The 72089-nt window shown below is 36.0% G+C and overlaps 2 protein-coding genes across 7 annotated transcripts; one reads left to right on the top strand and one right to left on the bottom strand.

Annotated features, from left to right (window-relative positions):
* Window positions 1-23167: 23167 nt before the first annotated feature.
* LOC132311282 (uncharacterized) lies at window positions 23168-42556 on the bottom strand. 6 transcript variants are annotated; one of them, XM_059809126.1, is made up of 7 exons: window positions 42239-42556; window positions 26093-27748; window positions 24994-25065; window positions 24480-24901; window positions 24109-24332; window positions 23700-23929; window positions 23168-23589 (listed from the first exon to the last, which is right to left on the bottom strand). In XM_059809126.1, the coding sequence occupies exons 4-7, from the start codon at window positions 24650-24652 to the stop codon at window positions 23407-23409; spliced, it is 810 nt and encodes a 269-aa protein (XP_059665109.1). In that variant the 5' UTR covers window positions 24653-24901; window positions 24994-25065; window positions 26093-27748; window positions 42239-42556; the 3' UTR covers window positions 23168-23406. The 6 variants fall into 6 exon arrangements, with proteins under 6 accessions (XP_059665109.1, XP_059665106.1, XP_059665111.1 ...); XM_059809123.1 differs by having other exon boundaries at window positions 25005-25065; XM_059809128.1 differs by having other exon boundaries at window positions 24480-24887; window positions 25005-25065.
* LOC132313921 (uncharacterized) lies at window positions 35638-36777 on the top strand. Its single transcript, XM_059812855.1, has one exon. It carries the CDS (start codon window positions 35638-35640, stop codon window positions 36775-36777), a length of 1140 nt encoding a protein of 379 aa, XP_059668838.1.
* Window positions 42557-72089: the final 29533 nt, after the last annotated feature.

Here is a 72089-nt window from a genome sequence, read left to right as displayed (position 1 = left end):
CGGAATGAAATGAATAACTATATAACTATAAATCTAGAAAGCAATAAATGGATAACGCCACTTTCATAAGGAACACGATTGCATTTAGCACATGCAACAAGCCTTTTAAACCCCTAGGTTACCCCTAGTGAACGAGTGAAGTCTCGTGAGGGTTTCCAGAAATGATCCCCACAAACATTAAGCTCATTCTCACTAAAGAGGCACCAATATTGCAAACAAGCATTTGGAGAAAACTACCTCAAGTATGCAATTTTTCAATCATTCCCGAGCAATCTCCTAAAATCTCAACATCAAGCAAGCAAGTATGGTCCTCCACACATTAAAAAAAATGATCATGCAAATCAAAACAACTCTAGAATCCTTTTTGAGTGAACCGGCATCAAATATGTTCCTATCTAAGCTAACTAAAGAAATGATCACATCCTTACCTTCAAACTAGCACACAAATCTAGTCCCGATCATCAAAATAAAAAGTGAACCTTTAATTAAAGTTTTATTGATCTAGGTGCACTATTCTTTCCACTCAATTTTTTTTTTTTTTTTTTGTACTAACCTAAGGATCAAAGATGGAAGCATGGTGCAAAGTGTTGATTTATTAATCTTTCTAGCGATCCATGAGGTTGAGTATTAGGTCAATGACTCCCAAACCGGATGGCTTTAGGACATTAGGTGTTAAAACACCCCTAAGAACTTACAAGCTCAAATCAACTAGGCTACAAATCAAAACAACCTCCATCTAATTATTTCCCACTTCTCACCTTTTGGGATAAGTCCTCACTTTTTATTTGCTTTTACAACTTTTTTTTTTTTTTTTACATTCAGTTATTAACCTAGAGTTTCGGCCCTCCACTTTTCGGCGTGAGAAATTCAATACTTGATGAGGCTAGAATCCCGGCTACTCAATGAAAAGGGATTGTTATCCACTTTTGTCAAAATGAAAGCTTTCAATGCACTACTAGCCCAATTGGGATATAACCAATTCAATAATCAACAAAGCATGTACCCCACAAATGAATGCTAGTGTGCGCCTATGCTAGTGTAGAATTCTAGATTGAATCTCATAACAATCACAAAATTAGGATGATGTAGACCATAAATGTAATCAAGATATCAATCTTTTGAAAAATTTACTCCTAAATGGCATCCACAAGACATACAAGGAGTATTGGACTCTCAAGTTAAACAATTTTTAAATTCTAAGTATCATAGTCCTCAAAAGATCAAAATCATAGCTAGCCATAGACCAATCATAGAAAATCTCTCAAATACACAAGTCATGCTCAAAATTTTAAATGGAAAATAAATACTGCAAAAAACACCTATTACCCCCAAACTTAAATGCCATAGTGTCCTCAATGTGCAAAGAGAACAAAAGGAAAAAGTATACCAGTGCAGCTATGGCAAAGAATGGCCGGGACACAAATATTCAAAGTGGGTGGTATAAACTTAGGATTAATTGTGGTCCTGAAAAGATGGCACTGAAATAAAAGCTGATCAGATAACAAAGGGGATAATAACAGTGCACAGTGGCATGTAAGTGTAAATGGGACAATAAATGAACTAAGGAGAGAGGAATAAGAATGGTCCTGAAAAATTTTGGGCAGCACTCTCTCACTGAAGTCACTGGGATGTACCTGGTAATGGAGTCAATCACAGAACAATATATATCAATATAAGATCCGGACATCCAAAAATATCATGCATAAGATAAAGAAGATAAAAATAGTATAAGGTACAACACATGATCTGGGCTAACAGACTGGCCGCAAAAATAACAGTATCAATGTCAAAGTAATAATAAAATAGCATAGATATATAAAATGATGAAAAAGAGATATGGAGGTCAGGCAGATGAGGTCAGTCTGGTGGGACGTGATCCCCGAATATCTCTAGATAAATCCTACAGCGCAGCCAATATGTCTCAGTGAAGAGTAGTCACGTCTACTCGGAGAGAGACAACCGCATCCTCCAATGTTTGGATATGCTCTCCTAGGCTAGGAGTCTGGACTGGAGCATCAGGGATGACTAGATCATGAAACTGAGGTATATCCTAACTCGGCTCCTGAGAATGTAATGGCTACCCTGCCGAAGAGTGATGTGGTAACTCTGTTGAAGGCTCTCGCTCTAAGTTTTTATCCATATGTACATCTGCAGCCACCGGTGGGTCTGCTGGATCATGCTCTGCTGCTGCTACTGCTGCCTCTATCTCTGCTAGTTCTGCCTCCTCCACCTCCTCAGTTGCCAAAGCTGCCTCATCCTCAAGACTCCGAATAAGAGCATTGTAGCTCTTGTCCCAATCCTTCTTGCCATAGCAACAAGCACTTGACTCAATATGCTCTGCTGGATGGAAAGGGTAGTGTTGATCTCTGAGGATCTAAGTGATGAGGTGGGCAAACGGAAGGAATGTGGCACGCCTGGGCTTGGTCTTGCTGATGTAGCTGGAATAGAGTCTCATCATGACACTCCAGTAGAGTGCAGGAATAGAAAACCAATGGCCCATGTAGAAGGCGTAGAGAGCAACGAGAAAATCTGAGCGCCTCTGGATCTTATGGCGTGCCATAAATATATTTCGGTATAATACCAAATCAAAGAACCATAGATCGTCGGGCAAATAAGTCCTGGTGGCAAATGTCTCACCATAACTATATGGGCCAGTCAGGAACACGGCCATATCTGCATCAAAAATCCTCCTCATAATAGGATACTGAAGCTCGGGAGGGCAGACGTGTGGGCATCGCGAGGATCTGGGCAATGTCTCAACAGTGATGCGGATGAAATAGCCATCTATAGTAGTCCACAGCTCAGATAGGTTACTCAGGGCAGGTCGAAGGTTCTGGTAGAACAACCGGATGAGCCTCGGGTAAACCGAGTAAGTAACCGGAGCAAGAATGGCAAAAATACCGCGCCGCTCTATCTTGTCAAAGGCTGCCCTGGTCAAGAATGACCGAGAAAAGAAAGCAGTAACAAAGATAGACTCATGTGCCACTGTCAGGTGTGAGTATCTCCTAATAGGTCTCTCTCAGACCTGGCCTGGCTAAGCCAGTGGTGGTGAAGGAGGTAGAATGTGCTCAGTCTCATCCGCCGATGAAGAGGCGGATGCAGAAGAGGTGGAGCACTCAAACTGAGCTAGAGTTGGCTCCTCATGCTCTTCCAGCTCATCTACTTGCTATCACACTCGACGCTCATACTGCCGGTTGGCAACAGTCTTGACTCAAACCATGGCCTGCAAAAGAAAAGAAACACTTGCAATTGTAGTCAATAATAGAAATAGCATATGAAATATAGCATAAATAGAAACATGTTTGTCAGGTAAGATAGATAAATCAGAATAAATCACATGAATCTATGCAAGTGATGATACAGCCAGGTATAGACAGTGATTAAGTGAAACATGCTAGACATAATAAGTATGAAATGCATCCAATGTGAAAAACACAGGTATTGGGCATAAATAAACTAGCATGAACACTATGGAGGGTGTAGTGGTATAAATATGCAAAGTATTGAAATTCGATCGATCAGGAAAAAGATAAGATCGATCCAAGTTGGATCAATCTGGACATGGTGCGATCAATCTTTCTCTGATCGATCAGAGAAAAATGTGATCGATCAAACTCTGCAAAAATACGAAAAGTCACAGATCTATGATATGGACGACACGGGGGGCACCCGAGCAAGCTCGTGGGTCCCTCTACACCTCAACAAGTCAATAGTGGTCACTTAGATAGGCACGTTACCCCCGAAATCAAAATCAAAAATAAAATATATATACACAATTATATACACATATATATACATAATCCAAAGTTTCAAAAATGGCAACAATCAATCAAGGAAGGGCATAGATCTAACATGGGAACATCTAAAACATGAGATTGAAGCTCAAAATTGAAAATAAAACCCAAACTTACCAAATCGAATGAAAGAAATGGAGACCGAGAGAGAAAGAAGATCGAGATCGAGCTTTGAAAGCTTGGGAGGTCGCCGAAGACTCGAAAGAGATAGGAGAGATGATGAACAGTGGGGGGAGAGAGATGGGTCTTGGATCGATCTTAAAATTGATCCAAATGACTTTTAGGTTATATTTTTAAAAACGGTCTCCGATATGTTTGATCGATCTGAAAAAGATAAGATCGATCGAACTAAGATCAATCTGAAGGAACTAAGATCGATCGAACTAAAATTAAAATTAATTTTTTTTTAATTAAAATAAATTCAAATTGGGAAGTCAAAAGTCAACCAGAAGCACTCAGATTGATCGAACATAGATCGATCAAAGCTCGATCAATCCAATAGGTGAAAACCTGCAAACATGTTCGAACGATCATATAGAGAGTGATTTTTCATGGGTTCAAAAAAATTTCTAAGTATAGAACGAAGATCGATCCAAAGGAAAAACTGGATCGATCAGAGAATACTTAGATCGAACAGATATGAAGTTCGCACAATGGAACAGAGAGCTGAAATATGCAGGGTATGTTCGCACGATGGGACAGAGTGATAATTGGATGCAGGGATGATGTTTGATCGATCGAATTCTTTTTTAGATCAATCGAACATGCACAAAATGCTTAATTTGAAAATGACAGTGCATGCATTCTCAATCAATGTCCCTAACAATGTGTATGAACCCAGAATATATCTAGACGATGCAAGAAATAAAAGGTAAAATAGAAATGAGGGAGGAATAGGGTTGTAAACCATACGAAACACTAGTGTTTAACGTCTCTAGCAAGACGTTGGGCTCTTTTAACCCGGATCAAAGATCTTGTTGTGCATCCCCTCCTTGACAGGGTGAATGGCACCTTGAATCCTACCCAACAAATGGTTCCCTAAAGAACTTGTTGGATTTGACTCATTGGAGATTGATGGTCCTTGGTCTATGCAATTCTTGGGCCTCCATACCCTTTCAACACTTGGTTTGCACACATTTTTCTTTGAACTCTTTTTGGTCAACAAACCATAGGAATGTTCAATATCAAGCAAAGACTCAACTTTATCAAGTTCACTTTCAATACATTTTTCAACACAACAAACCTCTTCATGTTTGTGTATTGAATTCGAGGTTGGGTTAAAGATGTTCAACTTCACTTTCATGTGGCCAAATGAGATTTTCATTATCCCCGTCCTACACAAAATTGGGATTTGGAACCAGTTCTGTATCAATGACAACGAAATCAACCGGGAAGATGAACTTATCAATTTTAATCAACACATCCTCAATAATACCCCGGGGCTTTTTAATGGATCAGTCGGCAAGTTGTAAAACTACTGACGTCGGTTTCAAGTTTCTTAAGCCTAATTTAACATATACTGAGTATGGAAGAAGGTTAACACTTGCTCCTAAATCAAGAAGAGCCCGATTAATAACATGGTCACCAATGACACAAGAAGTAGTAGGTGAACCGGGGTCCTTAAACTTTGGGAGAGTATTATGTTGCAAAATAGAGCTCACTTACTCGGTCAAGACCACTTTTTTTGGTGCTTGGCTTTTATTTTTCCTATTTTGGGTGCAAAGATCTTTTAAAAACTTGGCATAAGCCGGAATTTGCTTAATTGCATCCAAAAGTGGAAGATTGATCTTCACTTGCCTAAACACTTCAATGATTTCATTCACTTTGGTCTTTTGTTTCTCAATAGAAATGGATCCTTTCAAGGTATCCGGAAATGGAGCTTTTGACTCAAAAAAAATTTCAAAACCTTTTTTTGTATCAGTTTCAACACAAGAAGTTTTCAAATCATTGTTCAAATCATTGTTTAAAACAATTTTCACCACTTTTTCATCAAGATGATCATGCACATGCAATGAAGGAGGAGTAGAATATGAAATGGGATGGGTGACAACCTTAGGTTACACCGGTTCACTCTTTCCATTGGAAACACCAATTTGATTGTCCACAATTTTTCCACTTCTCAAGGTTGTCACCACGTTAATATGTTCAATTGTGTGACCTTCATTGGTTTCCATAACAAATTATTGCTTTGGTGGGGCATTTAGAGGCATCTTCCCTTTCTCTCTAACATTCAAAGTACTAGTTATTTGCCCTACTTGGGTTTCTAGCTTAGCAATAGATTGAGAATGGGAATGAGGTAATTGAGTGTTTGCCTCTAGAGTGCCCAAAGCGGTCAACACTTTCTCCACAAAAATGGGACTCCTAGAATTTCCTTGAGAATAGGACGATTGATTAGAAAAATGAGAATAAGAGAATTAGTTTCCATGTGATGATTGAAATGATGATCTATAACCTTGGGAACCTTGACTTTGCATTGGAGGTGGAACATACTTTCCTTAAAAACCACCTTGGGGAGGGTTTGAGCCTTCCCTTTGGCTTTTCCAAGAGAAGTTTGGATGGTTCCTCCATCCGGCATTGTAGTGTGTGCCATAGGGATTATTCCCTTAGTTAACAAATGTGGTATTAACTTGTTCATAGTTCTCACTTTGGACATGTCCATGTGGACAATTGGAAGTAAAATGTAAGACACTAGAACAAGTCATGCATGTTTCATTAGATGGGTGATGAACATGATTAGGGAAGGAAGACACTTGATTCATCGAATTTTGGTTGATCAAAAATTGATCAAACCTTTAAGACAATTATTTGACTTCGGCGGCTATGTCATTGGAATGGTCAACTTGATATAAGCCAACATTCTTCCTTCCACCTAGAATTCTACCATTTTTAGAGGACAAAGATCGATGCACGGAATTTTCACTCATACTTTCATACAATTGCCAAACATCATTTTCATGTTTATCAAGATAAGAACCACCCATAGATGCATCTACCATTCCTTTCTGATTGTCTGGCAAACTTTCAAAGAAGTATTGGACTAATTGCCACTTAGGAATGTCATAATGTGGACACTTCCTAAGCAAATCATTAAATCTTTCCTATGCCTTAGGAAACAATTCCCGATCCCTTTGAGAAAATTCACGAATGGAAGTTCTCATAACATTGGTCTTTGATATTGAATAGTACTTCTTCAAGAACTCTTGTTGCATTTCTGCCCAAGAAGTTATCGAAAAAGGCCTAAGATTGTTGAACCAATATTTTGCTTTGTCTTTAAGGGTGAAAGGAAAAAGTTTAAGTCTCAAAACCTCTTCTGGCATGTCCGTATATTTCACAGTGGAACATACTTTAAGAAACTCATCCAAATGCTTGTACGGTTCTTCACTTGGAAGTCCATGATAGTTAAGAAGCATTTGAATAGTTTACGATTTAATTTCATAATGGTGAGCTCTAAATGGGGGTAGTTGAATGCATGTCGATGCATTGTATTCATTTGGCACATAATGATCACACAAAGCAATAGGAGGATTCCCAACTGGTGGTGCTAAATGAACACCATAATTAACTTGAACCATGGGAGGTTGTGGAGCAAAAATTGGCCAAGGCATTCCCAATGAAATTTGGCCTTGTTGTTGTGGTGGAATGAATGGTCTAGGCATGCCTAATGGTACTTGAATGTTGTCATGATGCACATTAGGGTAGAGGATGCCTTGTTGGTCTATGTGACCAAGGTCCTCCACATGGTCGTCATGTTGCTCCTCCATTGATGAAATGAAGTGATGAGAACTACCTCTTCCTCTAGGATTATGAATAATTGATTCAAGATATAAATCAATTGGGACAAGAGTAGGATTTAATGATCTACGACTATGCATGCACTAACAAAACAAATAACAAGTAGTCAATTAAATAGCAATCACTTCGTCCCCACAACAAATCAATCAACAAACATCCTCCACATACATTGGTCCCATACTCCCATGCTTTCAACAATATGCAAAGAAAAGTAAATTGCCTCCACACGAGCTCACGATCTATCTAAGAAATGAAAAACTTGCCTTCACGCGGGCCAACGATTTAACTAGAGATTAAGTTAAGAAAAGCTCACAAATGGACCTTAAGAAAATTCAATTCATTATTTAATTTTCGCTTAGCTTTGCAATTTTTTAGATTTTAGCCTTTTTATGCTTAGCTTAGCTCTTTGCTTTTCAATTCTCCCTTGCTTGACTTTCTTTTACTCAATTTACCTAGCCAATCAAGAACAAACACAATAAGTAACTAAAAATAAAATGAGGTAAAAACATGATCAAAAGAGTACTAATTCCTAATTGTTTCCAAAACACGGCATTGCCAAATCAATCCCTTGCAACAGCGCCAAAACTTGGTGTGTGTCGTACCATAGCACCAAATTGTGTGCAATAGAAGTGGCCAAGTTTAAATTTGTAAAGTGCCACTACTTCCTCTAACTACTAATATAGTAAGGGTGAGTAGGGATCGTCCCAAGGGATCTAGGGCAATGTGATATGGAAACAAAGTCGGACTAGTAGGTCGAGGGATCAACAACTGGTTTGGTTGGTTAATTAAACTACAATGTAAATAGATTCAATACAAAGCAATTAAAGTAAATAAAAGGGTAGAGAACAAGATAGAGAGGTCTTAGTACTTAGAGGTCACCACTAAACATCACCTTTCTAGATACTTAATGTGTAATCAATGAGGGAAAATACATGTTGCATTATCCAAATGTGTGATTAATTGAATCAATAAACATAGATGATTAATTAAGCATACATTACAACTTAATGAATAGCAAAATATATCAAATTAAGCCATTATCCCTTTCTTTAAGCTCACAATCAAACACTTTAACTAGCTAGAGAATGATACTACTTGCATTCATAAGCATGGAACATCAAACAACAAGTATGGATTGTCCTCCTATCTAGGAAAATAAGGCAACTACACTACAACTAAGCTAGAGGCATGAAAATTAAACTAACTAAACTATGCTAGAGGCACAATCCATCAAGAAATGATGAACTATCAAACAAATCACAAAAGTATTCCATTAAAGCACTATGCCTTGACAATCTCTAGATTCATAGCATCAACACACATAAACATGCATCAATATCACAAAACCAATAGATAAATACATGAACATCTATTCTAGCATACATAGACATATGAATAGAATGAAATGATCAATTGGAAGTATTAAACAACATAAATCATTGTAGAGACAAGATTCATAGATAAATCAAATGTCAATACAAGAATTACAACATAAATCCCCTCAAAATACAAAACATCAAGGTCTAGAAGGCATGCTTAGGGCTAACTCTAGCCCCAAGAAGATGTTTAGCCACTCATTGATGTAGCCAACCAACCCTCAAGGGATATCTCCATAGTAGAATTGATCTTCTTCTTCTTGGTGGTAACCCTAGATGAATGGAATAGCTCCCAAATGGTGTATATCTCTCCAATATCTAGACTCCTCCAATCTTCCTCTCTAAGCTCTCTATTGTTGTTTATCTAAGATTGTATGTGTGTAAAATGGCTCAAAATCCTTATATAGGTAGCTCAAGTTTCACACCCAATGGTCAAGTCTCGTGCACTAAGGCCCCTCTTAATGATTGCACCACGAGCCATCTTTTAATGAGTTGGACTCTGTTTTATTTCGGATTTGAGGAGGTTCGATCAATTGAATTCTGATGAGATCGATCAAAGTTTGGCTGAATCGATTAAACCTTGGCGGCGCCTTTTTGGAATAGGACAAGTCTGAGATATTTTGGGAAAAAGACAAAAGTGGTAGGTAGGGATAAGATCAAAGAAATTCGATCGATCGAAATGGAAGTTGGATCGATCAAAGATAGAAATTTAAGATGATAAGGACAAGGGGTTTGATCTACCTTGGTGAGGCTGGATCGATCACTGTGAGATCGATCGAAGATATATCTGATCGATCAAACCTTGTTGTTTTTCCACCACTTTGCTCCTTTTTGCTCCTTTCTTCCATTCAACTTGAGATAGCTTCTTTTATGTTCTAATTTGGCTGAATTGATTGATTTTAGGGATAAGCACCTTAAAAGGGCAATAACACGAAATTAATCTAAAATGGGAAAATAAGATAGATAAAGGTTCTAGAATACTCGAACTTAAGGGGTTTAAATGTGCACTTTTCAGCGCTCATCACTTACTTGTGCATGGAAATTGATTCCTATACATTATTTGAGTTGTATAAGTTTGGCCTAACTTATTGACTTTTGCTTAAGTTTTGAACTTGTTGATTTGGAATGCTTGTAAGGATAATGTACATGTGATGGCTAGAGTTTGGCTCTAGTACGGCGATAAGAGTTTCCTTAGTTATATGAAGTGCGCACCAGGTAGTACCTTATGGGTTGTAATTGCCCAGAATCACTTATACACGCGTGCACTAGGTAGTACCTTGTGGGTCATAATTACCCAGAATAACTTGCTTGGTCAGTACCCAAGGGTCCTAGTCTTTCCATTATTTGATTTTGTATTAAATTCCAAGTAGCTAATCATGGATTACTTATAGCTTGTGAATTAGTACTTGCCTTGTGTATTTAGATCTCATTTAGTATACTTGAAACTGTATACTTGATTCGTGTGTTTAAATCTCTTTTGGTGTGTTGAACTTATAGACTTACTCCGTGTGTATAGATTTCATTTAGTATACTTGTACCGTGTATACTTGTCTTATGCGCAATTCATTTAACTTAGTTTACTTGTGGTTGTGTACTTGATTTACGAGATTTCCATATTGTTGACCTTGAATCTAAGGCTTTTAATGATCATAATTCATTAATGATGTTCTATGCGTACTAATGTCTACCTTGAGTAAAATTACAGATCTAAGCTATCTTCAAGTCAAGACATTACACAGAAGAGCAAAAATGAAGAAGCATCATGAAGGCATGAGAAAAAGTTAAAAGAATCAAAACTCAAAGACAAGTCATCAACATCTTATCAAACGGGATTAGCTAGGATGGTGAGTGTTTTAGGAAACCCTGTTAAAGCATGAATGAACATCTTGAAGCTCACACTCTCAAAATCAAGTATAGAAATTCATTCATTAATGTTTAAGGAACAAAGGACCAAGTTTAACACATCATCAAAACAAGTTCCTGAAAATGAAGTTCCATTTCGGTCGACCGAAATGGAAGGGCATATTGAATCAGTCGACCAATATTAACAGAAAGTTTGGATCAAAGCCTCAAGCTATTTCGGTCTACCGAAATAGAGTACCAGTTCATTTCGGTTTACCGAAATGAATTCATGAAATATAACTCCTAGTTATTACGGATGATCGAAATAAATGAGACCAAAGAATCGGACGACCGATTCATACAGAGACTTTTGGAACAAAGGAGGTAGGAGTTTCGGACGACCGAAACAAAGATGGGAATTACTTCAGTCTACCGAAACAAAGGATGATGGCCAACCTTAAACCATTTTTGACAACCGAAACATAAGGGTGTTTCATTTCAATCGACCGAACCTGCGAGATTCAAAATTTGAAACAACTATCTTTCCTCAAAGTGTGTGTCCAATAGCTAGAATACATATCAGATAGATCTGAAAGTCTATATAATGACTTGTAAACTTCATAGAAAGGTATTGCATTCATTGAGGAACATATTCTTGCAATCTTAGAACCTTTTTATCATCATACACATACTTCATATCTTCAAAGAGTATTGAGCTTCAAGTTATTCATACATACTCTAGAGTGAGCTGAATCTTGTACTTTAGATCTAAGAGAGATCATCTTGTACTTCAATAATCTTATTCAAATCTTGTAAGGGCTGGTGTGGCCCAAGGAAGACTAAGAGAATGAGCTTCTCTTAACACGTAGAAGCAAGGAAAAGCTTCTTATAAAAGGTTTACTCTCCACCTGTAAGGAAAAGCCATAGTGGATTAGGAAGTCTCAAGAGAGGTCTTGAGCCGAGGAGTAGGAGTTTCCGAACCTCACTAAAATCGCTGAGTACTTGTTTACAATTTCTATCTCTATCTCTTATATTTATTGCTTCAAGTCTTGCATGATTAATTTCTTAATAAATATTGTTGTATGAAGCTTACGATTCATATTTCTTTATCAAACAATTGTTAAGAAAATCAAGCTTAGTTCTTGCAAGTTAATCGAAACCCAAAATTGACCATTGTTTACTAGGACTCTATTCACCTACCCCCCCCCCCCCTAGAGTCAATACTTGGGCAACAATTGGTGTCAGAGCTTAATCTCTTTTGAAAAGGCTTGAGTGTATTAGAGAACGATCATGGCAAACTTGAATGGTCATGTCCATCAAGAAGGTCAATCTAATACTAGACCTCCTTGGTTCGATGGAACAAACTACAGTTATAAGAAAAATAGAATGATAGACATCCTTCAATCCGTAGACTATCAAATTTGGTTGGTTATAGTTAATGGACCTTTTGTTCCAATGAAAGATGTTGACACAAGAAAAGTGCCTAAAACAGAAGCTAAATTGGACACCAAAGATTATTAACTTATTTCCCTAAATGCTAAAGCCAAAGTTAATCTAAATTATGCCATAAGCCCTAGTGAGTACAATAGAGTCTCTACTTGTACCACAGCTAAAGAAATCTGGGATAAACTTCAAGTTACTTATGAACGGACATCACAAGTTAAGGAATCCAAAATTGACATTCTTATGCATCAATATGAACTATTTCGTATGAATGAAAATGAGTCTATTAGTACAATGTTTGTGAGATTTACTGACATTATTAATGGCTTAAAACATCTTGGCAGAACTATTACTAACTCTGATCTTGTAAGGAAAATTCTAACAAGTTTACCCAAAAAAATGGGATGCAAAAGCAACTGCAATAAAGGAAGCTCACAATCTCAACACACTTGAGTTGGATGAACTTCTCGGCTCTCTTCTCACATGGGAGATCACTCTAAAAGATGAAGAAGGTGATAATCATCAAAAGAAAGAAATTGCTCTCAAAGTCTCTCAAATAGAAAAGGAAGTTGCCGACAACGAAAGTGAAACTGATGATCTAGCTCTTATCACTCAATCCTTCAAAAGATTTCTTTATAGGAAGAAATTCAACAAGGGAAGATTCAAAAAGGGTGAATCATCTAATGAACAAAGCAAACGAGACACCCCTACCTGTTTTCATTGTGGAAAACTGGGACACTTTAAAGCTGATTGTCATGTTTATAAAGAGGAAAAGAAAAAGAGAAAGAGCAATGCAAGCCACTTGGGAAGATGACGACTCAAACGGCTCCGAAAGTGATGAGGAAAAAGCTATCCTCTGTCTCATAGCAAATAGGGATGAGGTAAACTCTAATTTTGACTCTTCTTCTGAATGTGAAATGTCTTATGATGATTTGGTTGATGCATATAATGGATTACTTGATGGTTTTAAGGAATTGCATGATGAACTAGGTAAAATGGTCAAAAAAATGTGCTTCTCAAAGAAGAGAAAAACTTATCATTGAAAACAAACTTCAAACTCTTCTAAATGAAAATGAGTACTTGAAAAAGGAATGCACTTTACTTAAAGAAACAGGATCACGTAAACTTATCTCTGAAAATGAATCCTTAAAGTTAATCATTGAAGACCAAATTAATGGTCTAGCAAAGTTTACTCAAGGTACCAAAAATCCAGAACTGATACTAGGTGCTCAAAGAAGTGTCTTTAATAAAAATAGATTAGGATATGATCCTTTTGACAAGAAAGCATGTCTATTGAAAAAGAGAGAGCCTTTGGCTAACTACTTTGTTAAAAGCAAGAACAAAAATTCTAGATGCAATTATTGTAAAAAGATGGGTCATCTTATTCAAGACTGCTCAAAGAGAAAGCCTAAGATCATAAAGAAGTGGGTTCCTAAAGGAATATATGTGCTCTTAGCCAACTCCTATGGACCCAACAAGATTTGGGTACCAAGTGAAAATATTTGAAATCTCTTGTAGGTGGGTTTTAAAGTTTCCACATCTTCCAAGGACAAATGGTTTCTAGATAACGGATGTTCAAGACATATAACGGGTGACCGCACAAAATTCTCCTCTCTAGAAGCATACAACGGAGGAAGCGTAACATTTGGAGATAACTCTAAAGGCAAGGTAATTGGCATTAGGATCATAGGTATTTATTCCTCTTTAACTATTGAACATGTCTTACTTGTTGAAGGTTTAAAGCATAATCTATTTAGTGTTAGTTAACTTTGTGATAATGGATTTGATGTAACTTTTAAATCGGACAAATGCATTGTTAAAAGAAATGAATCTCAAATATTTTACGCTCTTAGAAGTGGTAATGTATATACCTTGCTCTTAGGTGAACTTTAAGAACAAGATGTTAAATGTTTCATGTCATCCAATAAACATAGTTGGTTATTGCATAGAAGGTTAGGTCATGCTAGCATGGATTTAATCTCAAGATTGTCTAAAAATGAACGAGTCAAAGGTCTCCCTAAGATAAACTTTTCAAAAGACAAACCGTGTAATGCTTGCCAAATTGGTAATCAAATTAAGTCCTCCTTCAAAAGGAAAAAGGATATAACCACTTCAAAACCACTTGAATTGATTCACATGGATCTTTTTGGACTGGAGAAAATTGCTAGTCTTGGTGGTAAACTTTATGCCTTTGTGATTGTAGATGACTACTCTAGATTCACGTGGGTATTCTTTCTTGCACGCAAAAATGAGGCTCATTCAATTCTTTCAAAATTTTGCAAAAGAGTCAAAAACGAAAAGGAGTGTAAAATTAAAACCATTAGAAATGATAGGGGTAGAGAGTTTGACAATCAAGACGTTGAAAGATTTTGCGACAAAAATGGCTACAATCACAATCTTTCGGCACCTAGGAATCCCTAACAAAATGGGGTTGTTGAAAAAAAAAAAAAAAGATCTCTTCAAGAAATGGCTAGAACCATGCTAAATAAGCACAAATCACCTAGGTCTCTATGGGCCGAAGCCGTCAATACTTCATGTTATGTTATAAATGGAGTTGTTATTAGAAAAGTTCTCAACAAAAAACCTTATCAGTTATGGAACAAAAGGAAACCTAATATAGGCTATTTCAAAGTTTTTGGGTGTAAATGCTTTGTGCTCAATGACAAGGATAATCTAGGAAAATTTGGTGCTAAATCCGATGAAGGCATTTTTCTTAGTTATTCTTCTAGAAGTAAAGCATTTAGAGTTTATAATAAAAGGACTTTAGTTGTGGTTGAATCCATACATGTCGTGTTTGATGAGACCCCAATTACTCCTATAAAAAGTGTAATGGGCAATGATGAAGAAATTGAACTTGAAAAGGGTACCAATGAACTCAATACAAATGAGTCGCCTATGGAACTTGAAAAGAGTATCAATGAACTCAACATAAATGAGTCTCCTATTGATGTATATCAAAATTCCAATTCAAGTGATGATATCTCTCAAAATAAAGCTACTCCAAATGAATGGATGTTAGTTCATAATCATCCCTTAGATCAAGTTATTGGTGATCCATCCAAAGGTGTTAGCACAAGGTCACAATTAAGAAATATATGCAATTTTATGGCATTTGTTTCTCAATTCGAACGTAAAAACATACATGAGGTTGAAAATGATGAATCTTGGCTCTTGGCAATGCAAGAAGAACTCATTCAATTCAAAAGGAATAAGGTTTGGCATCTTGTCCTTGGACCTCAAAATAAAACAATTATTGGCACAAAATGGGTTTTTAGAAACAAAAAGGATGAGTCAGGAACTATTGTTAGGAACAAGGTTAGACTTGTTGCAAAAGGCTATAACCAAGAAGAAGGTATAGATTAGGAAGAGACTTTTGCTCCCATTGCTAGACTTGAGGCTATAAGAATGGTACTTGCATTTGTATTTCACAAAAATTTCAAATTATTTCAAATGGATGTAAAGAGCGCTTTCTTAAATGGTTTTATAGATGAAAAAGTATATATAAAACAACCACCGGGCTTTGAAAGCTATGAAAATCCAAACCATGTTTATAAATTGACTAAAGTTTTATATGGTTTGAAACAAGGTCCTAGAGCTTGGTATGAAAGACTTAGTGGGTTTCTACTTTCAAATGGTTTTAGTAGAGGAAAAATTGATAATACACTTTTTACCAAAATCATTGATGGCAATTTGTTGATCATTCAAATTTACGTTGATGACATTATTTTTGGATCAACAAATGACTCTCTAAGTAAAGAGTTTGCTACCTCCATGCAAAACGAGTTTGAAATTAGCATGATAGGTGAACTCAACTTCTTCTTAGGGTTGCAAATCAAATAAACTCTTGATGGAATTTTTATTTCCCAATCAAAGTATACTAAAGATTTGCTAAAGAAATTTGACTCGGAAGACGCCAAACATGCTAAAACTCCCATGAGTCCTTTCTTAAAGCTTGATAAGGATGAGAAAGGTAAGGAAGTTGATATTAAGAAATAGAGAGGGATGATCGGAAGTCTTCTTTATTTAACGGCTAGTAGGCCGGACATCATGTTTAGTGTGTGCTTGTGTGCTAGGTTTCAATCTTGTCCCAAAGAATCTCACTTGAATGCTGTCAAACGCATCTTTAAATACTTAAATGGTACTATTAACTTAAGATTGTGGTATCCTAGGCACACATCCTTTGAACTTGTAAGATTTACAGATGCTGATTTTGCCGGTTGTAAAGTTAACAGGAAAAGTACAAGTGGCACTTGTCACTTTATGGGTCAGTCCCTTGTATCTTGGTCATGCAAGAAACAAAATTCAGTTGCATTATCCACCACTGAAGCTGAATATGTTGCTGTTGGTAGTTGCTGTGCGCAAATCTTGTATATCAAACAACAGCTTGAAGACTTTGGCTTATTTTTTGACGAAATCCCTATCAAATGTGACAATACCAGCACCATTTGCATATCAAAGAATCCCATTCAGCACTCTAAAACCAAGCATATTGAGATTAGATATCACTTCTTATGTGATCACGTATCAAAAGGCGATATTTAATTAATGTTCATTAGTACCGAGAATCAATTAGCAGACATTCTCACGAAGCCACTTCAAGAAGATAAATTTTACACACTTTGTCGAGAAATCGGAATGGCAATAGAGAAAGAGATCCATGACCACTGACGAATAATGCTTCAAGATCAATACCTCAGTTCGGTAGACCGAAACTAAACTTCGTCAATTTCGGTCGACCGAAATAAGGAAATTAAATTCTTTTTAAAAGCCATTTCAGTCGACCGATGAAGCCATTTGGTCGACCGATTCTTCGGGGCCCCAGCACGTAAGGCCCAAATCTGAGTTTAAAGAGGCCCGCGAATCCCATTTTGATTTCAATCTCAAAACCTTCTCTCTCTCTCGCTCTCAAGAGGCGACTTTGAACAACCTCATATCTCTCATCTTCGCATCAAAGGTAAGTTCCACTCCTCCTACTTTGATTCAATCAACTCCTCGTCAAACTCCCCTATTTTGATTGTTGATCTCTGAATAGTGTTCTATGATCTGATATCTTCCTAGGTTAGATTTTGTTACATAATATCTTGACATCTATCTCATAAAATCCTTCATCTCTAGAAAGAACCCATGGCTTCCCGGAAGAATCCTTCTAGAACTGATAGACACCTAGAAAAACGCACTAAGCATTCTCAGGATATGGATGCAGGAGGGTCTAACCCACCAAACCCTGAGCATTCCGATCCCTATCCTACTCCAACTATGCATCTTTTCTGAGAACCCGAGTTTAAGGAAATTTATAAAACCAAATTCCTCCATAAAATAGTTGAGAAAGGGAAATTTTTCGACAGTAGTGAAAATGAAGCATTAATCCAACACACCTACTCTCTGTTTGATGCTATTGGGTTGGGTGAATTCGTATCAATCAAAGTCCCTTTTTATCCCAAGCTTGTTAGACTGTTTTACACTCATCTTGAGAAACAACTAGGGCAAAACACTTTTGACTCCTTCGTTGTAGGCACTCACATTCACCTTACTTTGTCTAGTATGCGCCGCATTCTCAAAATTCCTCATGGTGATATCACCTACTTCACTACCTATGACTAGTATAATGGGGAAGAGTTTAATCCTCTCTAAGCTGTCCAACAAATGAGCCACTTTCCCACCGAAAATATTGACAAAATCTTTGTGAGTCAGTTAACAGTACAAACTCGCCTCATCTATCACGTCATCATTCATACCATCCTTCCCAAATCCAGTGGCCACCTGGATGTATCATTTATGGAACCCTTTCTTATCTGGTGCATCCTAAACGAAAAGAAGTTTGATCTTGCTTTCCTCATTCATCACCACATGCAAGACTGCGCCAAGAAAGAAAAGACTCACCTATTCTATGCCATGCCTCTTACCCAAATCTTCAGATCATACAAGGTGCAAATAGAAGGAGAGGATAAAAAGGAGCTTACTAAACTCTACAAAATTGACCGAGACTTGCTAAGTCGAATGGATCTCAAAAAATCTGAAGACAACATTTGGTATGACCCTAAGTTTAGAGATCCGACGAATGAGGGCTAAGACATTGTCATAGCAGAACACCAAGCAGGAGGTGCTGAAATGGGTGGTAATGAAGACAGAGAAGAAGAACAAGTAAAGGAAGAAGGAAAAGAAGAGGAAGAACAACAAGAATCTATGAATATCCCTCCTTCCAAAGAAAGATCCCTCCATGAGCTTCTACTTAAGAGTATTACTCTTTCGAAAGAGCAGATTGCCATTGAGAAAGGAAATAAGGACCACATTCTCGCCTTGCGCGAATGCGTTGAAAAGGTAGTAAACAAAGTCGATGTTATCAAGCACGACCTTGCTGACCTTCGAGCTATGGGACTTCCTCACTTTTGATGCCCTTCCCCCCCACCTTTTTGATGATTGATAAAGGGGGAGAATGATATTGATGTAGTGTGGTATTATTGATGGTGAACTAGTGTTGATGTAAGTGGTTGTAGGCTGTTAATTGTAATGGTTATGGTTAACAATGTAGTTATGAAGTTGTGAATGGGGTAGTAGTGAAATGAAGTAGATGTGATTATTGACCATGCTATCTTTTGACTGCACCTTGAATTCATTAATCAAATGAAATACATTTTTGGTATTTATGAATTGCATTCTTTTTTAATGCATTGTCTTGATCTTGCTTAATATGTATACATGCCTTAAATATAATCTTGCTAAAAATGCTTAGATGGATACACAAGGAAAGGGGAAGATTTGTAATCTCTTATTTGTATGTTCTCACCTTCAAAACTATGCACATTGATAGGGGGAGAATTGTTCATATTCCATACTCTTATTTTTCGAACAACATCAATGAATTGTCATCATCAAAAAGGAGGAGATTGTTAACCTTGAATCTAAGGCTTTTGATGATCATAATTTATTAATGATGTTCTATGCGAACTAATATCTACCTTGAGTAAAATTACAGATCTAAGCTATCATCAAGTCAAGACATTACACAGAAAAGCAAAAATGAAGGAGCATCATGAAGGCATGAGAAAAAGTCAAAGGAATCAAGACTAAAAGACAAGTCATCAACATCTCATCAAATGGGATTAGCTAGGATGGTGAGCATTTTAGGAAACCCTGTTAAAGCATGAATGAACATCTTGAAGCTCACACTCTCAAAATCATGCTTAGAAATTCATTCATTAATGTCTAAGGAACAAAGGACCAAGTTTAACACATCATCAAAACAGGTTCCTAAAAATGAAGTTCTATTTCAGTCGACCGAAATGGAAGGGCATATTGAATCAGTCAATCGATATTAACAGAAAGTTTGGATCAAAGCCTCAAGCTATTTCGGTCTACCGAAATAAAGTACCAATTCATTTCGATCTACCGAATTGAATTCATGAAGTCTAACTCCTAGTTATTTCGGACGACCGAAATAAATGAGACCAAAGAATTAGACGACCGATTCATACAGAGATTTTTGGAACAAAGGAGGTAGGAGTTTCGGACGACCGAAACAAAGAGGGGAATTACTTCGGTCTACCGAAACAAAGGATGATGGCCAACCTTAAACCATTTTGGATGACCGAAACACAAGGGTGTTTCATTTATGTCGACCGAGCCTGCGAGATTCAAAATTTGAAACGGCTATCTTTCCTCGAAGTGTGTGTCCAACAGCTAGAATACATATTAAATAGATCTGAAAGTTTATATAATGACTTGTAAACTTCATAAAAAGGTATTGCATTCATTGAGAAACATATTCTTGCAATCTTAGAACCTTTTTATCATCATACACATACTTCATATCTTCAAAGAGTATTGAGCTTCAAGTTATTCATACATACTCTAGAGTGAGCTAAATCTTGTACTTTAGATCTAAGAGAGATCATCTTGTACTTCAACAATCTTATTCAAATCTTGTAAAAGCTGGTGTGGCCCAAGGAAGACTAAGAGAATGAGCTTCTCTTAGCACTTAGAAGCAAAGAAGAGCTTCTTGTAAAAGGTTTGCTCTCCACCTACAAGGAGAAGCCACGGTGGATTGGAAAGTCTCAAGAGGGGTCTTGAGCCGAGGAGTAGGAGTTTCCGAACCTCGCTAAAATCGCTGAGTACTTGTTTACAATTTCTATCTCTATCTCTTATATTTATTGCTTTAAGTCTTACATGATTAATTTCTTAATAAATATTGTTGTATGAAGCTTAAGATTCATATTTCTTTATCAAACAATTGTTAAGAAAATCAAGCTTAGTTCTTGCAAGTTAATCGAAATCCAAAATTTTGTTTGCTAAGACTCTATTCACCCCTCCCCCCCCCCCCCCCCCCTCTAGAGTCAATACTTGGGCAACGCATATTAATTGTATACTTGTGTAGGTATGCTTAAACATTGCATAACTTGTTTTAATATGGTTTAGAAACTTGTAAATGTATGCTTATGTGTCGTATATCATATTTTAACATTGTTTTGTGTACATTGGAGCATGTATACTTGTATGCCTTAGTTCATTTCAATTATGTGAGTAGCTTGAGATGATCCCTTAGTCCCACTTTTGACATAGATGATAGGTGGCATGACCTTTTTGAATTGTTTCACGTTAATGTAATAACCTTGTAAAAATTAGGTCATGCATGCTTATTGCTTATGAGTAACTTGTTTACTCACTCCAAAGTTATCGGGTTATTTTCAAGTACGGAGGCCTTGGTTTGGGATGCACAACATCCCTCAGTTGTTTTGATGGATTGTAGTACTTTAAGTGTATTCTTATTCACATGCAAGTGTTAGCATGTTTGAGTTTTACTTTTAAAGTTGTAATACATAGTTAGGTCCAAAATGTCATTTTTGCCTTGAACTTGTAATGTGTGCCTAAGCACACTTTTTGACACTCATTCTATGTATATAATGTGTGGTCAAGAGCTAAATACCATTTTGTTTTAGGTTTTACATTTTAGTTTCATATATTGCATTTTTGGGCTAAAATAGGAAAATCAGAGCCTTTAAGGGTTCATTTCCAAATCGAATGGGGCAAAGTGTGCACGAGCACATTCACTAGGACTCATTTAATATGTATGAGGTGTGGCTAAGGGCCGAACACCATTTCGTTTCATTTTTATGCCATGGTGTTATATTTCACCTTTTTAGGCAATTTTATGCAAAATTGAGGTTAGAGGTGTCATATTTTGCATTGAGGGTATTTTGAAGTCGTGGGCCATTGGGATGCATCTTAAATATCTTTTTACGTTTGTGTGCTTGTCCACATCTCACAAAACCTTTAAATTCCAGTTTTGGAGCTATTATAGGGTGATTTATGAATTTTTATGCAAAATTCATGCATTGGAGTTTGATTCAAGCTTCTTATTTGATTTAGCATGTTATTGATGTTTGTATGAAGCTATGGAATGTCTGTAAACTTGTTTTGGGACACTTGGGATGCATGTATAACATTAGGTTTAGACCGAGCACCTTCCCCACACATTGCAGCAACAGCAGTTTTTGCTGCTATCTGTTGCGTCGGTCGGCTAACAAGAGCAATCAGCCGATTGATAGCCTTTATAGGCATTTTCCAGTGAGTTTGCAACTTGGACAGGGCGTTTCAGCCTGCTGATCCTTTCCATCAGCCGGCTGATGATTGAGTTTTGGTCGACTGATCCTTGCCGTCAGCGTGCTGATCCTCCCTGAAGCTTGATTTATTTTCAGCTTCTTAGACAGCTTTCTTGAGCTAACTTCAAAGGGTCATATCTCACTCATTTCTGATCCAAATTGGATGATTCTTTCGAGAGCTTGAAGTTAGCTTTCCAATGGCAGTAACCATACACAAAAACTCCAACCGTAGTGAGGGTTATGATAGTTTTAGTGAGACAGGGTCGTGGTATCTATTAATCGGAGGATGCCACTTTATTCTATTTTCATATCTTTTCTGTCCGGTCTTCGAATCAGGTGATTATTGAGTCTAACTTCGTTCATTTTTCGGTGTCTTTCCAATGGTGTGCACGATGACACCTATTTCAGTTTGTGTAATACCCCTAATTTTAAAAGGATAGTCTCGGTATTTATTTATTTGTTTTAATTATTTTTTTAATTATTTAATTGATTATTTGACTAATTGCTTAAGTGTTTAATTGAATTAAGTATTACTTGATTATTTGATTATGTGTCTATGTATTATTTGTATTTGTCTATGTATGAATTGTTTAATTAAATTATGTGCTTACAAATGGTATCAGAGCCTGACCCAGCCGAAAGTGTGCCGACCGGTGCGAGCTCAGGCCCAAAGCGGACAATATCATACCATGTGGTGGAATGGGTCGTTACAATTTGGAATGACCATTTTGGCTCTTGGTCCATTCATTAGAGGGTTTTAAAATCCTAACTTCGGTCTTACTTCCGTTGAGTCTCGAAACTCCTCAGAAAGTCATTCTTGTGTCTTAGGGATGACGTACACCTCCAGAAACTCGTTTATGTTTAATTTCCGCATTTTGGATCCTTTCGGGTCATTACAGGACACACTAGGTTTGTAAAAATCCAGGGTCGTCACAATATGTGCAAAATAAGTAAAAAAACAAAACAAAAAGTTAAAATTTATCTTTATTTGACATTTTTTTTTGACCAAAATAGATTTTAAGACAACATTTGTGTCCACCGACGTTGCCTCTTTTGGTTCACTTGTGTTGAGGAAAAAAAAGAACCAAAAAGGGCCAAAGAAAAATTCAAATAGTGATTTCTGGTATTTATTTTAACCAAACACGTCCTTAAATCCGTTTCTGGGGCTGCCTGCTGCTACAATGAATTGGGTCATTTAAAAAATAAAATGCGAGCCAAAAGGCAGCGAGTGGAGTAACAGAAAGCAAAAATTCAAACCCAAAATCATTAAAATTGTAACCGACATATTCCCATTGCTTTCTCTCACCGACTAGTCTTGACAATGTTGGAACAATGCAGAGCCACAAGCTTACCCCATCCATACATTCTATAAAATAATTTTAATCTTTAACAATTTCAATTTGCAAAACATCAACGCTACATCAAACCTAATTCTTGCACCAAAATGGAAATAAGATTATCTTTTTTACAGATAATTCTGAATAGTTGAAAGTTGCTATCCCCAAATCATACATGCTCTTCATCGCCTTGTCTTCCACCCTTGGATTCCAAGATCTTTCCAAGCTAATTGGAAGGATACGGTGCCCCCTTCATGTGAAAAATTAGATCTGCCCGATAGTCCCTGCCCCAGCGGTCATGCCAGTTAGTGTAAAACCCCATGATCATCCTATAATAGAAATTCGGCCCAAAATTTGGTATTCTCCAAAACAACTCATCAGAGACATTGAGGTATGTCATACCCTTATTCTGCCAAAAACAAAAACAAAAACAAAAACAGAGATTTAATAGCCAAAAATAAAAACAAAAATTAGGTTAAAAAAATAAGATAAAAAATAAAAAAGAGAAGGAAACATCACCTGACAAAATTTGCAGTGTTTCACGTGCTCATAAGCATTAAGATTAAAGCTGAAAACCCTATGCGGCCTAGAATATTGTTCCACACCCTCATAATATTTTACGTCTTTATAGCTGCAGCATAAGCCCACACACTTTAATTCTATTTGAAGAATGTCATTATGCCAACCACTCGTATCAGCGGGAGAATCCTCCAAATCCTTTTCCATGTAGCATAGATAATACTCCATGTCTGGAAAGTCATTAAACTTACGAACAATATTGTATCGATCTTAACTATTATGAAAAATAGGACAGTTTTTAACCAAACAAAAACACATAGTTCTTTAAGCTCGTCAACTATGTTGCATGAGGGCAGTATCTTCAAAATCATTTTCTCGAACAGTATAATAAAATTGCCATACAACTCACAAGTATTTTTCTCAATCTCTTCCATTTGGCTCATTGCATCAGCGGCATTTTGGACCAACTTCAACAAATCAGTGATTTCACGCCGCAAAGCATCCAAAGGATCTGCTTTGTGGACTGGCCTAAACAGTTTGATATCTCCAAAATCTAGGACGGTAACCCTGTCTAAGAGATTACCGTAATAACCATCTACCTCTATAAATTTATCCAAGCCATTTATTATTCCTCTGCAAGTCAAAGAAAATTAGATTATGATGGACACTTTTGTAACTAAACTGGCGAGTCACATAGACAAAAAATGAATAAAGAAATGGTTTAATTACTTGAATGCTTTCACTACTAAGACCTTGAAGAGAGAGAAAATAAACACTTACTTGAAAGCTTTGCAAAAACGATCTCTCGGCCCAATGCATAACCCTGTCTTGGGGACTTCAAAGAAGAGATCCGGGGGACCATTACAAAGCCAGGTAGAAAATGGTCGGCCAAGTTTCTCAATCAAAAGACTACGCAACACCTTTCTATTTGATTTTGATTCAGAATTCAGCATCTCAATTTCCAGACTTGTCTCCTCGTGACTATAATATACCTTGGAAATGAATTTATTTGCATACTCCTTAACTTTGTTAGCAAAACGTCTTCCCCAGGAATAATCATGCTATGAATAACTAAGATATCAACAAGGTGTTGTTCTGAATTCTATAAGTCTGCAGTTCCATTTGCGGCATCCCTATAGTATGATGACCTTTTAGTTTCTGTCCAATAAACTTTCCCTTCTCCTTACCCTGGGAAAATTTGTCTGCGACATTAAAAAAAATAAAAAATAAAAAATAAAAAAAAATATAAAAAAAAAATAAAAAACGAAGAAAAGGAAGAAGAAGATAAAACTACATATTGAATACCATTTTCCAGATTATAATTTGGCTAGCCGGACACGAAGAAGAGAGGATGGGGAAGAGAAGCCTGAAATAAGGAAACAATGTTAGTTTTTTATAAAGCATTGTTTTAAGCTTACTATTCAAACATTCAGCATATTGTTATTCAAATACAAATCCAAAATCATTGCATACAGAATGTTAGAGAAATCATACAACATGCCTAAGTTGTGATCCGTGTAAGGATCCTTCTAGCAGAATGATGAAAGGAAAGCTCGAAAAAGGGAAGTAAAAAATATACGACATAAAACTTCAGAATGCAATATCTACAATTGATAGGGCAAGAAATTCATGTGCATAAGCTTACAATAGTAATTACAGTTTATTGAATGCTCCTATGGCTGTCATTAATCAGTTGCAGAAGCACTGTAGGAATTTTATGTGGGGTGGTACGGAAAATTCCAAGAAAATGCACCTTCTCATTTGATTACTAGAACTAAGGCTGAAGGGGGCTTATTTTGATCCTGCTTTGCTGTATGGGTTTCAAACTTTCAATACATTACAAACATAGAAGTTTAACATTAATAAAACATTAATAATAAATAAGTCCAAAGTTGACCAAAATAACAAGCTGACGTGGTTTTGATTGTGGCTTCATTTGTTGTCTTTGTCTCTCTCTTTTTCACCCTCCCAAATTTCTGTCTAAGAAGTATGTGTAAAGAAAATGAAAAATATGCTCAGTCAAAGAACAAATAAAAAAATTGAAGTTAATGAACATGTCCAACAATTGCAAAAAGTGAAGAAAGATCAGAACTTTAGCTACGAAGGCGAAAAAAGAAATGAGAAAGCTGAGGAAGGAAAAATGGAATTTTGAATCTCATGTTACATGTTTTCTTGAATTGATATAAGGACAACGTATAATTCACATAAATCAAACTGTATAGCTATGTTGAGCTTAATTTAGTGTGTAAATATTGGTTTTTTTTTTTTCTTTGCTTACATTGAATAAATAACCAAAAACAAATAAAAAATCTCAGCAAAATGGTTTTTTTTTTCTTTGCAAGCTCATTTCACATTTTCTAAACAACCAAAAATAAATAAAAAATCTCCAGTACCGTACTGATGTCGACTGCAGACCGATGTCGATGACGGAGGACGGCGGGACAGCGGGACGACGTCGGACCAGATCGATGTCAATGACAGTAGGATGATGTCGAGAATGGCAGGACAGCGCGACAAATTATAATATGGAAAATGGTATTAAATATGTAGTTTTATCTACTTCTTCCCCTTTTTTTCTTTTCTTTTTTTTAATTTCCTATTACGTCACAGACAAATTTTCCCAGGGTAAGGACAGGAAAGTTTATTGGAAAGAAACTGAAAGGTCATCATACTATAGGGATGCCACAAATGGAACTGCAAACTTACAGAATTCAGAATAACACCTTGTTGATATCTCAGTTATTCATAGCATGATTATTCCTAGGGAAGACGTATTGCAAACAAAGTTAAGGAAGTATGCAAATAAAGTCCTTTCCAAGGTATATTATAGTCATGAGGAGACAGGTCTGGAAATTGAGACACTCAATTCTGAATCAAAATCAAGTAGAAAGGTGTTGCGTAGTCTTTTGATTGAGAAACTTGGCCGACCATTTTCTACCTGGCTTTGTAATGGTTCCCCAGATCTCTTCCTTGAAGACCCCAAGACAGGGTTATACATTGGGCCCGGAGATCGTTTTTGCAAAGCTTTCAAGTAAGTGTTTATTTTATCTCTCTTCAAGGTCTTACTAGTGAAAGCATTTAAGTAATTAAACCATTTCTTTATTCACTTTTTGTCTATGTGACTCACCAGTTTAGTTACAAAAGTGTCCATCCATAATCTAATTTTCTTTGACTTGCAGAGGAATAATAAATGGCTCGGACAATTTTATAGAGGTAGATGGTTATTATGGTAATCTCTTGGACGGGGTAACCGTATTAGATTCCGGAGATATCAAACTGTTTAGGCCAGTCCACAAAGCAGATCCTTTGGACGCTTTGCGGGGTGACATCACTGATTTGTTGAAGTTGGTCCAAAATGCCACTGATGCAATGAGCCAAATGGAAGGAGATTGAGAAAAATACTTGTGAGTTGTATCGCAATTGTATTACACTGTTTAAGAAAATGATTTTGAAGACAACACAGTTGCCGAGCTTAAAGAACTATAGTCTTCTGTTAAAAACTGTCCTATTTTTCATAATAGTAAAGATCGATACAATATGATTCGTAAGTTTAATGACTTTCCAGACCTAGAGTATTATCTATGCTACATGGAAAAGGATTTGGAGGATTCTCTCATTGATATGAGTGGTTGGCATAATGACATTCTTCAAATAGAAACCCCATTAAAGTGTGTGGGCTTATGCTGCAGCTATATAGACGTAAAATATTACGAGGGTGTGGAACAATATTCTAGGCCACATCGGGTTTTCAGCTTTAATCTTAATACTTACGAGCACGTGAAACACTGCAAATTTTGTCAGGTGATGTTTCCTTCTCTTTTTCTTTTTTGTTTTTTTTTTAACCTAATTTTTGTTTTTGTTTTTGGCTGTTAAATCTTTGTTTTTGTTTTTGGCAGAATAAGGGCATGACATACCTCAATGTCTCTGATGAGTTGTTTTGGAGAATACCAAATTTTGGGCCGAATTTCTATTATAGGATGATCATGGGTTTAAATTAACTGGCCTGACCGCTGGGCAGGGACTATCAAGAGAGGATGGGGAAGAGAAGCCTGAAATAAGGCAACAATGTTAGTTTTTTATAAAGCATTGTATTAAGCTTACTATTCAAACATCCAGCATAATGTTATTCAAATATAAATCCAAAATCATTGAATACAGAATGTTAGAGAAATCATACAACATGCCTAAGTTGTGACCCGTGTAAGGATCCTTCTAGCAGAATGATGAAAGGAAAGCTCGAAAAAGGGAAGTAACAAATATAAGACATAAAACTTCAGAATGCAGTATCTACAATTGAAAGGGCAAGAAATTCATGTGCATAAGCTTACAATAATAATTACAGTTTATTGAATGTTCCTATGGCTGTCATTAATCAGTTGCAGAAGCTCTGTAGGAATTTTATGTGGGGTGGTACAGAAAATTCCAAGAAAATGCACCTTCTCATTTGATTACTATAACTAAGGCTGAAGGGGGCTTATTTTGATCCTGCTTTGCTGTATGAGTTTCAAACTTTCAATACATTACAAGCATAGAAGTTTAACATTAATAATAAATAAGTCCAAAGTCGACCAAAATAACAAGTTGACGTGGTTTTGATTGTGGCTTCATTTGTTGTCTCTGTCTCTCTCTTTTTCACCCTCCCAAATTTCCAATACTATCTAAGAAGTATGTGTAAAGAAAATGAAAAATATGCTCAGTCAAAGAACAAATAAAAAAATTGAAGTTAATGAACATGTCCAACAATTGCAAAAAGTGAAGAAAGATAAGAACTTTAGCTACGAAGGCGAAAAAAGAAATGAGAAAGCTGAGGAAGGTAAAATGGAATTTTGAATCTCATGTTACATGTTTTCTTCAATTTGATATAAGGACAACGTAGAATTCACATGAATCAAACTGTATAGTTGTGTTGAGCTTATTTTAGGGTGTCAATATTGGTTTTTTTTTTTTTTCTTCGCTTACATTTAATAAATAACCAAAAACAAATAAAAAAATTCAGCAAAATGGTTTTTTTTTCTTTGCAAGCTCATTTCACGTTTTTCTAAACCACCAAAAATAAATAAAAAATCTGCAGTACCGTACTGATGTCGACTGCAGACCGATATCGATGACGGAAGACGTCAGGACCAGATCGATGTCAATGACAGTAGAATGATGTCGAGAACGGCGGGATAGCGCGACCGATGTCGATGACGGAGGACGGCGAGACGACGTCGACTGCAGAGGAAGGATTTGGAGGCGTTGGTGTGTATCGACGATTTGAAAGAGAGGAAGGGTTTGGAAATGAAAGACTGAAAGAGGACGGTGCTTTGGACCAACTTTTGGTACTTATAGTTAGGGTTTAATGTGTTTAACATGTAAAATAAATTATTTATTAAAGAAATACTAATAAATATTTAATCAAGAAAATTATTAATTAATAAAGAAAATTATTAATTATTTATAAAATGAAATAATTAATAATTTTACAGGAAAGACTGAAAGAGGGACTGAGGGAGGCGCTTTGGACCAACCCTTGCTACTTATAGTTAGGGTAATATTAATAGTGTGTCTATATACTTATAAAATGAATTATAATTTATATGTACTTACTGTTAGAAATTGTGTCTCAAATTCCTATTCTAATTATGATTTTATTTTAGAGTTGTATTCTATTAGGTAATTTCTTATTTGGTAACTCTTTGCCTCTAAGGAATTGTAATTATTGCTCAACAAGGAATTATGTTTGCAACTCTATAAATAACTACATATGTTTTAGGTTGAGACTTGTGAGATTGAGACAGATGTAGTCTCATAAGTGTAATACCATGATATTTTAAAGGATTTATTAATTGAAATTAATTAATTTTATTCTATTTTTAAATAATTTGTTTTATTTAATTGAGTGCTTAGATTAATTGTCTTATTTTAATTAAATTATATTTCGTGATTATATATGATGATTGCTTGTATGTGTACTTGATTATTGATTGAATTGTTGGTGAATTGAATTTATTGGTATGGTCTGACTTGGTTGTAATTTCTTGCTTTGTTTGTGCTTCATGTTATTAGTTATTTTAATTTAAGTGTTTATTTAATTATTTGATTTATTTAAATTAATTGGATTTGGGCTTAAGGGAAGTTGGACCAAAGGATGTGGTCTTGGGCTTGAAAGAAGCCTTGTCGGGTTAATTAATAAGGGTCCATGGTTATAAAGATATTTAAATAATTATCTTTACATAAATATAGATAAATATAATTAATTAATAATTATTATGGAAGGAAATATATATATATATATATATTTATTGGTATATATATATATTATATATGTGTATACATATTATTTAAGATAATTATTATTTTTATTATTTTATTTAGTAGTCCTACCAGGAATAGGATTTGAATTTTAATGTATATAAATATACACATAAGGTTTTATTGTTAAAAGTTTACACGTTAGAAAAAAATAAAAGAGGTAGAAAGAAAGAAGAAGAGGAGCCTGACAAAGAGGAGGTCAGATCCGAGAAGTGAACGCCGGAATTGGAAGAGACAAACAAAGCTTAAGGCATCGGTTTCGTTTCGAAACCTTCAAGCGAGTTTTCTCTAATTTAGGACTCATAAGTATTTCATCTTGAGTATCAGATTTTTAGATTAAACGTATTTATTAAATCATGGTTAGATCGGATTAATTAAAAGAATGAATTATTATATTTTATATATTTTTACTTTGGATTTTAAACCGCTAGATGTATGAGTTGTATTTATTTAAAATCAACTGATATGCTTGATTTGTGACCCAATATGGTTAATTATGATTTATAGAATTTTTGGGATTTTTCTGGGATTTTTCTGAATTGTTTTATATTTTCTAGAATTATTAGAATATATTTTATTATTCTGGGATTTAGTTTTTATTTTAAAACTGTATATATACACGTTGTATATCGGCGCATCAACCAGGGCACTATAATCTAGTGCAGCACAACGTAGGGTAAAGGATGTGTACGCAGAATTTTGGCCATTGGATAATGATCATAAGGGGCGGATGATCCAGTGTAGCATGGCGCAACTTATTATGGTACACCATGCATCTGGACCACAAAAGGAGTCTGGACAACTTTATTTTGATTGGGTGCGGCGCAGACTATGAAGAGTATGTGCACATGCAGATCTGAGCCATAAAGATGTGTTTATAAGAAGAATTGATCTGGTGCAGCGCAACGTGCACATGCAATGGTGCACACGAATCTAGGCCCTTGAAGAGGACAGATTGATTCGATGCAGCGCACCCATAGGGACACGGTGTAACCAGCCAATGGGGGAGCACCGCGTCACCAAGAAGATAGCCAGCACGCGTGACAGCGCGTCCCAGCGCGTGGGGTGGTGCATTGGAGCGTGTGCACGTGTGGGGGGCACATTAGAGCGTGCGAGCGTGGAATAGTGTGTAGAAGTACGTGCAAGGTGTTTGGGAGACTGTGGAGGTGCGTGGGGAGGTGTTTCGAGTCCCGGAAAGGACCTATAAAATCTGGAGATGTCCTAAAATTGGTTTCAAGCTTATTAATACTGAAATCAAGCATTATAGGATATGTTCTTAATGTTATGAGAGCCATAGAGTATCATTATGTTATTTAATGTATGTATATATAATTAATTAATATTACGTGACGGACAGAAGTGTATATATATATGTGTGTGTATTTAATTATATATGTGTATATATGATTCATTTAACTTGTGATTAGTATGGAAGGAAGTATATATATGTATATATATTTATTTATTTAAGATGATTAGCATTATCATTCTTAGTTGGTATATCTTGATAGGCTGGTTATTAAATTAACGATATGCGTATAATATGCATGGAATTCCTATGTATAATTTGTTTTGTTGTTAAATTAATTTTAAAGTTTGGTACATGGTTAAATTGTAGGCATGGATAAGTTACCAAAGGCTTAAATATATTGCCTAGGTATTTGTATGAATAAAATACATACATAGGAAGTATGGATGAGTTGCTATTTTAAAAATATAAATATATTTATTTGTGAAGGCATAGTTGAATTGTCAATATATAAACAAATATACTTGTGGAGGCATGGTTGAATTGCCAATGTATAAATAAATATATTAAGGAGGCATGGTTGAGTTGTCAATATATAAATAAATATATTTATAATGGCATGGTTGAATTGCCAATACATAATTAAATTGGTATGCGTTAGATGATTAAAATTTCATCTATGGTTATTGTATGTGTAGGTTGGATTAGGATTAGATATTCTTAAATTAGAAAAATCTAAATTAGTGTATTATTTTATATATATTAATAAAATAATGTTAGTAGAGACATTGACGATTTGTCAAAGCCTAGAAATTGACTGTGTGATTTAAATAATTAAATCATTATTGGGTTTTGAATTAAATATAATATTATTTAATTATATTGTTTAAATGTTTAATTAACTGTCTAGGACGGGATTGAGGTTAAGTACCTTTTTTTTTTTGAAGAAATGGTGAATTGGTCTAGGAATGATTATTATTTAATCACTGTTGTATTCATATATAATTATTTATATATATGGGTATCATTGTTTATTAAAAATAAAACTTTATTAGGTTTAGTTTTGGCCAGAGATGATTTCTTTATTGGTTTTCAGAGGCCTGGTAGAGAAAACTTGCTCGTGGGTTTGACCCTCTTATTTTTATCTTTCAGGTTATTAGAGGTTCAAGTCTCAAGGTTGAAGATCCGTAACTGGAGGACTTATCTATTCTTTCGGTTTATTTTAAAGTAGAATATTATTACTTTATTTGACATTAGTATTTAATTATGGATTTTGGATAGAGACTTTTGGTTAAGGGGTCCTTGAGTTACGAGATTTTCAAATTATAACCATTGGAGAATTATTAATGGATTTATTATTTATTAGTTTTTCTTCAGCGTATTATTTATTCTTTATTTCATTTTGTAATCTGTACTTGTTTAAATACTTTAATTGTTTTGATATCCTCTAGTTTTGTGCGCGGACTTGATCAACCAGTATTCTGAAATTAGGGGGTATCACAATGAGGGAATTCATGGGTAGAGGTAGTATGCGGGTTGGTAGAGTAAGAAAAACACCGACGACACTATTAGCGAGGAGATAAGCTCGTGGAGTGGTACACGGTGAAAAGACACATACGTGGTGTTGGTATTCCATTGTTGTAATATCTCTACGAATCATAATGAAATATCTTCTCATCCACGGACGTAGGCCAATTTTGGCTGAACCATGTATGTCTTATGTTTATGTGTGATTGCTTTTTTGGCTTTCTTTAGATCTTTGTGTTCGTACGTTTTCGCTGCCCAACAAATTGGTATCAGAGCCAAAGGTGAATGAGATCCAGAAAACACAAGAAGTCTTAACATGTGCTACAACGGGTTTCAGTTGTAGGTGGAGTCAATCGGCTTGGTTACATGGTATGGAGCTCGAAGAGTCAAGGTGGAGCCTTGGAGGTTTGATTGATCGAGCAACGTATAATGTGGACAATCAAAGTTTTGCAGTATCGTTAAGATTGAAGCTGCAAAAGAATTGTCATAATCAATGCCATGGAAAGCGATGATTGGCTGGATGGAATTTGAGCCAAGGTGAAGATTGTTGGAAATAGTGTCTCAAATTCCTATTCTAATTAGGATACTATTTTAGAGTTGTATTTTATTAGGTAATTTCTTATTTGGCAAGTCTTGGCCTCTAAGGAATTGTAATCCTTGTCCAACAAGGAATTATGTTTGTAACTCTATAAATAGGTACATATGTTTTGGGTTGAGATTTATGGGATTGAGAGAGATGTAATCTCATGAGGGGAGTTGATGGGTAGAGGAAGTATGCGGGTTGAAAGAGTAGGAAAAACACCGGTGACATTGTTAGCGAGGAGATTGGCTCGTGGAGTGGTATATGGTGAAAAGACATGTACGTGGAGTTGGTACTCTATTGTTGTAATATCTCTACGAATCATAATGGAATCTCTTCTCATCCATGGACATAGGCCAATTTTGGCTGAACCATGTATATCTCGTGTTTACGTGTGATTGCTTTGTTGGCTTTCTTTAGATCTTTGTGTTCATACATTTCCGCTGTCCCAACACTTACTATAATTATTAATAGGTTAGGTGCTAGCATCACCTAATAGAAAAAATTATTAATTATTTATAAAATGAAATGAAATAATTTTTTTCTCTATATATAAGTATATATACACACTATTACTATAATTTTTGTATCTCAATATATATATATACCACTACTACTTTGGACTAAATACCTTAATCGATATATATATATATTGTTAACATATATGATAGCCACGATTTATGGAATAACTTACCATAATAGCAGAGATTTGATTATGCAAATGTTAGCATATATGATAGCCATGATTTATGAAATGACTTACCATATTAGCGGAGATTTGATTATTGTTGACCTCAAGGACTTCACCTAAAGGCAATCTAAGACTTTTGATGATTACAATCCATTAATGATGTTCTATGCGTACTAATGTCTACCTTGAGTTAAGTTACAGATCTCAGCATTCATCAAGACACACATTACATAAAAGCACAGATGAACAAAGGCATCATAACACAGAGAGATACATGAAGGAAAACCTGAGAAGCTAAAAAGGAATCAAGTCTCAAATGGAAGCTATCAATATCATCCTTGCGCTCAAATGATCATGCCAATACAAATGTAAAAGGGGTAGCTAAGGTGGTGAGTGATTAGGAACCTTTGTCAAAGTATTTATGAATTTCTTGAAGCTCATATACTTAGGTTCATGCATATAAACATTTGCTCTAAATGATTAAGGCACTAAAAAAAAAAAAAAGAAAAAAAAAAAAGTGTCATCTATCTAACTTAGAACAAAATTCTGAAGAAGTTCATTTCGAACGACCGAAATGAAATAGTCAAAATGTGTCAAACAACCGGTTACTAATAAAAATCGGGCAGTAGCCAAGTTAAGTTTGAGATCACAACTGGACGACCGAAATGGAGCACTCAGCAGACCTCAAGTCATTTTGGACGACCCATTTAAGTTGAGTTCAAATTCAAACAGCTATTTTACCTTAATACTCTGTGCCCAACAGCTATATTGTATATCAGCTGCACCAGAAACTCTACATATTGAGCTGGGGTCTTCAGAAAAGAATATTGCAACATCTGAGAAATATATTCTAGCAATCAAAGAGCTTTTGTTCTTGTATTCATACACCTCATATCATTAGAAAAGTGTTGAGCTTCATCGTATTCATATATACTCTAGAGTGAACTGAAAGTTGTACTACAAATCTGTGAGAGATTATCTTGTACTGAAATTCTTACCTTCAAACTTTGTAAGGGCTGGTGTGGCCCAAGGAAGACTAAGGGAAGGTTGTTCTCTTAACAAAGTGAAGTAAAGAGTTGCCTCATGTAAAGGTTTGCTCTCCACCCGTAAGGAGAAGCAATAGTGGATTGGGAAGTCTCAAGAGGGGTCTTGAGCCGAGGAGTAGGAGTTTTCGAACCTCGCAAAAATAGCTGAGTACTTGTTTGCAATCTCTCTTCCCTTATCTCTTAAACTTATGCTATTGATTGCTTAAATTATGTTTTGATGATTACATGAAAGCATGATACTCTAAATTGCATAAAGTTCTGTTTTTATCATAGCATAACTGTTGAGAGAACCTGATTATATCTTGCATATTAATTGAAATCGAAAATTGATCATAGTTTGCTAAAGACTCTATTCAATCCCCCCTCCTCCCCCTCCTCTAGAGTCATTATTTGGGCAATAATTGGTATCAGAGCCTAATCTCTATTAAAAGACTTAGGTGTCTTAGAGAACGATGATGGCAAACATAAATGGCATCATTCATCAAGAAGGTCAATCCAATTCCAGACCTCCTTGGTTCGATGGAACTAACTATGGTTATTAGAAAAATAGAATGATAGATTTTCTTCAATCAGTAGACTACCAAATATGGCTTGTCATATTGAATGGACCATTTGTTCCCATGAAGGAAGTTGATAAGAAAATGATTCCTAAAGAAGAAAGTGAACGGGATACAAATGATTACAAGCTTATCTCCTTAAATGCGAAAGCCAAAGTTAATCTCAATTGTGCTATAAGCCCTAGTGAATACAATAGAGTTTCAACATGCACCACAGCAAAGGAAATCTGGGAAAAACTTCAAATAACATATAAAGGAACATCACAAGTTCGTGAATCTAGAATTGATATACTTATGCATCAATATGAATTGTTTAACATGAATGAAAATGAATCTATTAGCGAAATGTTTGTTAGATTCACTGACATTATAAATGGCTTAAAGCATCTTGGTAGAACTATCACTAATTCTGATCTTGTAAGGAAAATTCTGAGAAGTCTACCTGAAAAATGGGATACAAAGGCTACAGCCATCAAGGAAGCTAACAATCTCAACACCCTTGAACTTGATGAACTTCTCGGCTCCCTTCTCACATGGGAGATTACCTTGAAAGATAGAGAAGGAGGTCAACAACGAAAGAAAGAGATAGCTCTCAATTCCTCTCTAAAGGAAAAGGCAATCATTGGCAATGAATGTGAAAATGATGATGACTTAGCTCTCATTACTCAATCTTTCAAACGATTTCTTCAAAGGAAGAAATTCAACAAGGGAAAATTCAAAAAGAGTGAATCATCCAATGAACAAGGCAAACGGTATACACCTACCTGTTTTCATTATGGAAAACCAGGGCATTTTAAAGCTGATTGCCTTATCTATAAAGAGGAGAAGAAAAAGAGAAGGGCAATGCAAGCCACATGGGAAGAAGATGACTCAAACGGCTCCGGAAGCGATGAAGAAATGGCTAATCTCTGCCTCATGGCAAATAGGAATGAGGAAAACTCTAATTTTGATTCTTCATCTGATGTGGATATTTCTTATGATGAACTAGTTGATGCTTACAATGAACTACTTGATATTTTTAAAGAATTGCATGATGAACTTGGTAAGATGGTAAAAAAATGTGCTTCTCTTAGAAGAGAAAAGTTCAACCTTGAGAAGAAACTTGAAACTCTTCAAAATGAAAATGATGTTTGAAAAAAGGAAAAAAGATTGCATCTTGCTGAAAGAATCTGCATCTAATGATCTTATTTCTGAAAATGAATCTTTGAAATTAATTATTGAAGATCAAGTTAATGGTCTAGCGAGGTTACTCGAGGAACAAAAAATTTGGAACTCATGCTAGGTAGCCAAAGAAGTGTTTTTCATAATCATGGATTAGGATATAATCCTTTTGACAAAAATGCATGCTTATTGAAAAAGAGAGAACCCTTGTTTAATTGTCTTATTAAAAATGAAGCCAAGAATATTAGATGCAACTATTGTAAAAGAATTAGTCATCTTATTCAAGATTGCTCGAATAAAAAGCTGAAAATCAAGATGTGGGTTCCTAAAGGAACATACATGCCTTTACCTAACTCATACGAACCTAACAAAATTTGGGTACCAAGTGAAGATCATTTAAAAACTCTCTTGTAAGATGGCTTGAAGGGCATCTTCTTCTCTCAAGGACGAATGGTTTCTAGACAGTGGATATTCAAGGCATATGATGGGTGATTACTCAAGATTTTCCTCCCTAAAATCATACAACGGAGGAAGCGTTACATTTGGAGACAATTCCGAAGGCAAGGTAATTGGGATCGGAACCATATGTATTTCTTCTTCCTTATCTATTGATAATGTCTTACTTATTGAAGGATTAAAGCATAACTTATTTAGTGTAAGTCAACTATGTGACAAGGGATTGATGTAATATTTAAATTGGATAAATGCATTGTTGAAAAGGATGGAACTCAAATATTGTGTGCCCCTAAAAGTGGTAATGTATATACTTTACTTTTGGGTGAACTTCATGATCAAGATGTTAAATGTTTTATGTCATCAAATGAACTAGGACATGCTAGCATGGATTTGATCTCAAGATTGTCTAAAAATGAGTTAGTCAAAGGTCTCCCAAGGACTAATTTTTCAAAAGACAAACCTTGTAGTGCTTGTCATATAGGTAAGCAAATCAAATTATATTTCAAAAGGAAAAAGGATATAACGACTACAAAGCCACTTGAATTAATTCATATGGATTTGATTGGACCGGAGAAAATTGCTAATCTTGATGGAAAACTCTATATTTTTGTAATTGTTGATAACTACTTTAGATTCACTTGGGTATTCTTTCTTACACGCAAAAATGAGGCTAATACAATTCTTTCAAAATTTTGTAAAAGAGTCGAGAACGAAAAGGAGTGTAAGATTAAGACCATTAGAAGTAATAGGGGTAGAAAGTTTGAAAATCAAGACGTAGAAAGTTTTTGTGATGAAAATGGCTATAATCACAATCTTTCGGCACCTAGGACTCCTCAACAAAATAAAGCTGTTGAAAGGAAGAATAGGTCTCTTCAAGTGATGGCTAGAACTATGCTAAATGAGCATAAATCACCTAGATCTTTATGGGCCGAAGCCGTTAATACCGCATGATAAGTGCTGAAATATTGCACATTTCGGCCCTAATATCGGGTATTTTAAGCCTTGCATCTATGTTTATTTTCCCGTTTTAGTCTTAATTTATGTTTTTGTCAATTTCAGGTCAATAAGATTCAAACGGGCTAAAAACAGTCCATTAAAACCTTTTTGAAGTCAAGTAAATACATCGAGAAAATCCAAAAAAAGTTAGAAAAATTGCCCAAAAGGGGCCGGCGATCGATCGCAGGCCAGGTGCGATTAATCGCACCGCCACGTCAGCAAAATGGCCCAAGAATTCAGCACAACTTGCGATCGATCGCAGGAAATCTGCGATCGATCGCAGCCACGTGAGCAAAAGCCAAGATAAGGACAAATAATGCCAGCAGAGCTAACACATGCTTCAATTTGCAAGAATGGATCATGACACATTAAACAATATGCAAAATGGTGCTTTGGTAGCAAAGAGGAATCACAAAATCACTTTTGAAAATATTTGCAAGAATGTAACCAATGTGACAAGTCTAGGGTGTGATGTGCACAAAGTATATGCAACGTGAGTTCACAAACTTAAAACTTAAGAGATTTTGCAATAGTCAAGCATGTAGACCCTAGGATGATATCTATCATTTCCTAAGCAAAAATGTCTACAATCTTCAACATGAAGTTCAATGGAGCAATTATGGTGACATAATGTGAACAAGTCATGACATAGGTCTACTGGAATGCAAAAAAGCATGCACATCATGAAAAAAAAGAGAAGTGAGTGGATAATATAATAAGAAATATGGGGAATGAGAGGAAGAAAAAGTAAGGCGATAGAAGAGAAGTGATAAGTTTAAAGTGTATTTGCATGTTCAGTGTTGGGTATGTATGCAACAATTTTTTTGCATTTTGTTTTTTAGTATATTCGTTTTTCGGATGCACTCTTTAATTTTGAGAATGTTGAATCATTCAGTTGTTAGTTATGGGTCCTCTAACTTGCAATTTCTTTTGAGCAATCAGCTCTGGAAGAAGAATGACATAGTGCAACTATGGATTTGAACAATAACAGATATATTTGCTTTTTTCTTCATGCTTTTTTTCAGTCAGTTTCTAGCATTTTTTTCCAGTCAGTTTCATGCTTAAAAATACGAAGTAATCTAATTAGCTCATTAGAACTATCCAGTAGTTATATTTTATATATATATATATATATATATAGTGTGTGACAATTTAAGAGCTAATATATACCTTCTTATTCCCTTGTTTTAGAATTAAAGCCAACAAAATGAAGTAAATCGCTCTAAGCAAACAATGCTGCACACAACAGGGACAATGAGTTATGCGCAGAAGGCTGAAAAGGTTAAGCACGATTTTTTATGAAGTTAATCACTTGTATGTCACATAATTTATTATACATCATTGCAGTATAATTATAATAAGATATATATATTAAAAAAAAAATAGATGAAGTAGGAAGCAGGGAAGGCGCCAACTCGTGCTCAACTATTTTGAGCAACACATAAGAGCAAGATGGATGGCAAAGCTAGTGATGAACATGCTGCCAAAACGATTGTAAGTATTTTTTTAGACCATCAATTCATTATTTCCTAGTTTGATTAAGTGTAAAATATGAGTACTAAAATTTATTATATTTGATGTTTTATCTTTTTGTGTTTCCTTATCCATTCTATGTATGCAGACACACTTTTTTTTTATAAGTAAAGAGTTTTATAAAGCCAAAGAAGCGTTCAAAAGGGGAATGCATCCCTTATACAAAAACAAAACGAAACACAACAAAGCAAAACAAAACAAGTCTTAAGAACCCATGGAATCCAAAAAATCTAAAAGAGCATCATTAGTAAAGCAGGAACCTCCCTTCACCCAGCTAAAGATGGAACGGAGGATAAACATTTTTAAAGTCTTCTAGAAGAGCTTGCTGCAACTCAGCCTTCTAACCTAGATGAACCTTCACCCCACAATTTTTATGCCCAAGTTAGGGGAGAAGAAAGAAGGGGCCGTGTTCGGATGTATGGCTTGGGACCTACATCTACTAGTCTTTGCGGGCCATCTCCTAGTAAAGCGAAGCTGATTAGGAGGACCTCACAAGCAAAGGAGGAGACACGTGTTGCTCATGCAAAAATGAATGAGAAAGTGGAAAAGATGCGTGCTGATTATGATGACAAATATTAAGCTTTGAATGCAAAAATGCAAAAATGGCTATGATTTTGCGTCATATTGAACATCAAAATCTAATGTACAGGTAAACATTTTTATTATTGTACCCTTGTAAAAATTTAACTATATAAATATTATAAGTCCTAATATATTTATAATTATATTCTATTATGAAGATGCATAATAAAATTATATTTTATTGTGAAGGTACCCGGCTCCTCAACTACACTTGGTGATCCTTAAATTTTATTTTTCGTCATGAAATTTCACCCTTAGTGAGCACTATAGATTTTAATTATCATGTTATTTTAACCATACATTTAATTGACTTAATTATTATTCTTTGTTTAATGGCTTTTATTTAAAATGTATGTAGGGCAATTTGAAGCAAAACGAGAGATAAAGTTGAACCATTAATTCTCAAGACCCTCGCATAGTCTCACTCAAATTCTCAATGAAATGTCGATGTTGATTTCCTTTTGAAACTTTATTAGATTTTGGTGTTTCCTTTCGAACCTTTTATTAGCACTTAGACATTCTGAAACAAAACCTATATGTTATGGGATGTTACTGAATTTTAATGCAACTTTGTTCTATGTTACATATCAAATTTAAGTTGTTGGATGTGTTGTGATTGGTAAATTATCTTTAATTTCATTGAACAGGGAACAAAATAAAATATTTGCTAATATGTAAATTAAACCAAAAAATAATATATTTTTTTAAAAAAATTAACACACTGCCGGAGGTTTAAAACGGCCCCAAAAGTAAAAAATTCTACAGTTTACTTACAATACACCGGTGGTTTAAAACACCGCCAAAAGTAAAAAAAAAGTCTATATTACCGGCACTTCAAAGTGCCAGAGTATATAGTTAATTGACAGTTTACTTTGAATACACCAGCGGTTTAAAACGCACCTAAAAGTAAAAAAATCTACAGTCCCAGCGCTTCAAAGTGCCGGAGTATCCAATTAAATGACATTTTACTTTGAATACACTGGCTGACAAAACCGCCGCTGAATCATCTTTCACCGGCGGTTGTATGCATCCGCCGGTAATTATTTCAAACCCGGCGGTTACTTAACCGCCGGTGAAACCTAGCGGCAATTACTTAAAAACCGTCGGTGAAACCTAGCGGCGGTGGCTATACCGGCGGTTAGGTAAAACCTCCAGTAAAGGAATTACCGCCCTTTTTGGAAGCTTATGGCGGTCTAACCACCGCTGAAACCCTTATTTGTTGTAGTGTTTGAAATTTATCATCAAGGATTCAACATGGTCCTCCCTTACAATTTCAACTTCATTCAACAAACACAATTCCAAATTCCATTTTTTAGAAAATAAAGCTCAATTGAAAATGAGAATCATATGTGTAACCGCCGCTGAAACCCTTATTTGTTGTAGTGCTTGAAATTTATCATCAAGGATTCAACATGGTCCTCCCTTACTATTTCAAATTCATTCAACAAACACAATTCCAAATTCCATTTTTTAGAAAATAAAGCTCAATTGAAAATGAGAATCATATGTGTCAATGCATGATCATAATCCTCCTTAAACTTTCTCAACATTCCATAACCCTTGTATTCAATCAAAGTTTTTCCAAGTTTTTCAACATGCTAAACCACATAGTAACCATAGTCATGGACACCGCCCTTCATATATGCAAATCACAGTCCATCAAATTGCATAAAATGTAGATCACATATACTCCGCAGCTCATTACACACAATCACATATATATATAGATATATATATATATAATAATCCATTTTTCATCTCAAAATTCCCAAATCAATTTTTAAAAACTTCCTTCAATTTCCATTTTCAACATGAATATATATGTATATATAGAGATATATATAAGGAGAGGAGAGAGTGGGCTTACCCGAGAGATGAGAGAAGAGCAGCGAAGGAGAGAGAAACACACGACAGAGGTTTCGGCCTTGAGTTCGGCCGGAGATGGTGAGGTTACGGCCTTTAACAGAGAGCGACGGCGGTGGGTAGATGGAGGGATGGTGGAGGGATGGTGGTGGTGTGTGATGAGGTCGAGGGAGATGGAAGATGAGAGGGTTATAGAAGAGAGGGTTAGGGTTTTGGGAGAGAGAAATGGAGGCGACGAGAGATGGCGTGGGAAGACGAAAGAAAATAAAATAAAAGAAAAAGAAAGAGGAGAGGAAGAAAAGAAAAGAAAAGAAAAGAAAAGAAAAACAGGGTTTTAGGATTCTAATGGCAAATGAGCATGTTGGGTTTGGGTTGGATTAAAAATAGGCGAGTTAAATATGGGTCATACTCAATTAACATGTTAAAAATGTACAGGGTTAACCTGTTATGATCCGTAAAATCATTAATTATATTTTTTATTTTTAGTTATGTTTTTATTTTATATTTAAAAAATATATAAGATTAACCCATCCAAAATATTAATGTTTAAAAATAAATTTTTTTAAAAATTTTTTATTTTTACAAATATGGAAAAAGAAAATTTAATTTGTATATTTGTAAAAAATAAAAATTTGACACGTGAAATCCGACCGACTCACCAAAAATATTGATGTTTAAAAAATAAAATTTGCTTTAAAATTTTGATATTTATAAATATGGAAAAAGAAAATGTAATTTGTATATTTGAAAAAAAAAAATTAAAAAAATGACCACCGTGAAACCCAACCAACCTGCACAAAATATTGATATTTAAAAAATAAAATTTTCTTAAAAATTTTGATGTTTATAAATAAGGAAAAAGAAAATGTAATTTGTATATTTGTAAAAAAAAAAAAAAAAAATTAGCCATGAAACCCGACTGACCCACCCAAAATATTGATATTTAAAAAATAACATTTTCTTAAAAATTTTGATGTTTACAAATATGGAAAAAGAAAATATAATTTTAATTTTTGAAAAAAAAAAAAAATTTGACCGGTGAAACCCGACAAACCCACCCAAAATATTGATGTTTAAAAAATTAAAATTTTCTTAAAAATTTTGATACGTACAAACATGGAAAAGGAAAATGTAATTTGTATATTTATAAAAAAAAAAAAAAAAAAAATTGACCCGTGAAACGTGACTAACCCGCATAAAACATTGATGTTTAAAAAATAAAATTTTCTTAAAAATTTTGATGTTTAAAAACATGGAAAAAAAAATGTAATTTGTACATTTTGTAAAAAAATAAAAATAAAATAAAATAAAAAAAGACCATTGAAACCCGACCTACCCACCCAAAATATTAATGTTTTAAAAATAAAATTTTCTTAAAAATTTTGATATTTACGAACATAGAAAGGAAAATGAAATTTGTATATTTGTAAAAAAAAATAATAAAAATAAAATAATAAAAAAATAAAATAAAATTGACCCATGAAACTCGATTGACCCGCCCAAAAAATTCATGTTTAAAAAATAAATGTTTGTTAAAAATTTTGATGTTTACAAATATGAAAAAATAAAATGTAACTTGCATAATTGAAAAAAAAAAAAAAAAATTTGACCCGTGAAACCCCACCGACCTGCCCAAAATATTGATATTAAAAAAATAAATTTTCTAAAAAATTTTGATGTTTACAAACATGGAAAAGGAAATATAATTCGTATATTTAAATAAATAAATAAAAAGACCCTTGAAACCCACACAATTCGCCCAAAATATTGATGTTTTAAAAATAAAATTTTCTTAAAAATTTTGATGTTTACAAACATCGAAAAGAAAATTGTTATTTGCATATTTGATTTGAAAAAAAAATAAAAATTGACTCGTGAAACCCGACTAATTTCGAGTTGAGGTTAGGTTGGGCAGCCCAACTTGCAACCCTAATCGTGAGTGAGAGAATTTTAGAGAAAGAGAAATGAGTTGTAACGACCCGAGTTTTTACACCCGGTGCGTCAGTGATGAACCGAAAGTTGATCCGTTAACGGGTCCGAAATGCGGAAGTAAAAGATGAAACCAAAGTCTATAGAGATAAAAATCATCCCCAAGACACCAATGTGACCTTCCATGAAGTCACGGAACTCAAAGGAAGCAAAAGTGGAAACAAAGGTCAAAAAGGGCCAAAATTAATTAACCAAGGGCAAAATGGTCAATTGACAAATAAAAGGAGAAAATTGACTCTAAACAAGTCAAACAAGGTGAATACAACCCAATCTAATCGTTTCACAACATTCCAAAAGGTTCCAAGAACATTGGATAAGAATTCCGTAAAATGCTCTCTCCCGGTTTAACCCAAAACTGATACTACCTCACAAAACATGAATAACTCCCACTGTGATTTGAATCTGAGAATGGAATTACTACCATTGGAAATCTGACTCAAAATCCATGAATTTAGGCTCAAGAATCACCCCATTTGGGTTAGAAATGAAGGAATTATGACCATTTGAAGTTGGAACTTCAATGCTGAAACCCAAAAGAGAAGCTGTGCGAATGGGGTCTATTTCGGTCAACCGAAATGACCCATCGGACACCCGAAATGGACAAAAACTTTGCTGAAAACAAGTTTTTAAAGCTTGGTTGGTTCGGTCGACCGAAATGAACCATCGGTCGACTAAAATGGCCCTGAACAGTACTTTTGGCTACTGGAAAGTGATGTTTTGATGCTCAAATGAATTTCAAAGGCCATCGGTCGATCGAAATGAAGTTTCGGACAACCGAAACACCTTGAAAAGCTGCTGAATGACCTGCTATGAACAAGAATTGTTGAGACTTCACCCAAGTCTCAAACCCCAACATGATAATGGTCCAAAAACATGATTTTAAGTTATATAAGCATGCTCGCAAGTGTACTTTATGTATAGAAATATGTTACAATAGCTCATGGCCTCATTACACAATGTTTACAAAATTTGACATGCCAAGCCTCCAAAGTTGATAAAGATATATTTCAAAGGCAAAACTTGAAGTTTAAATATATATACTTGAACTTAAAGGTTTGTAGCCCTTGGCCTCATGTCATATATATCAATTACACGGTAAAGAGTGTACTTATGTACACTTTACATGTTTGGGACCAAATATACACATTTTGACATATAAAGCTAAAATTGGCATTTCAAGCCAACCCACAAGAATTTAACCCTTCAAGTCCTTAAACCATCCAAAGCATAATGTGAATCCCAATCTTGATCCCTGTACCTGAAATATGCCCTAGTTACTTTGGGGTGAGCAACATAAAGCTACTCATAGAAAATGAGCATGCATCGACCTAGCGTTTTACAATTTTATCACCTTAAGGTGAAACATGTTAAAGGGTTCCTGCCACCTAACGTCTATGTCAAGGGTGAGACTCAGGGAGCATCCTAAGCTACCCTAGATTATTTCTAGCATAAATCACATCATCTATGCAATTTAAACCACATAAAAGCATGCTATACAAGCAATATGATATAGGTTATCAATGTTATTAACTTGAAATCTAAAATACAAAAACGACAAAAGTGGGTCATGCCACCTAACGTCTATGTTCCAAATGAATCTATAGGATCATTCCTAAGCTACATTTGAACATTTTAAGCATAATGTACTTAACAACATCAAGTTTATAATGATTCATCAAAGATCATAAAACATAAATGTACTTAACAACATTAAAAGCATACCATGATTCATTCAAAATCATAATGTATAGATGTACTTAACAACATCAAAATTTACAATGAATCATAGAAATCATAAGCCTCGGATGTACTTAACAACATCAAAATTTATAATGATTCATTAAAATCATAAAGCTCAGATGTACTTAACAACATCAAAATCGCCAATAGCCAAAACCACAAGTCACAATTAAACATGATTGTCAACTTGGAATTGAAAGCGAAATCAAATAGTAGAAGACTTGGACATCACATCTTGAATAAAGCCAAGACATATGGTTATTTCGGGCATTAACCCACTGGGGAGACCACCCTAAGTGTGCACTATAAATGAGGAAAACTCATTCCTCCCGCACTAGAGCCAAACTCTAGCCATGTCACATATAACAACAATGCCCCAAGACTCCAAAATAAATCAAATAAGTTCACAACTTATACATAATTTATAAAATGCACGAAATTACCTTCCATGCACAAGTAGGTTGAAACCATACAATCCATATCTTAGAGTTTAAATTCTAAAATGGCATATATAATGTCAATTACAAAATGTGCAATTCATTACACAAAGTAACAATATATTCCATAAAGAAAATACGTTCTCATGAATATAATTATAACAACCATATTATCCAATGCTCAAAACACATCCAAGTGAATACACAAAAGTCCAAATCCATGATTTATGCATAGAAACAACTTCTACAAGAAAAGTAAATCCATGGAACAACAAGATAGAATTTAATTAAATAAAAATAATTAAATTCTCTAGATTTCAAATCATTTTCAAATGGCCTCAATTTAATATATGTTAAAGAGCATAGCATGGTCATTACATATATTCATTCAAAATCTCAATTTGGCCAATGGAACTCTTAAAGAGATTTTAATTAATATTAATTAAAATCTCTAGATTTCATACTTAACCAAATGCTCTTAAATTTAAGTATGTTAAACAACATGCCAAGACTTAATTTAAAAGCATATCACAAGTCAATTTCATGCAAGGTATGTCCATGATATTTAATCTTTTACAAAAGAAAAATATTAAATAAAAAGTGCAACTCTTATTCAATTAATTCCAATTTAACATATGTTAACAAACATATCAAAACTTAATTTATCATTATGTCACAATTCAATTCTAAGTTATATACATCATTGTAAATTTAATCTTATACAAAGAATTAAATATTACTAATTTTTTAAATTTGATACAAAGCATGCAATTAAGTTGTATAATCATGGAAAACACTCAATACGACACATACAAAATCCAAAAACATCCCCTACCTCCATTTGAGATGAAATCTCAAATCCCTACCGTAATCAAAGTGCTCCGAATCCGACGAAACTTCGGGGTTTTTTCGGGGACAACACGGTGAAAAAGAATCCCAAGGAAGCCCCATCAAAATCACAACTTGACTTCAAACCCACACTCAAGAAATGGCCAAAAACGGATTCTAATAAGGGGGAAAGGTAGAGCACGACAAGGCGAATAATAAACGTTAAAGCCGAAGACTTTTCACCAAGGAAAAGTGGTTCAAAAGAGGAGAGAGTGTAATACTCCTAATTTTAAAAAGGATATTCCTGGTATTTAATGGTATTTAATTTATTATTTAAGTGCATTTTATTTGATTATGTGTCATTATTTTTTTTTATTAGGTGCTTAATTGTTTTCTTTTGTGGTGATTTAATTTATTTAAATGATATTTATTTTTAGTTATTTGATTGGAATTACTTGTTAGTGTTTTAATTATTTAATTGGCATTAATGGTTTAAGTGTAATTGGTTTAGTTATTTGATTGGAATTACTTGTTAGTATTTTAATTATTTAATTGGCATTAATGGTTTAAGTGTAATTGGTTTAGTTATTTGATTGGAATTACTTGTTAGTGTTTTAATTATTTAATTGGCATTAATGGTTTAAGTGTAATTGGTTTAATTATTCTATGTGTGTCTTATTTTATGTGTGTCTTATTTGGTTTAATTGGGTTTACTAATTATTATTTTGTTCAATTAGATTATTTGTTAAGTATTTAATGGTGAATAGGATAATTAGGTAAATACATCTAACTAGGGTTTTAATTACAGTATAAATTAGGGTTTTATATTATAGCCGTCGTAGGTTTCTACGTTAATTGGATGGGCCGGTTAGGATTGTGAGTTGGACTTAAATGAACCTAGGGTTTAGGAAAACTCTATAAGTATAAGGTAAACGTCTGTGTAGGGTTTTCTGTGTAGGGTTTTGTGGAAGTGGAGAAGGAAAAACGCAGTTTTTCACATTCTGCCAAGGTTTGATCAAAGCTCCGATCCCGCTTCGTCCGTGGTCCGATCGAGCTGAATTTTGGAGGAGAGGTTCACGACTCAGTGATGCACAATCTGAACGGTGGATATCAGATTTTGAGTTCAGGAATAGTATTTCGTACCCGTGAACAGTAACCGGGTTTTGGAAGTCGCACAGGTTTTTTCCCATTCTGCCCATATTTCATCAAACATCCGATCCTGCTTCATCCGTGGTCCGATCGAGCTGAAATTTGGAGGATAGGTTCATGACTCAGTGTCTCACAATCTGAACGATGGAGATTAGATTTTAAGTTCGCGAATAGTGTTTCGTACCCGTGAACAGTAACCGGGTTTTGGAACTCGCCGGGATTTTTTAAGAAGACGACTCTTTCCCTTAGGCTTCATACTCTTTGCACTCTTAAATGATTCCAGGATTAATGAAGATTAAACCAAAGTAAAATGATATCTGTTTTGCTACGAAACTGGTAGTTACAGTAGTGTTGTATGCTTGTTCAACCTAGACTAAGCATGTTTGTGGATGCATTGTGGTTCTGTGGTTCACGTTTTTCCTTACCACTGCTAGTATAAATTATTGGAAGGATGGGTCTAGATGATAGCTATCTTAACTTCTGTAATAGCAACTGTTGGAACTTAAATACTAGGAGGATTTGAGTTTAACACTAGATCGGTTTTGTGGAACACTATAATTTGAGCATGTCTACATACATACTGTGAATATTGTTTTGATGCTTACATTATCACAGTTAGTATCAACTGTGGAGGTTAGGATTTTGTGATACATACCCTACATATCTGTATGTCATTTGTAAGGTGTTAAATGGAAGTTTTAATTAATTCTGTCTTTATATCAGACTAAAAGGAACAACTTAAATTGGGCATGTATATGTTGTTGTTGTGACCCTGTTTATCAATGCTTATTTTATCACTGCTAACATTGAATGTTGGATGTTGGATTATTGACTACTGGAGGATTGGAAAGTAGGCACCGGTATGGGACGGTGGCATACTAAGGATAGGTTTGGTTTTTAAAACAATACCATTACCCACCTACTTGGAATAAGGATGGGATTAACTAAAAGTTAAGTCCCGTGGATTTGTATTGTCATGGCAACTACTTGTTGAGCGGCAATACCAGGGATTTTGGATGGATTTTATATATGTACTGTTATGGTGCCTCGGTATGAGTTTGAGCCTCAGGACCAATGGCTAGGGAGCGTATATGCATCGGGATGTGTAGCTGGCTACGATGGTTGGAGGTGTACCCTGTTTAGGTATAGGTACATATGCCCACTTCGTGTGCGTTTTAGCATGTTACCTCTATTCAGGTTGAGATCGGCCTGTAGTCCAGTGAGAGTCCTTTAGTGTGACTATATATATATTTATGGACTATTAGCTATTGTTGAATTGTTTAGGATGTACATGCGTATCGGGCCTCTGTTTGGATTGTAGTAATATAGAACTTGCGCGTGTGCCTGACCCACTTCTATTTTTCAGGTACACGACAGTTCCAGGCTTAGACGTGTTCGCGCTGAGCAGAGGTCTCTATTCACTTTTCCGATGATGTAGGGCTCTCTCTATAGTTTTATTTCTGAACGTTTATTACAGTTGTTCTATCTTCCATTTGGATGTTTAATAGGGGTCAACTAGAGATGGATTCCCAAGTTGTAAACTGATGGAGTTTTGGAGTTTGGGTTTGATGGATTTTAATAATTATAATATTTTGCGGATTCTATTTTTAGTACCTTCCAGCTTTAATTTCATTTCTTAATTTATTTTGTATTCCGTGTTCATTATAAAATATTAATTGTTTGATATTCCCTCGGGTTTGGGCCTGGGCCTGATCAACCCGTGTCTCAGATCCGAGGGGTATCACAGTTGGTATCAGAGCACTCCAGGTTCAAGTGTCTCTAGGATGTTTTCGTATTAAGTCTTCCGCGTAGCGTTTTCTCTTGAATAGTGCTTAAGTTAGGATTCATTGTATTCCTTATGGTTCGTATAGAAAGGGTACTGACGTCTGTCTTTTCATGTTAACAGATGGTTAACGCTAGAAATGGACAGAACATGCAAGGAACTAGGAAGGAAAGGAGAACGGCACGTAGGCAACAATATCTCCTACGGCGTCAGCAAATGGAGGAAGACTAGCAAAGGCTTGGGTTTCATGATGACATGGATCAGTTTCAGGAGGAACAGGAGAATGTTCAACAGACTCTGGACCAGGTCAGAGATCCAGAGATTCCTCCTCACCTCAATGACCTCGTTGCTCAGGCTATAGAGGCTGGGGTAACAGCTGCACTTCAGAATCAGCCTCAGGTACAGCCGGCACCTGTACCAGCACTAGTGGTTCAGACGGATTCTTGGGGAAAGGCTAGGAGCTCTTTCACAAAGGGGAGTCCACCTGTGTTCTCAGGCTCAACCGATGCGAGAGCAGCTCACCAGTGGAAACAGGACATTGAGCGTCATCTTCGTTTGGTTCAGTGCACGGAGGTTCAGAAGCAGATGCTTGCTACTTTCAAGCTAGTTGGGGATGCACTACAGTGGTGGGAGTCAGTTACCACCTCAGATGAGAGGATGACATTGTCTTATGATGAGTTCAGTGCTCGCTTTGATGAGAAATATTTTCCCTATGCAGTCAGGGCAGCTATGAAGACCGAGTTTCTAAGTCTGCAGCAGGGAAACATGACAGTGGCGGAGTATGAGCAGCAGTTCACACGCTTGTCTCTCTTTGCAACGGAGGAGGTGGATACAGAGGAGAAGAAGCGCAACAGTTTTGTCAAGGGACTGATGTGGTCTATCAAGAGAGCTATTACAGGTAGTCCAGCCTATACTACCTATGCTCAGGTGGTAGACCGCGCTCTACAACAGTATCAGTTGACTGTGGACATCAGACAGGCTCGTGGTGAGAAGCGGGGAGATAAAGACTCTACTAGTCAGTCAGCTGAAAAGGGGAATGGCAATGGTCACCGGCAGAATGACAAATGCAAGTTCTAAGGACAACAGCCTTGGAAGAAGCACAAAGGTGGTTCAGATGCTCACCGAAATGGAGCACATATTCAGAGGCAACAGAATGGGGGACCACAGGCAGGACAGGGTCAGCCACAGGCTAACTGACAGAGGAGGCCATTTGGTACTTTCCAGGGTAGTTGTTACACTTGTGGAGAGTATGGTCATACCACCAGGCAGTGTCCTAAAGCAGGACAAGGACAGGGACAGAGACAATATGTGCAGCAGGGACAGAGGGCGCCAGTGCCTCTACCAGCTCCACAGGTTCCACGGATTCAGGGACAGACACATCTGGCTTTACCGGCACCGCTGCAGACTCAGGGACAGGCACCACAGCAGTTGCACTATGGCAGGGTGTATAACCCCATGCCACAGGATGTTCAGGCACTTCAGACTATTGAGGGTAAGTTTCTTATTCATGATTTGCATGGACGTGTTTTATTTGATACGGGTGCTACACACTCATTTGTAGCTAGGACTTTTGTTGCTTTGTCTGGGATGAGGACGAGGGTATGCACTAGACCTCAGCGTATTTCTACACCATTGGGTGATACAACTATTATACATGAGAGTGATGGGGCTGTGACACTAGATATTGGCAGACTCAGATTTCTAGCCAATCTATTGGTCCTGGACATGCACACTTATGATGTGATACTTGGGATAGATTGGTTGTCTCACTACCATGCCCAAGTTATTTGTTTTGATAGATCTATTATTTTTACCATAACTGGTCAGGATATGTATGTAGTAGCTATGCCACGTTCTAAAGGGGGCGGTAGCACCTATTTGTTCCATGTGGAGGAGGAAAATGAGGAGGGGATTACTGTGTCATTGGATAACATACCGATTGTACAGGATTTTCCGGATGTATTTCAGGAGATTCCAGGGTTGCCACCTAGTCGCGAGATCGATTTTGTGATAGACTTAGCTCCAGGCACTGCGCCTATTACTAGGGCACCCTATAGGATGGCACCGGTAGAGATGAGAGAGCTGAGGGATGAGATCCAGCAGTTACTCAGCCAGGGTTTTATTCGTAGGAGTACATCACCTTGGGGAGCACCGGTTCTGTTTGTAAAGAAGAATGATGGTTCGCTTTGTCTGTGTATAGATTACAGGGAGTTGAACAAGGTTACGATTCGTAACAAGTATCCTTTGCCCAGGATTGATGACTTGTTTGATCAGTTAAGGGGAGCCACATATTTCTCCAAGATTGATCTGCGTTCTGGGTATCATCAGCTGAGGGTCAGGGAGTAGGATGTTTCTAAGATAGCATTTCTCACGCGATATGGTTCTTATGAGTTTCGAGTTATACCGTTTGGGATAACTAATACACCTGCAGTATTCATGGACTTAATAAATAGAGTCTTCCGAGCTTATTTGGATCAGTTTGTTATTGTCTTTATTGATGACATCTTGATCTATTCTTGGTCGGAGGACGATCATGCTAGACATCTTCGTATAATCTTGCAGACGCTTCGTGAGCACCAGTTATATGCCAAGTTCGAGAAGTGTGAATTTTGGCAGCGGGAGGTGAAATTTCTGGGTCACGTAGTGTCAGAAAAGGGGATAGCAGTGGATCCGGCCAAGGTTTCAGCGGTGGTTGAGTGGGGACAGCCTACATCACCTACTGACATTCGAAGTTTTCTCGGTCTGGCAGGATATTACAGGAGATTCATCCAGGGGTTCTCCAAGATAGCAGGACCACTCACTCATCTGACCAAGAAGGGTGTACAGTTCGTGTGGGATGAACACTGTCAGCGAGCTTTTGATGAGCTGAAAAGGAAGCTGACTTTTGCACCGGTTCTGGCTACTCCGCAGAGCGGGATAGAGTATCTTGTTTACACGGATGCTTCGTTGCAGGGTCTTGGATGTGTATTGATACAGGAGGAGCGACCGATTTCTTATGGATCTCGGAAACTTAAGCCTCATGAGCTTAATTATCCAACACATGATTTGGAGTTGGCAGCAGTGGTCTTTGCCTTGCGTATTTGGAGGCATTATCTGTTGGGTGAGTCCTTCAGATTATTCAGTGATCATAAGAGCCTGCAGTACTTGTTCACTCAGCGGGAGCTAAATATGAGACAGCGCAGGTGGTTGAAGTTTGTAAAAGACTATCATTTTTCTATACAGTACCATCCAGGGAAAGCGAATGTAGTGGCGGATGCACTCAGTCGCCGACCTATTGGTAGTCTTTCTGCTCTATTCACTACTGAGTGGAATGCTTTAAAGAGTGTGGATGAGTTATCGGATGCTTTTATGGCTTGCATGGTGGTTACACCTTCCATCATTCGCAAGGTTTTACAAGCACAACTCACCGATCAGCAGTGTGTCGACAAGGTCGTAGAGATAGCTTCCGGAGAGGTTCCATTCTACTATATTGGGGCTGATGGAGGTTTAAGGTACAAGGAACGGTTAGTGGTACCTTCTGCTGATAATTTGAGGAAGGATGTGATGACTGAGACTCATCACTCTGAGTTCTCTGTTCATCCAAGGAGGCGATAAGATGTATCAAGATATGAAGCGGCAGTTTTGGTGGGTAGGTATGAAGAGGGATATTGCTCTTTTTGTTTCTCAATGTAGTACTTGTCAGATGGTTAAGATTGATCATCAGAGGCCGCCAGGAGCTCTACAGCCACTACCAATTTCGGAGTGGAAATGGGAGAGCATATCTATGGATTTTGTGGAAGGGTTGCCAAATTCTTTCAAGGGGCATAATTCCATATGGGTCATTATGGATAGGTTGACTAAGTCAGCTCATTTCTTGCCTATTTGCACTGACTACACTTCGGAGCAGTTGGCAAGGCTTTACATTTCAGAGATTGTGAAGCTACATGGCATTCCATTGTCTATTATATCGGATAGGGATTCGAGCTTTGTATCTGGATTTTGGAAGAGTTTTCAGCAGGCTTTAGGTACGGAGTTACACCTTAGTACTGCTTATCATCCTCAGACTGACGGACAGACTGAGAGGGTGAATCAGATTATGGAAGATATGCTTCGGTCGTGTGTTCTGGATTTCAAGGGCCACTGGGAGGAATATTTGCCACTTGTGGAGTTTGCTTATAACAATAGTTTCCAGAAGACTATTGGTATGGCACCATTTGAGGCATTGTACGGTCGACCGTGTTGGTCACCTGTTTGTTGGATGAAGGTTGGAGAGAATCAATTCTTAGGTCCTGAGTTCATCAAGGATACCTCTGAAAAGATTGCTCTTATTCGAGATCGCATGCGTACTGCCCAAAGTAGGCAGAAGAGCTATACTGATCGTCGTACTCGGGCTTTGGAGTTTCAGGTTGGGGATCAGGTTCTACTCAAAGTGTCTCCTATGAAGGGTGTTATACGCTTTGGGAAGAAAGGGAAGTTGTCACCGCGATTTGTTGGTCCATTCATGATTACGGATCACATTGGAGCTGTTGCTTATCGGTTGGCACTTCTGGATACTTTGGATCGTGTCCACAACGTGTTTTATGTTTCCATGTTGCGGAAATTTCTTCGAGATGAGGATCGGTATCAGCATATCGATGTTGGGGAGATTACGTTGCAGCCGGATGCAACTTATTTAGAGCCACCGTGTCATATTGTTGACCGACGAGATCAGATTCTTCGTAATAAAGTTATTCCTTTGGTTCGTGTTTAGTGGAGTCATCACAATGAGTCTGAGTCCACTTGGGAACGAGAGGATGTCATTCGCTCACGGTTTCCTGAAATATTGGAAGAAGGTAAGAGTGAATTCCGAGGACGGAATTCCTTTTGTTAGGGGGGAAGAATGTAATACCCCTAATTTTAAAAAGGATATTCCTGGTATTTAATGGTATTTAATTTATTATTTAAGTGCATTTTATTTGATTATGTGTCATTATTTTTTTTATTAGGTGCTTAATTGTTTTCTTTTGTGGTGATTTAATTTATTTAAATGATATTTATTTTTAGTTATTTGATTGGAATTACTTGTTAGTGTTTTAATTATTTAATTGGCATTAATGGTTTAAGTGTAATTGATTTAGTTATTTGATTGGAATTACTTGTTAGTATTTTAATTATTTAATTTAGTGTAATTGGTTTAGTTATTTGATTGGAATTACTTGTTAGTGTTTTAATTATTTAATTGGCATTAATGGTTTAAGTGTAATTGGTTTAATTATTCTATGTGTGTCTTATTTTATGTGTGTCTTATTTGGTTTAATTGGGTTTACTAATTATTATTTTGTTCAATTAGATTATTTGTTAAGTATTTAATGGTGAATAGGGTAATTAGGTAAATACATCTAACTAGGGTTTTAATTACAGTATAAATTAGGGTTTTATATTATAGCCGTCGTAGGTTTCTACGTTAATTGGATGGGCCGGTTAGGATTGTGAGTTGGACTTAAATGAACTTAGGGTTTAGGAAAACTCTATAAGTATAAGGTAGACGTCTGTGTAGGGTTTTTTTAAACAAAGCACACGTTTTGTGGAAGTGGAGAAGGAAAAACGCAGTTTTTCACATTCTGCCAAGGTTTGATCAAAGCTCCGATCCTGCTTCGTTCGTGGTCCGATCGAGCTAAATTTTGGAAGAGAGGTTCACGACTCAGTGACGCACAATCTGAACGGTGGAGATCAGATTTTGAGTTTGGGAATAGTGTTTCGTACCCGTGAACAGTAACCGGGTTTTGGAAGTCGCACAGGTTTTTTCCCATTCTGCCTAGATTTCATCAAACATCCGATCCTGCTTCGTCCGTGGTTCGATCGAGCTGAAATTTGGAGGATAGGTTCATGACTCAGTGTCACACAATCTGAATGGTGGAGATCAGATTTTGAGTTCGGGAATAGTATTTCGTACCCATGAACAGTAACCGGGTTTTGGAACTCGCCGGGATTTTTTAAGAAGACGACGTTAAAACTTTGAACAAAAGTTTCTGAGGCAAGATTCTATCCTTACTCTTTCCCTTAGGCTTCATACTCTTTGCACTCTTAAATGATTCCAGGATTAATGAAGATTAAACCAAAGTAAAATGATATCTGTTTTGCTACGAAACTGGTAGTTACAGTAGTGTTGTATGCTTGTTCAACCTAGACTAAGCATGTTTGTGGATGCATTGTGGTTCTGTGGTTCACGTTTTTCCTTACCACTGCTAGTATAAATTATTGGAAGGATGGGTCTAGATGATAGCTATCTTAACTTCTGTAATAGCAACTGTTGGAACTTAAATACTAGGAGGATTTGAGTTTAACACTAGATCGGTTTTGTGGAACACTATAATTTGAGCATGTCTACATACATACTGTGAATATTGTTTTGATGCTTACATTATCACAGTTAGTATCAACTGTGGAGGTTAGGATTTTGTGATACATACCCTACATATCTGTATGTCATTTGTAAGGTGTTAAATGGAAGTTTTAATTAATTCTGTCTTTATATCAGACTAAAAGGAACAACTTAAATTGGGCATGTATATGTTGTTGTTGTGACCTTGTTTATCAATGCTTATTTTATCACTGCTAACATTGAATGTTGGATGTTGGAATTTAGTTGATATATACTTGATTTATTAGTATTATTGACTACTGTAGGATTGGAAAGTAGGCACCGGTATGGGACGGTGGCATACTAAGGATGGGTTTGGTTTTTAAAACAATACCATTACCCACCTACTTGGAATAAGGATGGGATTAACTAAAAGTTAAGTCCCGTGGATTTGTATTGTCATGGCAACTACTTGTTGAGCGGCAATACCAGGGATTTTGGATGGATTTTATATATGTACTGTTATGGTGCCTCGGTATGAGCTTGAGCCTCAGGACCGATGGCTAGGGAGCGTATATGCATCGGGATGTAGAGCTGGCTACGATGGTTGGAGGTGTACCCTGTTTAGGTATAGGCACATATGCCCACTTCGTGTGCGTTTTAGCATGTTACCTCTATTCAGGTTGAGACCGGCCTGTAGTCCAGTGAGAGTCCTTTAGTGTGACTATATATATATTTACGGACTATTAGCTATTGTTGAATTGTTTTGGATGTACATGCGTATCGGGCCTCTGTTTGGATTGTAGTAGTATAGAACTTGCGCGTGGGCCTGACCTACTTCTATTTTTCAGGTACACGACAGTTCTAGGCTTAGACGTGTTCGCGCTGAGCAGAGGTCTCTATTCACTCTTCCGACGATGTAGGGCTCTCTCTATAGTTTTATTTCTGGACGTTTATTACAGTTGTTCTATCTTCCGTTTGGATGTTTAATAGGGGTCCACTAGAGATGGATTCCCAAGTTGTAAACTGATGGAGTTTTGGAGTTTGGGTTTGATGGATTTTAATAATTATAATATTTTGCGGATTCTATTTTTAGTACCTTCCAGCTTTAATTTCATTTCTTAATTTATTTTGTATTCCGTGTTCATTATAAAATATTAATTGTTTGATATTCCCTCGGGTTTGGGCCTGGTCCTGATCAACCCGTGTCTCGGATCCGAGGGGTATTACAGAGAGAAGGTGGCAGCCATGGCTGCCATGAGATCACGCCAAGAGAGAGGAGAGAGATGGAGAAAAATCTGATTTTTCTTATTTCTCTCCCTATTTATAGAAAATCTCAAAAAGTGCCCCGAACGAGCCCCTCTAAGTCCAGAAAAGTGGAATTTGAGCAGACGCGCTCAAACGGAAAAACACAATGAACAAAAAAGATTCAAAATGAGAAAATATGAACAATGGAAGAAATGGTGTAAAAAATCGAGTCCCGAGCAGAAAGTTATGCCCTAAACAAGTTTGGCGGCAACTAGGGCCAGAAACCTTGAAACTAGAGAAAAATGACCAGAAGGAAAATCTAAGAGTTCACGACTTGATGAAAAGTGAAAATGAATCCTGCACGAGGATCTAGGGTCAAAACGAGACAATTAGCAATAACTTTCATTAATTGCATAATGGCCCCTCCAAAAAGTAAAAACTGCGAAACTGCCTCAGAATGAAAATATCTTCCAAAAGATATTTTCTTAGATGCCCTTGAAATAAAATATCTTCAAAAGATATTTATGAAAAACACCCCAAGAAATGGAAATGTTTCTGAAGACCTGTGCATCCATGCCCCTATGGATACCGGGAGCAACCAGAGTACTTTACTGCAAAAGTAAATATACGCATTTCGTGGAAACCACTTAGAACGAAGATAAGTGAAGTCAAAAACCAACTCTGAACACAAGAAGTGAGATTATGCCAGCAAAGTGACAAACGGGGAAAAGACAAAATAGGGAATAGTGTCGAAAAATGAAAATGTGGAATTGACGCGGTTCTCAAAGGAAGTTGTCAATCCATGGAAAAGAGTCTCGAAAACAATTCCCGAGCACTCAAGACGACACTATGAGATGAGAAACCAAACTTAGAAACGAAAAGATCAACGGAAAAAAAATATCCGTGAAAATTTGAGAGAAAGAAAAGGAAGGAAATGACCGGGTCATTACATGAGTTGAGTGCAATATAGAATAAATGTGTATTGTCTTGATGAATGCTCAAATATGATGCATTTTAGCACATAAGTTGGGTATTTTAGTCCATTTATCTATCTTACTTTCCCGTTTTAGCTCTAATTTGTGTTTTTGTCTATTTCAGGTCAATAAGGTTCAAATAGGCTAAAGAGAGCCTATTAGCTCCTTTTTGGAGTCGAGAAAAAAATCTGGAAAAAATTAGAAAAACTGCACTGGTCAAGCTTCGATCGATCGAAGGAAGTCCCGATCGATCGAAAAGATTCCCGATTGATCGAAATGAAGGCGGTGCCAGCTCAATGGATAAGAAAGCTAGCTGTCAAAATATCTTTGCCACATCATCTTCGATCGATCGAAGCAAGTTTCGATCGATCAAAACCCCTACTGGTAGTGAGCTGTTTTAATTCTCTAGCACGTCCGAACTCTACCAACTTTTGTAGCTACAAGATGGCACCAATCAAAGGCCTATTTTCTGACTTATTGCCTACTCAAAAAGGCTTGTACTTAAATTAAATTGAACCATTTCTATATGAGTTGAATGATGTAGTCAGTTTATTAGCATTCGCAATAGCACGAATCCTTATAGGATAGTACTATATAGAGGGTGTCGATCCTACAGGGAGAGGAGTTTTCTTTGCTTTGTTTTTAACTAATATCTTGGTTTAAAGGTAACTGGTTGAATTAATTGATTGATCGGTTGTCACGAATATAAAATAAAATTAAACTGAAATTAAACTTAAGTGATCAGAAAGAGAGAGGTCTTAGGGCTTTGACTTCACCACAACCTTCATACTATGGTTAACTATTTCAACTCTGGGGTTTAACAATTTATATTTCAAATGAATTGAACTCAATAACATTTGTTCAATTCAATTTTTAAAGAAAGATGCTTTATAAATTATAGTTAACTATAACCTATCTGCAGTTAGCATGGACTATCCACCTACTTACTCTAACTATTTTAACTAATTTTGTAAACAATCCATCTTTCCTAAGCATAGACTATGAAAACATTCATTTATAAAAGACATTGGAACACCATTATATGATCTCCATTCTTATGTCTAGTAGGGCTCTGTCAGATACCGTCCAATAAGAATGGGTTGAGTGTAATTAATTGTAAAACCCCAATATTTTAAAGGATTTATTAATTAAAATTAATTACTTTTATTTTTATTTTTAAATAATTTGTTTAATTTATTTGGGTTTAATTACTTTTATTTTTATTTTTAAATGATTGTTTTATTTAATTGAGTGCTTGGATTAATTGTCTTATTTTAATTAAATTATATTTTGTGATTATATATAATGATTGTTTGTGTGTGTGCTTGATTATTAATTGAATTGTTGGTATCTTAATTTTATTGGTATGGTGTGACTTGGTTGTAATTTCTTACTTTGTTTATGTGCTTTATGTAATTAGTTATTTTAATTTAAGTGTTTATTTAATTATTTGATTTATTTAAATTAATTGGATTTGGGCTCAAGGGAAGTTGGACCAAAGGATGTAGTCTTGGGCTTGAAGGAAGCCTTGTTGGGTTAATTAATAAGGACCCATGGTTATAAAGATATTTAAATATGTATATGTGTGTGTGAGTGTGTGTGTGTGTGTATGATTTAATTAGTTAAGAACTAGCATGGAAGGAAATATACATATACATATATATATATATATTATATAATATATGTGTATATATATTATTTAAGATAATTACTATTTTTATTATTTTATTTGGTTGTCCTACTAAGAAAAGGATTTGGATTTTAATGTGTATAAATATACACATAAGGTTTTATAGTTAAAAGTTTACACGTTAGAAAAATAAGAGAGACGGAGAGAGAAGAAGAAGAGAAGGCTGATAAAGAAGAGGTCGAATCGGAGAAAGAGGATGCTAGAATTGGAAGAGATAATCAAAGTTTGAAGCATTGGTTTCATTTCGAAACCTTCAGGCGAGTTCTTCTCTAACTTTCCTATAACGACCCGGTCATTTTCCTTCATTTCATTTTTCCTCAAATTTTACGGATAAATTTTTTCCGTTGTTTTTTCTTTTCTGTGTTTCATTTCTCATCACTTGGTGTCATCTTGAGTGCTCGGGAAGAGTTTCTGAGACTCTTTCCTTTGGATTGACAACTTCTTTAAAGGACCACGTCATTTCCACATTTTCAAATTTCTGGACACTATTCACTTTTCGTCCTTTTTTCCATTTGTCACTTTTTGGCACAACCTCACTTTTCATGTCCGGAGTTGCTTTTTGACTTCATGTACCTTCATTCTAAGTGGTTTTCACGAAATACGTATCTTTACTTTTGTAGAAAAGTACTCTAGTTACTCCTTGTGTCCATAGGGGTATGGATGTAAACTTCTTCAGAAATATCTTTATTTCTTGGGGTGTTTTTCGTAAATATCTTTTAGAGATATTTTATTTTAGGGTTTTTTAAGAAAATATTTTTAGAAGATATTTTCATTTTGGGTCATTAGTGTAGTTAACCCTTTTGGGGGGCAATTGTGCAATTAACGAAACTTATTATAAAAATGTCTCATTTTGAGCTTGGATCCTCATACGGGATTCATTTTCACGTTTTGTCGAGTCATGTACTCTTAGACTTTCCTTCCGGTCGTTTTTCCCCAATTTTAGGGTTTTTGACCCCTTTTTGCGCCAAACTTGTTTAGGGCATATCTCTTTGTTCGGGACTCATTTTTTGACGACGTTTCTTCCATTGTTCATCTTTTCTAATTTCGGTTCTTTTTCGTTCACGAAGGTTCGCCATTTAGGCGCGTCTGCTCAAATTCCACTTTTCCAAACTTGTAGGGCCCTTTCGGGGCACTTTTAGGGTTTTGCTATAAATAGAATGATTTAAATGAAAAATCAGAATTTCATCATCTCTTTCCCCTCTCTTGGCTGGCCATCTATGGCAACCATGGCTGCCCCTCTTCTTCCTTCATTTCAGCTGTCTTCCCTCGTGTAAAAAGTCGTAATGCCTTGGCGTTTATCGAAGACCTTGACAACATGCATCTTTCTCCCTTAATAGAAACTATTTCCAACCATTTTTGAGTTCGGGTTAAGAGTTCGAATTTGAATTTTCATGGTACCTCAAAGGTTAAAGTTGTTCCTCTCATTGTCCCCGACATAACTTAGGAGTATCGTCGGATTCGGAGCACTTTCCTTTCGGTGGTGATTTGAGATTTTCTTCTCAAATTGAGGTAGGGGATGTCTTAGGTTTATATTAATATTGTATTGATAATTTTAGAAGCTTATACAACTTGTATGCATGCTTTAGTTCAAATTTTAGAATTTAATTTAATTATTTTATGTGTTTAAGATTTAATCCTCATGATGATATACAACTTAGAATTAAATTGTGGCATGCTAGTAAATTAGGCCTTGGTATAATTGTTAACATATGTTAAATTGGGATTATTTGAATAAGAATTGCAACCTTTATTTAAAAATTTTCTTTTATGAAAGTTTAATTCACATGGTTGTAACTTGCATGAAATCAATTTGTAATGTGATATTTAAATAGGCCTTGACATGTTCTCTAACCTATGTTAATTTGGGAGCATTTAGATGAGTTTGAAAATCTAGAGATTTTAATTAAAAGAATTAATTAAAATCTATTTAACGGTTCCATTGGCTTAATTAAGTTTTCAACTTGATATTTGTAATGACTAGGACTTGTTTACTAGTATATATTAATTTGAAACCTTTTAGAGTTGTTTTAGAATATAGAGATTTAATTATCATGATTTAATTAAATTCTACTTTATTGTTCCAATAATCTAATTTACTTTTTGAATAGATATATGTAACAACCATGATATGTTGTTTAACATATATCAATTAGGGATTATTTGGTTGAGATTGAAACCTAGAGAAATTAATTAGTTATTGAATTAATTTCCGTTTCTATTGCATTAATGGTTTTAATCATGTATTTGAAGTTGTTTGAATATTTAAATCATGATTTTGGACTTGTATTAGATTCATGAGTTTATATTTTCAACATTGAATGATATTTTTATAGCGTGTAACGAATCACACACTAAAGATTCAACATTTGTCATGCCTTAGTAGTTGTGGACTTAGAGCATGTATTATATGTGTTTCCAAATTCGGTTGTGCATGGTAGATAGTTGATTATCTTGTATATACATGATGATATGTCTACGTTGTTGCACAATTTGTTGATTTTGGAAACTTGGGACGTCGTTGTATGACTACGGCTAAGGCATGGTTCTAGTACGGGGGATTGTCCCCCTACAGTCTAGTGTGCATATAGGGAGGTTGCTCGTGGGCTAGTAACCCTAAAGTAACCACGTTGTCGGTCTAATACGCGTGATGTCCGAGTATCCACCTTGTTTGATTTCGCATTTCATTTCAAGTTGATAATTAGATGATGTTGTAACTTGTCATTCTTCTTTGATTTCCCATTTTAAGTTTCAAGATGTTAACTTTAAGAAATCTTGCTTTATGTTTTATATTGGAAGTTCCAATGTTGGTTAAACTGCATTGATATTGTGCTTGGTGTTTTATTGTTCTAACGTAGCCTAGGATGATTCCTTAGACTCATTTGGAACATAGACGCTAGGTGGTAGGAACCACTTTAGTTGATTTCATATCTTAGATTTCAAGTTAATACTTTTGAGAATCTATATCATGTTGCGTTGTATAGTATGCATTTATATTATTTAATTGCATAAATATTGTAATTTATGCTAGAAATGCTTTAAGGTAGCTTAGGATGATTCCTGAGTTTTCACTTATGACATAGACATTAGGTAGCATGATCCTTTTGAATTGATTTACGTTAATGTGAAAGCCTTGTAAAATGTTAGGTCTATGCATGCTCAGCTTCTACGAGTGGCTCTATATTACTCACTTCAAAGTTACCGGAGACAATTTTTAGGTACAGGAATCAAGGTTTGAGATTCTTATCATGCTTGGATGATTCGTAGACTTGGAAGTTTCAATTCTTATAAAGGTTAGCTTGAAATGCCACTTGTAGCCTTATATGTCAAAATGTATATATTTGATTCTAAACATATAATGTGCACATAAGTACGTTCTTCACAATGTACTTGACATGCATGAGATGAGGGCATAGGCCAATGACATCTAATTTGTATTCTAGGCATTTTTTTTCTTTCAAGGTTTATTATGGAAATAATGAAAAATGTCATGTCATTGCTTCACCATGTTTGCATTGGGTGTGGGAATTCCATTATGATTCTTTCATAGGGTCTCATTAATCATGTATGAGGTGTGGCCAAGGGCCAAACACCATTTTGTTTTCATTTATATGCCATGGTGTTGTATTTTAACTTTTTAGGCTATTTTATAAAAAATTGAGGTTTAAGAGGTATTATTTTGCACTGGGGGTATTTTGAAGCCGCGGGCCATTGGAACGCATCTTAAATGTCTTTTTACATTTGCTTGCATGTTCACATCTTACAAAACTCTTAAGTTTCGACTTTGGAACTATTTTTGGATGATTTATGAATTTTTATGCAAAATTCAAGCATTGGAGCATGATTTTAAGTTCCCTTTTGATTTAGCATGTTATGGATGCTTGTTTGAGGCCAGGGCAGGTTTTAAAACTCATTTCGGGAGATAAGGGATGCATGAATAACATTATATTTGGACCGAGCACTTTCCCCACACATTGTAATAGTAGTAACTTTTGTTGTTGTCTGCTGCGTCAGTCGGTTGACAAGAACCATCAGCCGGCTGACAAACCCCTTGAGACCAATTCTAGTAGCCTTTCTTGTGAAAATGGTCATTTCAGCCGGCTGGTCCTTGTAGTCAGTCGGCTGATCCTCCCTGGAGCTTTCTCATTTTAGTTTTTCTTGGACAGCTTTGCTGCACCAACTTCAGAGAATCATATCTCACTCGTTTTAAATCCAAATCAAGTCGTTCTTGAGTCTAGATTCAAGAGCTTGAAGTTAGCTTTACAATGGTACCAACCACACACCAAAACTCTAACCGTAGCGAGAGTTATTATAGTTTTAGTGAGATAGGGTCGTGTTATCTCTTAAACGGAGAATGCCTATTTGTTCTGTTTTCTTATCTTCTCCGTCCAGACTCCGAATCAGGTGATTCTTGCGTATAACTTCATTCATTTTTTGTTGTCTTTCCAATGGTGTGCTCTGTTGTAATACCCCTAATTTTAAAAGGATATTCCTGGTATTTAATTTATTGTTTAATTGCATTTTATTTGATTTATTTGTATTTATTTGCATTAATTGTTATTATTTAATTTAGGTGTATTTATTTGCATTAATTGTTGTTATTTGATTTATTATTTAAATTGCTTGTTGTCTTAATTAATAGTACTTTATTTTATTTAATTAATTGGATTACTTGTTTATTTATATAATTAAATTGAATTAATTATTTTTGTAGCATTCATTGTTTTCCTTTACGTGAATTATATTTTAATTATTTAAATACATCAGTGGGAATTAGTTAGCGTTTTAGTTTTTTTCTTCAACTTGTAGCCGACAAGAATTAACCTAGAATACACGGATGGACAGAGTTGGGCTCTGTCTCTAATATTACAAGGATTAGGGTTTTAGGGTTAAAGCTTATAAATACACTATGATAATATAAGTATAGGGTTACGATCATAGCACTTAGTTCACAGACACAAACTAAGGTCTGTAAAACAAAAACAGAGGGTTGAGAACAGAGTACTGTAAGGCCTGCCAAGGGGAGAATTTAGGAGGACAACGGTGTAAGGCTAAAGGCAAGTTCTAACCTCATCTCTTTCCCTTTTACTCGTGTTCTTTGTATGCCTAAGCAGTTCCAGGAAATCATTAAATGGAAGTAATTGACTATGCATTTTTAAAACTTATTACATCAGTATGTGTTGAAACTAGTTGTAATTTGCTTGTCTTATGTTCGACTGTGTATTAATTCTTGTAATTGCTGTTAATCAATGCCTAAAGGAGTTAGATGGATCTTCTCTGGTTAAGTCTAAACATAATTAAAAGCATTAGAGACTGTAACAGAGAGGGACAGAAGCCATGGAGTTCATTAGAGACGAAACAAGCAGATAGGAGGAGAGAGGGAAAGAGAGGCGGCTCCATGGGATCATGGAGCAGGCTCTAAGTGTCTTGGAGGTGGCTCCAACTTGTTTGGAGACGTCTCTCTTCATGGTTTTCAGTTTTGGTTGGTTTCTGCAAGTTTTGGGCTTCTGTGGTTGGATTTTTAAAGTTCCAGATTGAATTAGGGGTTGTTCTGGGGGAGTACAGTGATGTATAAACACTTAATAAAGCTTCAGAAGGCATGGTAATACTTAAGATACCATAGAAAGCTAATATAAAAAATAGTAGGAAATTCTACAGAAAGATGGAGGGTTGGCTTGGAGGTGAATGATTCAAGTTACTTATGTTAAATTAGCAGTTGACTTAGGGAATTTGTGGTTTAAATCATGTCACAGTATTATATAAAAAAAAATATAAGCATGCCAAGTATGATAATTCTCTGCTATGCTTAATGGGAGTTTAGTTACTAATTTTACAGTATTGTATCTTATCAACTTTCTGGATATAGTGGAATGGTTTTAAGTGAGCAAGTTAACTTTGATATTGTTATTATTATGCTCGTAGTGGATCACAGGATAGATAATACCTATTCTCTGTATTGTAAACTTATTGGAGAAGCATGTATCGGTAGTACAGAACAAGTATGTCATATACATAATTCTTGTTATACTTGTGATGGATTCTTATTACATTTGTTATGGACTAGTTGGTATTGACTTTCGTTATTAGTACTATCAACTGCTGGATGGTATGGGAGGTATGCACCGGTATGGGATGGTGGCATACTGAGTTTGGATTAGATTGAAACGCTAAGTCCTACCTTTGTTGGAATAAGGGAATGGATTATATCAATAAAATCCTCCTTATATTTAGGTCAAAGAAGCTGCACAAGCTGAATGACTAATCGGACTACTTGTTAGTTATGTTAAGTCAAAGAAGTTGCGCAAGCTGAATGACTAACTGGACTTACTATGGATAGGACGGACTTTAAATATATGTTATGGTACTGCAATCTGAGCTTGATTCTCAGAGTCGTTAGTTAGGGAGCATATATGCAATATGATGCATAGCTGGATATGCGAGGTTGAGATATACCCTGTTAGGTCTAGGTACTCATGCCCACCTTTGGGTGCGTTTTCGCATGTTGCCTTCTATTCAGGTTGAGACCCCCTCCATAGTCCAGTGAGAGTCCTGTAGTGTGGGTATACTTATGTACAGACTATTAGCTATTGTTGAATTGCTTAGGATGTATATGCGTATCGAGTTTCTGCTTAGATTGTAATAGGTTAGAACTTGTTTATGGGCTTGACCCACTTCTATTTTTTAGGTACTCATCAGTATCAGACTTAGACCTGATCATGCTGAGTAGAGACTACTACTCACTCTTCCGATGACGTAGGACTCTCTCCATAACTTATTTCTGAATGTTCTTTCAGTTGTTTTCATTTCAGTTTGGATTATTATTAGGGGTCCACTAGAGATGGATTCCCGAGTTGTTTAAACTATTGGAGGTTTTGGATTATTGGGATTTAAGTATTTATTTTAAAGGATTTTATTTTAGTTTCTTCCAGTTGTTAATTATTTCTTATTTCATTTTGTATTCCGTGTTCGTTTTAAATATTAATTATTTGATATTTCCCTCGGGTTTGGGCCTGGGCCTGATCAACCCTCGTCTCGGATCTGAGGGGTATCACATCTGTAGCACCCACTTTTATTTTAGAAATGACCATTTTGCCCCTACGTTCATTCTTGTCCATTTTTGAAATGTTGTTTCCGCATTTGTTTTCTTTGGGTTCCGTGACCTCATTGAGGGTCATATTGGTGTCTTAGAGATGAGTTATATCTCTAAAGACTATTGTTTTACCTTTTGCTTCCGCATTCTAGATTCATTTTTGGATCTATATTCGGTTCATCACAAGATGCACTGACCTAAAAACCAGGGCTATCACAGGTGGTATCAGAGCTCCCAGGTTTGAAAACCTTAGGATGACGGATTTTGGGTGCATATCATGCTTTTGTTGATCTACTTTAATATATTCACATGCTTTTTGACAACATGTTTACGTGCCTTTGATAACATGCTCGGTGTGATGACGTATTTTCTGTATTTATGTGCTTATGTGTTTAAAAGCATCCTGGTTTGATACGTGCTTATGTGTTTAAGTACCTAAAAGTTTTCATTATCTGTTTAGCATATTGCATATGCTTAAGTTTTAGCATGACTGTATGATGCATATATTGACCTACTATTTGTTTCGTGCATTCATAGTGTGAGTTGTGTTTGATCATAATAATTCGTGTTATTATTGATCTCATTTCTTTTTCACGCATATAGCGTCACATTCTTGACTCACGGAGAGTTTTCTCATTAGGGCTCAGGTGAGCGTAGGGTTATAGTCTCCGTTTGGTGAGATGAGACGTAGGCCACAAAGGCATCATTTTATCTCATTTTCTTTTGTCTCTTCGTGATGTAGTCATGGTGGTGTTAGAGGTGTCGGTGTCATAACTTAGGACTTCGTAGTGGTCTTGACGTCATGATGTCATTGAGGTCTTTGTTTCTAGCGTCATGGGACGATGAGTCAAGGCTGACTCAAGTCTTTCTTTGGGGAGTCGGGAGTTACTTTGTGAGCCTTAAGGCGAGGTTCTTATGTCTTGCCTTCTTAGGGCGATGTTTTCGGGATTTGGATAGGTGTGTTGACCTAGGATCCTTCTTGTGTTGCTTTGAACAACTCTTACGAGCTATGGTTGGGATGTGAGTGGTTTTGTGTAATAAATTACATTGGTGTAATTAATTATTCTCCCTTGTCTTTGGAGACTTACAGCATTTTGTTAGGGTTCTGGTAAAATCCTATAAAGTTCCTATTGAACTCGTTGGCATTTTGGGTTGGGGGTTTGCTTGTTGATGTCTTGTAACGGTTAACATTAGGGCTATCCATTTCGTTGTTGTCTCGTTTCGTGTGGTGTTGGGATTCCATCAGGGTATAAGCTGGTCTTGGGAAAGACTTACTGACCTTATGTCTCGAGGACCTTAGTGGTCATTGGGGGAAATGATTCCTTTCCTCGTAGTGAGAGATTGGACTCATCCAGGTTTTGTGTTACGTTTTCTGAGAGGTTGTCCTTTTAAGAGGCATTCCATTTCTTTCTTATTTTTTGTGAAAATTCCATTTATAAGATCAGTTTTACATGTTTATGAGCCTTATTGTTTTAGGGTATGCATTAGAACATGTTTATGATATATGACAATATGGTAGTTCATATAAGGATATAGATGATACGTTTTCATATACTGTATCCGTTTAGCATGCTCGTGCCATTAGTGGTGTATAGCGTGTCATCATTTGTTTGACCCCTATGTGATTGGTGGTTTATTTGGTTTACCTTACGTGTACTGTGTGCTTAGTACTAAGGTATTATTTGATTTATGTCATTTAATTTTGCGAGTATATACTATGTGAGTATTTGGTTTATACTGTTACATCTTTCCTGCACTTATGTTGGGGTCTTCTGACTGTGGTTGTTAAGATAAATATATGCGAGCTACGTAGTAGACTTATGTTTTCAGATTTTAGTTGTCCACTATAGGGATTTTGACCTAGCATTTTGTCTTCTGTATATAGCCTTATGGTGAGTCTACTTCAGATCTGTGCTTAGGTTTTCGGTTTTGTAGGTCCGATCCATTGGCTTGAGGGCACAGACTTGTCAGGCTTTGGATTCGTAACTGGTGTTGTTGTTGAAACGTTTTCAGATGTAGGAGTCGTTAGTTTCGCCAGTGTTAGGGATTTCTGACCCTTAAGCGTGGTGGTGCCTAGGGCATTGTTGTCAGAGTTTGGGGATTGGCCAACTAGTACTGCAGGATGACTTTGGACTGTATTTTAACTTTCACAGATGTCTGGTTCCCACTATGCTTTTGGCAGTGTCTGCGGTGACATTGATGTCATTTGTATCGAAAAGTTTTTCCGGGTTAACCTGGTTGAAGGCATGTTATAAACTAGTGCCTTATACTGTCATGCTACCGTACAAAGTTGTGTGTTGTGGGCGAATGCCAGTTGCCGTCGATGCTACCTTACTGACGAGTAAGTGTGGGCGGGCACTAGACATTGTCATTGCTACCACACATTTGAGTATGTTGTGGGCGGGTTCTGGTCGTTGTTCGCACTGCCATATCATTCTTGCCATTTATCTTGATTCGACGTTTTGTTATCTTGGGATTCTTTCGGTTATTGATATTGAGTTAATGTAACGACCCACTCCACCATATGGTATGATATTGTCCGCTTTGGGCCTAAGCCCTCACGGTTTTGCTCTTGGGCTTCACCCCAAAAGGCCTCATACCAATTAGAGATGATGCACTTACATATAAGCACTTCACCTTTCCTCTACCCAGGCGATGTGGGACTGTGCACCCGTAGCTCGCCAGTGTGGTAGCCTGACAGTGTCTCTCGCACCCGCCCACGGCACACCCGCCTACAAGGTTATCACAATCCACCCCCCTTGGAGGCCCGACGTCCTCGTCGGCACACTTCCGGCTGGGTCAGGCTCTGATACCATTTGCAACGACCCACTCCACCATATGGTATGATATTGTCCGCTTTGGGCCTAAATTTAAAACAATTACAATCAATTTAAACAAACACAATTACCAATTAAGCAAATAAAACAATTAAGCTAAACAAATAACAAATAAGTCCAATTATTAAATAAATAAAAAAAATGAAATACAAATAAAAATTAAAAATTAAATTCCCATTCCCATTTTATCCTTTTGAAAACTAGGGGTATTACAGTTAATATGCCGATTCGTTTGGGGAGTTGTCTCTCAGTTCTTGGTTTCACGTTTGTTGGATGGTCTTAAGGCTTTTAGAGTTGTCCTTTAGCACTTTATGATCTGTCTTTTGGTTTGACCTTACGTTCAGTCTCAGTTCGATTCTCCGGTGATGTTCCTAATTTCGGGGGCGAAATTCATTTTCCTTTCTTTTCTTTTTCCTCAAATTTTACGGATAAATTTTTTCCGTTGTCTTTTCTTTTCTGTGTTTGGTTTCTCATCACTTGGTGTCGTCTTAAGTGCTCGGAAAAGGTTTTCGAGACTCTTTTCTTTAGATTGACAACTTCCTTAAAGGATTGCGTCATTTCCACATTTTTAAATTTCTGGACATTATTCACTTTTCGTCCTTTCCTCGTTTGTCACTTTTTGGCACAACCTCACTTTTCATGTTTGGAGTTGGTTTTTGACTTCATGTACCTTCATTCTAAGTGGTTTCCACGAAATACGTATCTTTACTTTTGTAAAAAGTACTTTAGTTGCTCCTGGTGTCCATAGGGGCATGAATGTAAAGTTCTTCAGAAATATCTTTGTTTCTTGGGGTATTTTTCGTAAATATCTTTTGGAGATATTTTATTTCAGGGTTTTTTAAGAAAATATTTTTAGAAGATATTTTCATTTTGGGTCATTAGTGTAGTTAACTCTTTTTGGTGGGGCCATTATGCAATTAACGAAAGTTATTACAAAAATACCTCGTTTTGAGCCTGGATCCTCGTACGGGATTCATTTTCACGTTTTGCTGAGTCGTGTACTCTTATAATTTCCTTCCGATCATTTTTTCCCAATTTTAGGGTTATTGACCCCGATTTGTGCTAAACTTGTTTGGGACATATCTCTCTGCACGGGACTAGGTTTTTGACGCCGTTTTTTCTGTTGTTCATCTTTTTCTCATTTCAGTTCTTTTTTGTTCACAAAGTTTCGCCATTTGAGCACGTCTGTTCAAATTCCACTTTTCCGGACTCACGGGGCACTTTTAGGGTTTTGCTATAAATAGAATGACTTAAATGAAAAATTAAAATTTCATCATCTCTTTCCCCTCTCTTGGCCGGCTGTCCATGGTAGCCATGGTTGCCCCTCTTCTTCCTTCATTTCAGCCTTCTTCCCTCGTGTAAAAAGGTATAGTGCCTTAGCGTTTATCAAAAGCCTTGACAACGCGCACCTTTCCCCCTTGATAGAAACCATTTCCAACCATTTTTGAGTTCGAGTTTCGAGTTTGGGTTTGGATTTTCATGGTACCTAAAAGGTTAAAGTTGTTCTTCTCGTTGTCCCCGACATAATCTTGGAGTATCGTTGGATTCGGAGCACTTTTCTTTCGGTGGGGATTTGAGGTTTTCATCTCAAATTGAGGTAGGGGATGTCTTAGGTTTATATTAATGTTGTATTGATGATTTTAGAAGCTTATACAACTTGTATGCATGCTTTAGTTCAAGTTTTAGAATTTAATTTAATTATTTTATGTGTTTAAGATTTAATCCTCATGATGATATGCAACTTAGAATTAAATTGTGGCATGCTAGTAAATTA

Source organism: Cornus florida, unplaced genomic scaffold (genome assembly GCF_030987335.1).
Source record: "Cornus florida cultivar Cherokee Brave unplaced genomic scaffold, ASM3098733v1 CherokeeBrave_3.0.0_Hap2_Chr06, whole genome shotgun sequence".
In the NCBI taxonomy this organism is placed as follows: Eukaryota; Viridiplantae; Streptophyta; class Magnoliopsida; order Cornales; family Cornaceae; genus Cornus; species Cornus florida.
The sequence above is the reverse complement of the archived record's forward strand: the minus strand, read 5'-3'. Positions and strand labels throughout refer to the sequence as shown.

Coding starts and splice junctions, on each gene's coding strand:
- LOC132311282 (XM_059809126.1), bottom strand. CDS start 24,652: ATGCTGAATTCTGAATCAAAATCAAATAGAAAGGTGTTGCGTAGTCTT. Junction 24,333..24,479: donor CGTTTTTGCAAAGCTTTCAA/GTAAGTGTTTAT, acceptor TTTGACTTGCAG/AGGAATAATAAATGGCTTGG. Junction 23,930..24,108: donor AGAGATTGAGAAAAATACTT/GTGAGTTGTATG, acceptor ATGACTTTCCAG/ACATGGAGTATTATCTATGC.
- LOC132313921 (XM_059812855.1), top strand. CDS start 35,638: ATGATAGATTTTCTTCAATCAGTAGACTACCAAATATGGCTTGTCATA.